Genomic DNA, 68141 nt, shown 5'->3' with positions numbered 1-68141 from the left:
AGCTGCCACCCCCCCGCCCCGCCTTCCCTGCTGGCAGGGGGCACGGGTTGCTGTGCCACAGACTAACCCTGATTTGGCACAAACAAGGCCATTGGGTGGGCTCTTCCTCTCTGAGTCCTGGGAGCATTCTGCCCCCTGCTCCGCCTGCAGGGCTGATCGTTCCTCCCTGCACAGACCTAGGGCCCCCTATGTTTGCATAGGCGGCAGTGTGTGTGCGCGAGTGCTAGGGCAGGGGTGTGCCAGGCCTGCTCTCGGCTCCGCACATGGGGCTGGGGGGTCCGGAGGCTCCTCCGATGCTGGATGAAGTCGAGTCTTCTCCGGAGGTTGGCCAATCTGTGCAGATGGGGGACGGGTCTGCTCCGGGCTAGGGAAGCAGCCGGTGGCGGCACCAGCATCTCTTCCTGGCTGCTGCAGGGGCCTCTGCCTTGGGCGCGCCAAACTCCAGTTCATTTGGCAGGTTTTTAATTTTGCATTCCCGAGCGGTGAGGGGCGTGGGTGGTGAGAGCACAGAGCAGTGGGTCCGACGCGGCTGGGCCCATCCCCCTGCCCTGGTGTGTGTGCTGTGAACCTCTCTCCCCCCATGGACCTAGATGCCCAGGCAGTGGATGTAGCACTCATACCACTTTGCCAGGCTCCGTTAGCCCAACTGCTCCTTGCCGTCTCCCCTCAGCTGGCCTTGCTGATGTGCCGTAAGGGCCGCGCTCCCTGGCCTGTGGGCCGCGTGAGGGAGCTGCTTTGAGGAGCTGATCTCCAGGAGTTAGTAATCACTCGAAGCTGATCCCAGCCGCCCTGGTCCACCCCTCGCTCGTCGCTTTCACTCTGAGGCTTGGGAGGGCCCCAGCAGAGCAGGGGCTGGCTCACTCCCCACTGTGGGCTCAGCCCTGGCCCGTGCAGTGTCTGGTGAGCTGTGCTGTCCCTGCCCTGGGGAGCTGTGTGCGTGGTGCCCGTGTCGCCGTTGTCCCGGGCTGCGCGCTGCCCGCGGGCGCTGTACATACTGTAAAAAGGAATTGTTTGAAAGCCGTTGTTTTGGTTTTTGTTTCTTTCCCTGTGAGAGGAGCCCCCCTCCCCCCGGTCAATCAAAGAGGAGCCGCTGTTCAGTGTGTCGGCCCTGGTGTCCAATGAAGTCAGCGTGTCCGCGCAGCCCCGCCCCCTCCCGCAGCCGCCCTTCATTGGACTGATTCTTTTAACCTTTTCATTTTGTCTGTCAAAGGAACCCGGGCGCTTGCTCCGCTTACGGCCAGGCTCTGTCTGCTGGATGGGAGGGGCCAGCCCAGCCTCCCCCATCTGCCGCAGGGCTCAGCCAAAGGGCCGCGGGTGGGGTGGTCTTTTCCCAGGTTCTGGGGAGTGGGAGGCTGGGAAATGCTACGCTGCCCCTCGGCATCTCCAGGACGGCCCCAGCCGGAGCAGAGAATCCACCTGCCACCGCCCAGAGCAGCTGCCCTCTGGTCACTTGTCTGGTGTAATGGTTTCCTAGGGCCTGTCAGGGTAGGGAGGGTCGGATTGGCTGTGAGGGTGGGAACTGCCTGGCTGGGGGGCTTGGGAGGCAGAGCCCCATCTCTGGGGGAGCCCTGGGCCTAGCCTTTCGCTCTGCATGTGGCCAGGCAAGCGTCTCCCAAGCTGCTGGCATGAAGTGACCCTGCAGAGCCACGGGGGCCCATGGAGCTCAATTCCCAGCAGGGGGCAGGGACCTATTTGCGTGTGTTAGTACCAACAAGGGGGTTGGATGGTCCGGGTCAGGTGGCTTCAGGTTCCTTATGGTGGGGCTGGGGGTTGGTCTGTTCCTGGTACCTTGGGGTGGTGTCCCCAGCCGCCCCCCACCAGGCACCTTGGCTCTGGCAGCTGGGAGACCGTCGGGCAGCCTTGCTGGGCCTGGGATCTCCTGGGGCTGGGCGGTGCCAGCTCCTGGCCCAGCAGCTCGGCGGGGGCGGGGGAGCTGGCAGAGAGGGTTCTGGCATGGTTGAAAATGGAAGGGTTTGGGCTTTTGGGATGATTCAGCACCCTGTGGCCCAGCTGCTGCCAACAGTCACGGGCAAAGGGTTTCCCAGTCCCCCTTTTGGAAGTGCCACCTGCAGTGGGTCCTGGCCTCCGCCTGCCCTTAGGTGTTAATTAAAGCCATGGTGTAACCCATAGTTTGAGGTTTGACATTTTCAATGTTCCTAGTGGGCTCCTGCTGTAGCAGCAGCGCCCCCTGCTGGGGAGTGGAGTGGTCGGCTGCGGCCCCCCCGCAGTCCCATCCCTTGTAGCAGTGTCTGTTCAGTGAGTTACTTCCCCCATGCCCCGGAGCACTGTGAGCAGGGGTCCCAGCAGGTCGGTGAAGCATTGATGTTCTAGCTCTTGTTTCCGTTGGAGTTGCTGTGTTGGGTTTAATTTCAGTCTTCCTGATTCTGCCCTTCTGTAAAGTGTACATTATTACCAAACTCCTTGTTTTTTATATATATATATATAAATATATATATACACAACCTGCGCTCTCCCTGCCCGGGGCCAGTCAGGCAAGGAGAGAGAATAAATCTTTTTAAGAGACAATCACAAATATATGAGGGTTGCTTTTTCTTTCTGCCCATCCCCCACATGCTCCCCCACTCTCCTCCTGTCCGCCACACTCCTGCAGAGCTTGGGTGACATTTGCTGTTTGTAGCAAATTCCCCCTCCCCTCCCGCAGCTGCTGAACCCACACTGCAGCGAATGCTCACAACGAGACCTGCCGGCGGTGCGCCTCCTGCAGGTGACCGTAGGCAAGGCTAAAACCAGGAGCCCCATGGCTTTGTGCTTGCCAGGCCGGCAGGGAGCTTGCCTCAGCTGGATGTTCCTGGCAGGACCCACATGCTCCAAAGGGGTCGTGTGACCAAGCTGGTCACCCCTGCACAGTGGCAGAGCCAGGCTGCTCCTAAGAAAACATGCCTGGTCCCATGTCCAGCACGGCAGGAGCAGAATGTGCCTGGCGGATTCTGGAGGCACCACTCGTTTCCAAGGACTGTTACCCATACCCACCTGCCTAGGACAAGGCTGTGGACAGAGAGCCTGTGGTAAGTGGCTTAAATCCCCAGGCAAGCTGGTGGCTTTCCAAGGGCTGGTGCCTTGCGCAGTGTTCCTGAACTCCAAGCCTCCCCGCTGGACTTCCCTTCCTTTCCCAAGGCTCTGCCATGTTACAGCTGCTGCTCACTGTACGGTCGTCTTAGGCAGCAGCTGGAGGCCAGAAAGCAAGAGCTAAATGGCTAGGCCATGCACTGCTAGGCTTGGAGTGGCTCCCCCCCCCCCCCCAACTTGTTCAGTTGCGCCACCTCACTCCCAATTACTTGTCATCCAAAGTAATCCCTCACTTCCACAGTGCTGCCTTCAGAGCTGGGCGGCCAGAGAGCAGGTGTTTGTGGTGCGGGAGGACTTTTTATTTAATCCCGCCCTGCAATACCCACTCTGTTTTTATCCCATTCCTGCTATTATGGCTGTGGGCCCCACGGGATCCCAGTTTCTTTGTTCACCTCCCTCCCACCCCCGAGTTTGTGCACCGCTGGCTAACACTCAACTCTGGCTTTGGGCTCTTCTCCTGTCACCAGTAGCCCTCGTTTCTCACGGGCAGCTGCCATCTAACAGATGTCAAGGCCAGAAGAGACCCTGATGACGAGCCAATCTGGTCTCCTGCCTAGCACAGGCCAGAGAACGTCACCTAGGAATTCGTACATCTAGCATGATTGAACTAGGCTCCTTTTATAATAGATTCCAGTTCACAAACCACCATCACCTTCCATAGGCAGCAGGTTTGTATAATTTTTGGTAGGGCCCAAAATGGTGGTGCCCCCCCGCTCCCGCCCTGTAAGCCGATATAAAATGAAGCTACAACGCGTCAGTGCCACAAGATTACAAGGGTCAATTAAAAGTGGAAAGTCAGAAGCAGCACTTGCCTACTTCAATATACAGTATTATATTTTGTTGCACCTGTTGTGATGAAGTGGGAATGTTCTTAATATTTTCTCTGAATACTGTGTGGGTGCCTCAGTTTCCCCTGCAAGATGCCAACTGAAGGTGTTGGGGACAAAGAGATCAGGTGGCCTCCCTGTCCGGAAGAGACACAGATGCCAGAGGAGGGAGTGTCAGTTTGGAGCTGGCTGGGGAAATGGGGAGAGACCCAGAACTTGGTTCTGGGCTCCCCACCCCCCAAGATGGACCTGACAGAGGGGTTCTGTTTTCTGTACCAACAAGCTCTGTTTAAACTGTGTTCCCGTCATCTAATAAACCTTCTGTTTTACTGTCTGGCTGAGAGTCACATCTGACTGCGGAGTTGGGGTGCAGGGACCTCTGGTTGCCCCAGGACCAGCCTGGGCAGACTCGCTGTGGAAAGTGCATGATGTGGAAGGGCTGAATGCTCTGAGGTCAGACCCAGGAAGGTGTAAGCTTCTTGCCCTGGAGACAGTCTGCTCAGAGAGGAGGCTCCCCCAGAGTCCTGACTGGCTTTGTATGGAGTTGTGCCAAAGCATCACAGCATCCCCTTCCACACCGAGCACTTCCCAGAAGTCCGCACAGGCACTGACACTCCCTCCTCCGGCCTTTGTCTCTTTTCCAGGCATTAGGAGGCCACCCGATCTCTCTGTTCTCCAACACCTTCAGTTGGCACCTTGCAGGGGAAACTGATTTGGGAGAAATGAAGTAAAAGCTGCCCAAACCGAGCTTGAGCACTCCTGAATTTTGAGGTGTTCAAATCTGGAAGGCAGGTGCTGGGGGTGGGAGAGGGCTGTGGGCTCCATGGGGGAGCATGGCAGCAACTGTCTGGAGCTGCACGGAGCCCGACACGCTGGTCTGAGTGGCACAGTAAGCGGTTTGGGGGTTGGAGAAGAGGTAGGGGGTTCCGGGGGCAGTCAAGGGACAAGGAGCAGGGGGGGTTGGATGGGGCAGAGGTTCGGAGGGGCAGTCAGGGGACAGGCAGCAATTGGATAGGCATGGGAGTCCAGGAGGTTTATCAGGGGACAGGTAGGAGGGTCCTGGGGAAGTTGGGTGGGGTCTCAGGAGGGGGCAGTTGGGGACAAGGAGAAGGGAGGCTTAGATAGGGGCTGAGGTCCCAAGGGGCAGTTAAGGGCAGGGGTCTCGGGAGGGGGTAATCGGGGGACAAGGACCAGTGGTGCTTAGATAGGGGATGGGGGTCCTGGGGGGCAGTTGGGGCAGGGGTCTGGGGAGGGGGCAATCAGTGGCCAGAGGCTGGGATTCAAAGGGCTCTGGGCTGCCTGCAACCGCGGGGAGCCCAGAGCCTTTTAAATCCCAGCCGCGGCCGGGAATCAGAGGGCTCTGCGCTGCCCGCTGTGGTGGAGAGCCCAGAGCCCTTTAAATCTCAGCCGCAGCCGGGAGTCAGAGGGCTCTGGGCTGCCTGCAACCGCGGGGAGCCCAGAGCCCTTTAAATCTCAGCCACGGCTGGAATTTAAAAGGCTCTGGGCTCCCCACCCCTGCAGGCAGCCCAGAGCCCTCTGATTCCCGGCCGCAGCTGGGATTTAAAAGGCTCTGGGCTGAAACCTAGCTCCAAATATTGCTGGAGCAGAGCCCCTGACTGAATATTCCTGGGGCTAAAGCCCCAGGAGCGCATATAAGTTGGCGCCCATGTCACCTTCCACTCTGCTGCCCCTTACATAGGGCCAATACAGTGAGCATGTCATCGCCCTCCACCTCCCCAGTCCTTCCCAAGTAGGTGCTGGGAAGTCACTTGCTTCCAGTCTCCCAAAGAAAAAGCACTGCCCATGAGACCCCACTGGGCCAGCCTCCCTCTCATTCCTCTCCAGCACTCACACCACAGATGGCTATTGCACCATGGCTGGGGAAGGGGGAGGCGCAGCTTCTGGGACTGAAGTCGTGACTGTCTATGGGGTAGAGTCTCCAGATGGGACTGGGTGTTCATGAGCATCAGCCAGTACTGGAAGGGGACATCCAACAGCTACAGCTGAGCCCTGCCCTTTCTGGAGAGGACACAGCTTGGGCAACTGCTGGCTGATCAGCATGGAATCCAAACCGCCACAGCTAGGTCAGAGAGAAGCATGGGCCATGAACGCTTGGAGGAGAGAAATGCCCATCATCCACATCCAGCCTGATAAACCAGTTCTCCTGCCCCAAGAGTGGCTGTGCCACTGACGGTGCATGTCACTTTGTGATGCTCTCCTGCAGTAGGGCATGCTGCTCACTTTAGAAGGCACAAAGGGGTCTGAACATTAGGTCAGCCTGACCTAATGTGTCTGTGATTCAGGAAGAGACTTAAGACTTGTCTACACGGGAGCATCCAGGAAAATTAATTCACATTAACTAAAATTGTGAATCTGAAGTGGATTAGTTAAACTGCATTAATAAATCCCTCTGTGAACACCCTCATTCAGAATTAAAGTGGCTTTAATTCAGTTTATTTTAATTCACTTGCAAAGTGAATTAAATTTAACCAAATTAAGGCCTGGGGATTACAGTGGACGAGAAGCTGGATAGGAGTCAGCAGGGTGCCCTTGTTGCCGAGAAGGCCAACAGCATATTGGGCTGCATTAGAAGCATTGCCAGCAGATTGTGGGAAGCAATTATTCCCCTCTATTTGGCACTGGTGAGGCCATATCTGGAGTACTGTGTCCATTTTTGGTTCCCCCACTACAGAAGGGATGTGGACAAATTGGAGAGAGTCCAGTGGAGGGCAACAAAAATGATTAGGGGGCTGAGGCACATTACTGAGGGAACTGGGGTTATTTAGTCTGCAGAAGAGAAGAGTTGGGGATTTGATAGCAGCCTTCAACTACCTGGAGGGGGGTTCCAAAGAGGATGGAGCTCCGTTGTTCTCAGTGGTACCAGGTGACAGAAGAAGGAGTAATGGTCTCAAGTTGCAGTGGGGGAAAGTCTAGGTTGGATATTAGGAAACACTTTTTCACTAGGAGGGTGGTGAAGCACTGGAATGGGTTACCTAGGGAGGTGGTAGAATCTCCATCCTTAGAGGTTTTTAAGGCCTGGCTTGACAAACCCCTGGCTGGCATGATTTGGGGTTGGTCCTGCTTTCAGCAGAAGATTGGACTAGATGACCTCCTGAGGTCTCTTTCAACCCTAATATTCTATGATTCTAAGGCCACTTTAATTCTGAATAGCAGCATCCAGTCAGGGATTTAATGTGGTTTAACTAATCCACTTCCAATTCACTCCTTTAGTTAATTTGCATTGGATGTCCCTGTGTAGACACGGCCTTAGCCTAAAGACCGATGAGGTATTTTAGCTGCCTTTTGCATGATGGTCCCTTCTCAAGAAAAGGCATCCTCATAAAGTAACCTTGTCCTCTCCCCAGGGAGAAAGTGACAGCTGGTGTCCTGTGAGTGGAGGCGCTCAGCTGGCTGTGGAGCTGGAATAGTGAAGATAAGGCCTCATAGCTCAGTTCATGGGAGAGCTGCACAAACAGCACGTCAGGCTCTCAGGCAACAGCAACAAAAGAGCCTGGGAGGCCTTGACATGCAGGCCCCGGCTGGTACTCCGCTCTCACAGTCAGTCTTGGCCACACAGAGGCCGTGTGAAACAGAAGACAGAGGGAATGGGTGCAGAAAGTGCTGCCCTTGTAACTTCCATTTGCGCACCCTACTGCCTAGCTGGAAGGGGGCCTGTGTGGCAGAGAAGGGCTGGGCCATGTGAGTCCAGAAGAACAGGCAGATTCCCAAGGGCTTCGGCTGGGGCCAGCCCTCCCTGGCAGAGGCAGAGCAGGGCTGGATCTGAGCAGGGGCAGAGATGCCTAAAGGGAAGTGATCTTACAGCAGGTTTGGACATGGACAGGAGAGTGAGATCAAAACCTGCCCAAGTCTGGTACAGCTCGAATTGGCCTATCTGCTGCAGCTCCATGTGTGGAGTTGTTAGTTCTGTGTCCTTGGCTTGGGGCGTGGAAGGGGTGTTGGCTGGGAGAATGGGCTGTGAATGTGGCTGGAGCAAGAGGAGCAGAAAGCAGGGCTGGGGAAGCTGAGAGGTCTGAAAGCTGCCCCAGAACCTGACCAGTGCTAAACCTCTACCCTCATGGAGGGGGCACAGTGTAGCTGAGCCAGGGGCAGCTCCCCTCTGCTTTTAGCACCAGAGGAGCCTGTGCTTCCCTTCACTCCATCGCTATCAGTAAGGGGGGGGGGGGATGTCCACATTGTCTCTATGGTGGCTGGAGAAGCCGAGGGGCTCCAGGAGGGCTCTGAGGAGCAGAGGGGAGTGGCCATGCATGACTAGGGAGGAAGGTCCATGGACTGGGGGGGGGGGGGGAGGGCTGGAAGGAGGCGCCTGGGTCACTGGGCAGAGTGAAGCAGCTGAAATGGGGAGGGGCTGGTGTTGCTGGCAGAACAGGGGTCTGGGGGTGGGTACGTAGGGCTGTGAAGCTAAGCATGATGAAGCGTGAGCAGGGAGCCAGGCACAGGGGTGAAGTGATCAGATCAATGGGGCAGGGAGGTGACTGCGGTGTCTTGTACCAAGCGCAGGCCTTGGGGGTGGTGGGGAGGCTGCAGTAACGCAGGCTAGAATGTTTGCCATCTGGATTGGAAGGAAAGCTGCACGCTGGACCCTTGTGGCAGAAGGGGCTGGATTTCACCAGTTGCATGGAGTGATGGAAGGTGCTGCAAGCCGCCCACCAGATATGGGCCTGAGCACAAGGCAGATGGGGGTGTTGGCAATGACAGAGCGGGATAGGGAGTAGGAGAGACCTGCAGGTGGGCTTGGGCCATGCTGATGGTGAGGCAGCCAGGAGGGGACATGGGGCCAGGCTGGGATGTGGGACTGGATGGGGACAGAGGCTGCAGTGAGAAGAGGAGCCCGCAACTGGGGGGAGAGTTTGCAGAGCAAGGAGAACCAGAAGCGACAGGAGCCAGGGAGGGCAATATCTTGGAGGGGGGTGTATGAGCAAGTCTCTCCCCTGCCACAGTGGGCAAGGAGCAGGAGGCTGGACTAGAGCCATCAGTGGAGAGCTCTTTCCGCAGAGTGGAGAGGCTGGAGGCTACGGTGAGGGGCTCCAGGATGGAGTAGGAGGAGAGGAACTTGTGGCAAGTGCTGCAAATGGCCTGTTAGAGGGGTTTTCAGGTGATGGGGGGCTGGAGAGGCCCAGGTTGGGGGATGCACAAAGGTGTGTTTGCGGATGATGCAAGGTATCCCCCTGCAGGGAAATGCTGCTGACCTCCAGTGGCCCCTCCAGCCAGCAATCCCCAGGGACAGGCTTACAGACAGGCACAGAGCTGGGAGGCAGGAGATCTTAGGTCTGTCCATTGGCACAAGTCACGCCCTTCTCTTGCCTTAAGGAGACTATAAAGCACAGCTAGCGTGGTGGTGACTGCTGTAGCAATGCCTCTAAATAAACCGCACGCGTGTACACAGGAACTGCTCCCTGCATCACAAAATGCAGCCATCTCTGGGTTGGAACACAGCATCTTTTTAACAGCTACCTGTGATGGGACTTGGGTATCTGACTGTAACGAGCCTGCTGCGCAGCTGGGCCTCCCACTGAAGTGGGTGAGAGATTTGGCTACTCATCCCTCCAACCCCTACCTGGTGGTAATTTTACAGAGATTTAGACTAGAAGCCCAGCTGAAATTGTAGGACTGGAAGCAGCTGATCTGTCCCAGGTTCAAGGGTTTATTGAGTGTAGTTTGGCAAACCCACAGCATTCTTGCCCTAATAGCTGCCCGGCTCCCTAAGCTTGGCATTTCATTTCTAAAACATTCAATTGCTCCAGGGGCGACCGGATGTCCCAGCACTGTCCCGATTTTTAGGCGTTTGTCCCATGTCCCGATTGATGTTTGGTTGGGACGCAATTTGTCCCGATATTTCACACTCTTGCTTTTTTGTTTTGTTTTGTTTTGTTCCACTGGCAGGACTCCGTTTCCACCCCCACCCACCCTCCCCCGCCAGCGGGACTCCAGGACACCGCGCCGATGGGACTCCACTTTTTTTTTTCTTTTTTTTCTTTTGTTCTGCTGGCACTCCCCCCACCCCCCACCATGTGTCCCGATATTTCTTTCATCCCATCTGGTCAGCCTACCAGGGGCCCAGGTTCCTGGGTAGCCCTGGGAGGGCTTTCAGCTCACAGAAACTAAGGCAGCAGTTGGTGCCCAGGGAGGCCAGTGTCAGTGGCGTTGGGACCACTGGAGGTCGGGTCCATGGTGCTAGACGTATGAGAGCAACATGCCCCATCTGTGTGTATCCCTGCGTGTTCTGCCATCCTGCACACATGGGGGCGCTGGTGCTGGAGCCCTGTAGTCCCAGGCAGCCTAGGGCTGGATGGGTGAGTGGGTGAGGAAGGTAACAGCATTTATTGGCCCAACTTCTGCTGGGAACGGAGCTAAGCTTTTGCGCGCCACGGCGACCTGACCTGAACGTGAGCGGTGTCCCTCAGAGGCTCGGCCCTGTCGCCCACCGAAGTTGGGCCAATAAAGGCTCTGACCTCACCCGGCTTGTCTGATCATGGCATTTGCATCCTCATCTCAGCTTTAATTTAAAAAACCAACCAACCAACCAAACAAAAAATCAGCTCTAGCCGGTCTGTGTAAAGAAGAAGACCTCAACACCCCAGACCTAAGTGTACCTGCTGCCTGTGTAAACGCCTGCAGCGAAACACTGGCTGAGCAGTGTGACTGGCCCGTCAGCTCATGGTAATTGTGGAGCTGTCAACTGTGGTGTTTTCCAGTGTTCGCTCCAAATCCATTATGTCCCTGCACCGAGCATGAACTTTACCATCAGGGCCAGGCCCTGCCAGCAGCTCTCTTCCCTGCACCTTTCCCCACAAGGCAGAGCTACGTGGAGCCCCGTGCAGACCCTTTGTCCTGCTCTATGGGGCTAACCTGCCGAGAGCCCAAGCAGTCAGGACTGGGGTGGGGGGCACCAGAAGTGCAGGTAGGGCAGCAGGTGTGGTGTAGGGCCCGGCGGCGCTGACCTGCTGAAGTTCCCCACACTTCCTTGGCATGCTGGGGGATGAGTGGGGCGGGCGTGTGGGCTGGCTCTGGGCTGATGGGCCAGTGTTGCGATGCCTGGGGCCTCTGGAGCGGGTGCACCCAGCTGAAGGAAAAAAACCTTTTCACCCACAAGCCTCCTGGAATGTTCCGTCAGGGCGTAGTTTCAGCTGTGAGCCTGCTGTGGGTGCACTGGGGGGCGTGGGGGGGGGGCTACACATGAACTGTGCCATGGAGCAGGGAGGGGGCCTGTCCCACTTTGCCGCAGGGCTGGGGGTTGCCATTAGCACTGTGCTGCTTCATGGACACGGTATCCCTGCTCTGGCTGCCTCCCACCACTGCTGCATGGCCTGTGGCCCAGCCCAGTGCACTCCAGTGCAGGCACCGGGCCGTGGGGCTGGGCTGGAAAAGACCTGGCAAAATCGTCCATCTGCCCTCAGGTCGCTCAGTCAGTCCCTGGGGGCTTTCGGGACACAAATAAATCCCAGGTGCTGGGAGCCGTGTAGAGCGCACCCTCCCCCAGTGCAGCAGCAGCAGTAGAATTGCTCCCTGTGCTCTGAGCATGGGGGGGCATTGGCAGGGCAGGCTGGGAGAGAAACCGTAGGTGTGATGTAAGTTGAGCACCTGGCCCCACAGCACCTGCCCCAGCATCTGCCCCAGGCATGTTGCAGCACTCGTGTGCCCAGGTCCCATTGCAGCCCTGGCCTGGGAGTCCCTCCGGCCCATCCTCCACCCTCATGCTTTGCCAGGTGTTGGGCACTAACACATGAGGGAAGGAGGAGGTGGAGGATGCACAGACCTGCCCTGGGCCGTTTGGTTCGGGCCCCAGTTAAGATCCCTCGCCCCAGTGCCACTCTTTTCCCTGCATCTCCAGGCTCCCTCCCCCACCATGTGGTGGGATGAGTGGTGCCTGAGCAAGGTGCTCTGTGCATGGGCCTGTAACGCACGTGGGCTCTGCCTCCTACCCAGTCAGTGATGCCGGGTGCTAGCCAGGGCCCTGGGGCACTGCTCAGTGACTGGCCGGCCCAGGGCCCAACGTGCCAGCCAGCCCCCGCTGACCTGGAGCACAGGCAGGACTCCGCCACACAGGAATGCAAAAGTTAAGAGGGTTTGGTGACATCTGCAGCAAGGCTTAGTGGGCTGGCAATCCCATCAAAGTGATAGGTAGCGCTGGCTGCTCCTGAGCCGCTCCGGCTATCGACGGAGCAGGACATGGAGTAATTAAGGCGCTTACCTAGTGTTGCATAACAGGGGCTGAGGCCAGCCGCTCGCCCGCCCACCTAAGTCTGTCCATGGCACACAGCCCCTGACATCCCCTGTGCTTCTCACTCAGGTTCAGCTGCAGTAGTGTAGCTAGGAGGGGAGCAGGGGGAGCGGCTGCTCCTCCACTGAGCACAAGTGGTGCATTGTCAATTTCCTGGTGCCTTTGTACTCACCTGGGGGAGCGATTAAAAAAAAAAAAGGTGCCACCCACTGCGGCGCTTTTATTTTACTCACCCGAGGGCGCTCTGGGTCTTCGGGGGCGGGACCTTCACTCGCTCCGGGTCTTCGGTGGCATTTTGGCGGCGGGACCTTCAGTGCTGCCGAAGACACTTGGAGCGAGTGAAGGACCCACCGCTGAAGACCTGGAGCGCCGCCGAGTAAGTAAAAGAGCTGCAGCAGGTGGCGCCTTTTTTTTTTATTGCTCCCCCTGTTCCCTCCACCTGGCTACACCACTGTACAGCTGGTGCCCTTGCAGTGGTGGGAGGGAGGGCCAGCTCATATGCTGTACGTCATGGAGGCATCCAGGCCCTGCCCTGCTGGCGTTGGGGGGGGGGGCGGGTTACCTCCCCCCATGCATGCACCTGGCTTACAGGTGGGGACAAAGGGAATGTTGCAGCCAGCAAGGCAGTAGAAAAACTGGCCAGTTGGCCACACTAGGCAGCAGTGGGAGCACCAGCCTGGTCAGAGCAGTCCTGGGGTGTTCCTGCCCAGCCCCCATACCGCACTCACCCACTGCACTGGTGGGCCGAGCCAGTGGGTGGGGAGAAGAGCAACTGGCACCTGAGAACAATTTCCTCACAGCCCAACACAGAGGATGAGGGCGGAGCCACCTCACCTTGCCTGCCCATGAGCCTGTGCCAGGGGCCTAGAGGCTTCACTCTGCTTGTTGTCCTCAGGGTTCCCTGACACTGCCCCCTTGGCAGTATTCCCTGAGCCTCTGTGCCGCCCCCCGCGGTGCTGTGCTGCTGCAGGCTGTGCACCTTGCCCTCCCCCCTTGCTGACTAGCTGGAGGTACCACTTCCTGGGGTCCAGGAGGGGCTATCCTGGCAGGCTGGCAGCATGGCTCTGTCAATGCGGCCTCCTGCTGCCCTGGGGTGCTGGTGGAGGAGGACGGGGCAGACACCGGAAATCAGTTATTGTGGCTTAACTTCGCCGCTGCATTTTATTCCTGTATCTTTGCTGCTCACACCCGTGTGGGGGCAGCAGGGTTGTGCCAGCCCTCTCCCCACAGAGCACCTGGCCACAGCTACAGGTGCAGACAGATAGATGTGCACCAGGTACAGCAAGGTGGTAGCATCTCATGCACACTGCAGTGGTAGAGCTAGTACCATTAAATAGGCGTGCCCCACCCCCTCCCTTCTCAGCACACAGAGGAATACATGCAGAAGGCAAGCCCCTCATGCATGACACCGCTGTCCAGCTGGGAACTATCACAATTCAACCCAGTCAACATTTTTCATAGCCCCTCCTGAGGCACTGCACAAGGTGGGTGAGGAGCAGCTGGATTCAGGACTCCACAAATCCTATAGCCAGGACTGTTTGGACCTGGGCTTTCATCATGGAGCTTTAGGTGCCCGAAGTTTGGCTGACGTTGTTCCTACTAGATCGCCTCACCTGCTCGTGTCCTGCCTACACACGAACCCCACCGTGACACAACCTGAGGGATGCGCAGGCAATCCTGAGCGAGCCTGGGGCGGGAGGAGGAGCGGACAAGCCGCAGCAGAGGAAGAGGCAGTAAAGGTCTGTTGCAATAATCACCTTGGTTTGAGCAGTGGGAGGTGAATTAAAGCCATACTGGGGATCAATGAGCTCCTGTTTTCCTGGCTAGGACAAGCAGTCCTGTTCTTCTTCGAGTGATTGCTCCTATGCATTCCAGTCAGGTGTGCGCGCCGTGCGTGCACGGCTCTCTGGAACATTTTTACCCTAGCAACTCCGGTGGGCCGGCTGGCGCCCCCTGGAGTGGCACCGCCATGGCGCCTGTTATATATCCCAGCCGGCCCGTCCGCTCCTCAGTTCCTTCTTACCGCCCGTGACGGCCAGTTGGAACTGTGGAGTGCTCTCTGTCCTCCACAACCCAGCTCTCGCTACTTTTTCTGTACATAGTTTTTTTCATTACTTAGTGTAGATAGTTTGTTCAGTTAGTTAGATAGTTTTAGGATTAGGATAAGGGGGGGGTTTCCCCCCTTTTCCTCTACCGTTGTGGGCTCATGCCCAAGGCACCGGGCTTTAAGCCCTGCGCATCTTGCCAGCGGCATATGCCGGTCGGGGATCCGCACGACTCCTGTCTCCGTTGCCTCGGGGAGAGTCACAGGACAGATAAGTGCCCTATCTGTTCGGCATTTAAGCCCCGGACGCGTAAGGAGCGGGACATTCGCCTGAAGCAGCTCCTGATGGAGGCATCGCTCCAGCCCCCCGGCACCGACCGCGCCGACACCGAGGGCTTCATCGGCGGGTAGCGCACCGGCGGCCCCGAGCCGCTCCGGCACCGAGGCTCCCCGACCTCAGCCAGCGGCGCCAGCGACCCGGCACCGCTCCCTCTCGCTTTCCAGGAAGCGTAAGCCGGTGAAGGCAGCTGCAAAGACCCACGCTCAGGGTCAAGAAGCCCAGCCAATACCACCACCTTCGGTACCGGCTGTGACCGTGCACAGGACGTGCACCGTGCCGTTGCCTCCGGCGCCGCCATGCTCCCCGGCGCCGACCGCGGTTGAGCTGCAGCTGCCATCCACGCCTGAGACTTTCTCAACAGCGCGGGAGCTCACAGAGGCACCGAGCCTCCGGCCCCCGGCACCGCCGGTGCGGGCTGTTGTATCGGCGGGAAAGCCGGCGATGATGACTCGACCCCCTTCTCTGGACGGACGGCACAGACGGCGCTCCCGGTCCCGGTCTCATTCCCGGTCCCGGTCTCGTTCCCGGTCCCAACGAAGGTCCCAGATCCCGGCACCGCTCGCCATCGCGGTACCGGTCGCCGTCTCGACGCCGGTTGCAGTCCCGGTACCGTTCAACATCGCGGTACCGGTCGCACTCCCGGCGTCGCTCCAGGTCCCGATCACCTTCGCGTCGGCACCGCGGAGGTCCGCTTCCCGGTACCGTGCCTGGCACCGTGACTCTCGCAGCCGCACCCGGCACCGCCGGTCTAGATCCCAGTCGAGCCCCGCACACGCGGCGGAGTCTCGGTCACATCCGGTACCGTGATGACCGGCACGATCTTGGCACCCCCGGGGGACAGGCTGCCACTTCGACAGCGCAGTCCATCAGTGCCTCTACACCCCTCCCGCCTGCTCCCCGCATTGGGTGCATTGGGGGCATGGGCCCATTTCAGGGGGGGGTGCCTCCCCCCCAGGGCCCCCCCTGCGGCAGCGTACCCACCAGCCACCACCTGTGAGCGCCCCCTTCGCCACCGGGTTCGGTTTCGATACCGCCTGACCCCCAGAGGCATCTTCAGCCCGAGCCAGCCGACCAACCGCTAGAAGATCCCTCTACGGAGGCTGTAGTCCAGGGCTTATCCTCATCGTTGTCTCCAGACGAGGCGGTGGCCGGAGCATCTGCCACAGATCCGCCACCAATAGACTTGAGGGCCCACCAAGACCTGCTTCGCCGCGTGGCAAAGGCCATCGATCTCCCTATGGCGGAGGTCCAGGAGGACGAGGACCCAGTGACGAACGTCATTGGAGCAGAGGCTCCAGTACGGGTGGCCTTACCGTTCATCCGTACGATCCAAAAGAACGCCATGGCAATCTGGCAGTCACCGGCGTCCGTCCCTTCTACTGCCCGCGGGGTCGAGCGAAAGTACTCCGTCCCCCCCATGGGATATGAGTATTTGTATACTCACACGGCCCCAGACTCGTTGGTCGTCCAGTCGGTCAACGACAGGGAGAGGCATGGTCAGCCCACCCCAGCGCCGAAGTCTAAGGAGGCGAGGCGGATGGATCTGTTGGGCCGCAAGGTCTACTCTGCTGGTGGTCTGCAACTTCGGATCGCCAATCAGATGGCTCTCCTCGCCAGGTACGCCTATGACATCATGGTGTCCCTGGCGAAGTTTACAGAACTGCTCCCAACAGCCTCCTGCCAGGAGTTCTCGGCGCTGTTGGACGAAGGGAAAAAATCTTCCAGGTCCTCCATCCAAGCCGCTCTTGACTCCGCGGACTCGGGAGCAAGGACCCTGGCCTCAGGAGTGACTATGAGGCGCATCTCCTGGCTGCAGTCCTCCACCCTACCACCGGAGGTGCAGTACATGCTGCAGGACCTGCCTTTTGATACTCAGGGCCTGTTCTCGGAAAAAACTGATTCCCGGATCAAGACCCTGAAGGACGGTCGCATAGCCATCCGCACTCTCGGGATGCATACACCGGCAACACAGCGCAGGTCCTTCAGGCAGCAACCCTCCCGGCCTTTCGCCCAGCCACGGTACCGTCCCTACAACACCAGGCGGCCTGGCCTAAATCGCCGTCGACCATCCGGCAACAGACGCAACCAGGCCCAGGCCCCTTCCAAGGCCCCGCAAGGGTCCAAACAGGCCTTTTGATGGGACGCCGGAGGACGGCTGATCACTCTCCCTACAGGATCCTACCCTTTTGTTTTACAGCCGCCTTTCCCATTTTTTTTCGGCGTGGTCCCAAATAACAACGGACAACTGGGTGCTTCAAACAGTCCAGTCGGGATACCGCCTTCAGTTTGTTTCGCCCCCGCCTTCCCACCCACCCTCCCTGTCCCTCTTCAGGGACCCCTCTCACGAGCAACTCCTCTTACAAGAGGTCCAGTCTCTGTTGAGCGTGGGTGCCATAGAGGCAGTGCCTCAAGACAGGCGGGGCAGGGGATTCTATTCCCATTATTTTCTCATCCCCAAAGTGAAAGGAGGGCTACGTCCTATCCTGGACCTTCGCGAGCTGAACAAATACCTGCTCAAGCCCAAGTTTCGCATGGTCACCCTGGGGACCATCATTCCCTCTCTGGATCCGGGAGACTGGTTTGCCGCCCTCGACATGAAGAACGCCTACTTCCATGTCACGATCTACCTTCCCCATCGACGCTACCTATGTTTCGTGGTGAACAACACACACTACCAGTTTGCAGTGTTGCCATTCGGCCTATCCACCGCACCGAGGGTGTTTACCAAGTGCATGGCAGTGGTTGCCGCAGCCCTCCGCTGTCGTCAGATACACGTCTACCCGTATCTCGACGACTGGCTGGTTCGCGGAACGTCTCGGCGGCTGGTAATGGACCAGATGACAGAAATCCTGTCTCTATTTCATCAGCTCGGTCTTCTCATCAATGCCGAGAAGTCCTCCTTAATTCCGTCGCAGCGGGTGGAGTTCATTGGAGCGGTTCTCGACTCCACATTGGCCAGGGCCTGCCTACCGTGCTCTCGGCACCAGACACTGGTCTCCATCATTCGAGACCTCGTCACCTTTCCTACCACGACGGTGCGATCCTGCCTCCGCCTCCTGGGCCACATGGCATCCTGTACGTATGTCACCGCGTACGCGCGGCTCCACCTTCGCCCGTTCCAGTCCTGGCTAGCGTCGGTGTACCGCCCGCATCGAGACCCGGTCGACATGGTGGTCACGGTCACCAAGCCAACCCTCAAGTCCCTCAGCTGGTGGCTAGACCCAGACGTCGTGTGTGCGGGAGTCCCGTTCCACCCTCCTCGCCCATCCGCCACTCTGACCACGGATGCCTCAGCGCTTGGCTGGGGGGCTCACCTGGGCGACCTTCACACCCAAGGTCTTTGGTCACCCCAAGAGCTCGCTCTGCACATCAACATCCGCGAGCTGTGAGTGATCCGTTTGGCGTGTCACACCTTCCGCACCCGCCTGCAGGGCCGCTGCGTGACAGTGTTCACGGACAACACAATAGCGATGTTCTACGTGAACAAGCAGGGCGGAGCCCGCTCCTCCCTCCTCTGCAAGGAAGCGCTGCTCCTGTGGGACTTCTGCGTGACCCACTCAATTCACCTGGAAGCGTCCTTTCTTCCGGGAGTGCAGAACACGCTGGCCGACCATCTCAGCAGGTCGTTCCTCTCCCACGAGTGGTCCCTCCGTCCAGATGTCGTGCACACAATCTTCCGGAGGTGGGGGTTTCCCCAAGTAGACCTATTCGCCTCCAAGGAGAACAGGAAGTGCCACCTCTTGCTCGTTCCGGGGTCACTCGCCAGGCTCCCTGTCGGACGCCTTCCTTTACTCCTGGAAGGATCACCTCCTCTACGCCTTCCCTCCGTTCCCGCTTGTACACCGAGTGCTACAGAAGCTGCGGAGGGACAGAGCCCACGTCATACTCGTCGCTCCGGCCTGGCCGAGGCAGCACTGGTACACCCTGCTGCTCGAGCTCTCCGTTCGGGATCCCATCCCCCTTCCGTTGTGGCCGGACCTCATCACGCAGGACTTCGGCAGACTCCACCATCCGAACCTGCAGTCCCTCCATCTTACAGCTTGGTACCTGCGTGGTTGACCCACGCGGAGAGGGACTGTTCGGCGGCGGTACAGTGAGTCCTACTAGAGAGTAGGAAGCCTTCCACTCGCTCCACCTACCTTGCGAAATGGAAGCGGTTCGCGCTCTGGTGTGACCAACGAGGCCTCAATCCCTTCGTAGTCCCTGTCCCTACCATCCTGGACTACCTCTGGTACCTTAAGGAGCAAGGTCTGGCGGTCGCCTCCTTGAGGGTACACCTGGCAGCAGTGTCCGCCTTTTGTCCACCTACGGGAGGTCGGTCTGTCTTCTCCAACCAGATGGTTTCCCGCTTCCTTAAAGGCCTGGACCACTTGTACCTGCCGGTGCGGCGTCCTGCCCCGACCTGGGATTTGAACCTCGTTCTGGCCAAGCTTATGGGACCGCCCTTCGAGCCTCTGGCCACGTGCTCTCTGCTCTACCTCTCCTGGAAGACAGCCTTCCTCGTCGCAATTACATCAGCGAGACGAGTCTCTGAGCTCCGTGCTCTAATGGTTGGTCCACCATACACCGTCTTCCACGGAGACAAGGTGCAGCTTCGACCACACCCGGCCTTCCTCCCTAAGGTGGTGTCGGCCTTCCACCTCAACCAGGAGATCTTCCTCCCGGTCTTCTTCCCGAAGCCGCATGCCTCACCTCGTGAGCAACAGCTGCACACCCTGGACATCTGCAGGGCGCTTGCCTTTTACATCGAGCGGACAAAGCCCTTCCGACGTTCGACCCAGCTGTTTATAGCAGTCGCCGACTGCATGAAGGGTGAGCCGGTCTCCTCGCAACGAATTTCCTCATGGGTTACGGCATGTATTCGGACGTGCTACGAGCTTGCTCGCGTGCCGCCATGCCACCTCACTGCTCACTCGACGAGAGCGCACACCTCGTCGGCCGCCTTCCTGGCCCATGTCCCCATCCAGGACATCTGTAGAGCGGCCACCTGGTCTTCTGTCCACACCTTCGCTTCCCACTACGCGTTGGTGCAACAATCCAGAGACGATGCAGCCTTCGGCTCCGCAGTATTACACTCCGCGACGTCTCACTCCGACCCCACCGCCTAGGTAAGGCTTTGGATTCACCTGACTGGAATGCATAGGAGCAATCACTCGAAGAAGAAGAGACGGTTACTCACCGTAGTAACTGTTGTTCTTCGAGATGTGTTGCTCCTATCCATTCCAGACCCGCCCTCCTTCCCCACTGTCGGAGTAGCCGGCAAGAAGGAACTGAGGAGCGGACGGGCCGGCTGGGGTATATAACAGGCGCCATGGCGGTGCCACTCCAGGGGGCGCCAGCCGGCCCGCCGGAGTTGCTAGGGTAAAAATGTTTCGGAGAGCCGTGCACGCACGGCGCGCACACCTGACTGGAATGGATAGGAGCAACACATCTCGAAGAACAACAGTTACTACGGTGAGTAACCGTCTCTTCCTGCACACACACACTAACGGCAGCCACTCGGCCCTCAATTCCTGCACACGTGCAGTTCTCTTGTGGAAGTGGCTTCTCAGACTGTCTCAGGCAATGATCAGCTGGGCTTGCCCAGTGCCCAGGGCTGCCTTCGCTGCAGCTTCAGGACCTGACACTCCTGGCCCAGTCCACCTTCCCGCGATGCGTTGATGAGGTGAAGGACTCTGCAAGGGGAGGTTCCCCACTGGACAGGCCACTTCTCTGAAGGTCCCACCTTGCAGGAGTCTCAGTCCAGTGCTTGATGTCCCTCAGTGCTAATCAGGCACAATTCCCTTAGCTCTTCCCCTGCCAGCCCCTGGAGGAGCCATGCTAGGGCCAAGGGAAAGTGAGACATCCTCCTAGCCCATGTGTAGTTTCTCCCTCGCTATCTCTCTCTCTCTCTCTCCACACACACACACCCCGGATGGGTGTCAGCATAGGTTGGCAAGCAAGACCCAAACAGCCCCTCTGGCACAGGCAGGGGAAGTGCTGCCAGGATGCCGACAGGCTCACAGAAGTGGAACTAACACGCTCTCAGGCTGCTCAGGGGAGGCCTCACGAAGCCAAGCGCATGGTGGATCAGTCACTAGGGCTTGAAGCTGTCTTGCTCTGTGAGCCAACGTCACTCTCTCTAGAAAAACAGTCTTCCCTGGACAGACCGCGCCTCACTTGCACTGCATGCGTCACAAGGAGCCCAAATAGCCTGAGGCACAGGGACGATTTTAATGGGGAGTTTAAAACATTTCAAGCCCCACCAAGGGGCTGCAGTGACCCTGCTCTGCCTTTCACCTGTCTGGGATCCCCTGGAATAGCTGCTGGGTGCAGTGAGACACCCAGGTGAAAGGTAACAGGAAGGCTTGAATCTATACTCAGTCTTTTCTGCTTGGAGGCATAGAACCTTTTGGGAGATAGCCGAGGGACCAGAGCCTCCACCCTGCCAGGCCCCAGGCCCCCCGTGGAGTGTGGTGGGGCTGGGAGATGCTCTGGAGACCAGACTCCTCCTGATACGATTGGGGCCAATATGGGCCCAGGAGGTTCAGCAGCCCTACCGCTGCAGAGTGCTGCCAGGCCTTTGGCTACCAGCATGACCGAGGCACAAGAAATACCTGGTAAGGGGAGGACAAAAAACTCCTCCAGCCCCAGCAACCGGCACAGCTAGGGCCGGAAAATACTTTTTGCGCCTGTGCCGGTCCCCTGTAACGCCAGTCAGTCAGTCAGTCCTGCTGCCTTGTCACTTTAACAAGCCTAGTGTGAATTTTACATTCCCTAGAAATAAACAGCTAGAGCTGTAGACTGGGCTTTTCAAGGGGCTCACTGGAGTTAGGCCTCCAAACCCTATCACCACTGAGCAGGAAGTGGGTGCCTAATTCTCCTAGCCCCCCCCCCCATGCCCCACCTTGATGCACTCCAAGTGCCCCCCCGGGCAATAGAAAGGAAGGGATTGTTAGTTCAACCATTTAACACATGAGGGTTTTATTTTTTGCTGACCTCCTTTTAACCCAAGCACTTGTCAGCTGGTGGGAGCCGGCTCGCCCGGCCCCGCCCCCGGGTGGAAGTGGTTTTATTTTGTCACCAGGAGAGCAGCCACCTAGCTCACCCTACACTGGCGTGGCTGCAGCGGCACAGCTGTGCTGGTGTAAGGTGTGCAGTGTAGACACAGCTTTATTTGCCTTTGCAGGTCCCCTTTAAGGGGAGAAGTCACACAGAAAGTTTTATCCAACCTTGTTTGCATTTGCTAACAACTTCCCAAAGCTTTCACCTGTCAGGCTCAGAGGCTCCAGCCTGCTCTTCCGCTCCCTTCACACCTATGCTTGGCCTATGGCTTTGCTTTGGGGGATTTTGCACCAATGTACAACCACTGAACTGGTTACACTCACCCATGTCAGTCACCAGGGCACCCACCCTCTTGCGGTCTCTCTCCCCCTTAGGGATGCTCTCACTGTAGTCATTTATACCAGCACCACCCCCCCCTTACGCCAGCCAAGCCCGGCCTGAGCATGGGATTTCTGGGGGTTGGAAGTTGGAGTGGACACAGGCCAGCTGTTTTTGAATATGAAAATGGGAGCAAGGAGTGGTGATGTGTTTCTGCATTGTAAAACTGTACCTGTGACCTCTTTAACCAGCTCTGCAGCTATAGCACTAGCCCACGGTTAGCCGGGCAGGAGAAGGTTGTGTTGAAAGCCTGTTCTGGCTGGACAGTGGTGAGCCATGAACCGTGGTGTATTGCGGTGATAGTCTTTCTCCAGGTTCTGGTCTCAGAAAGCTGACAGAGTTTGAGCAGAGAGGCCTGTAGCTGTATTCCACAGGTCTAGCATCAGTACACATGGGCCAAGGAGGTGCGAAGCTCCAGCCACCTCCATAGCATGGTGGACAGCGGCAGTCACCTCACTGTCAATCACAAGCACTTTATGGAGTTAGTCAGCAGCCGAAGGTGGCGCGCAGCATGGGAGACTACATCCAGCACAGACCCTTTAACTTGGCTGTAGCTGCTCCACAGCTTATCACTGTAAATACAATTAGGATTTGGTCAAATTTAGCTTTTATTTAAATTGGAAACGTGAAGGCAGGAAGCTTCTACCCTTTCTAAGAGAGGGGGCTCCTGCTGCAGTCTTCCAGTAGTGTGCACGACAGGCCAGTCCCAGGGGTATAAGTTATCTATAGTGCCACCCTACTACCAGTTTTTGAAACTCCCTTTCATGCAGGTCATCTAAATTCACAGCTCTGTCACTGGCCTAGTTAAGGGCAAAGGCTGTGCTATGCAGAGCCTAGGTGCACAGCTAAGCTAGCTTTATGAAGTGCCTCCTACCCTGAAATGCACCTCTGGAAGGGCTGCATTGCTGGATACAGACCAAGTGCCTGACACTCACTCAGGTCAGGTGAGAAGGTCTTGCTATTTATGTTCCAACACCCCATCCCAATAGCAGCCAGCAGGGGTGGGGCTCCTTCCCCCTGAGAACAGATGGTAACCATGCCCTATTTTCACTGTCATGCAGATTCAGTCAGCATAACAAGTTACAAGCTGCTTTGTGTTTATCATCAGCTTGTAGAAAGACTATGAAGTACTATATTTAGGAGCTAGTATATAACCCTTTCCTTACATGCAACCTGGTAAGGCATATGCACAAGGGGACAAAGTTGCTCCTTAATTTGTCTAAAAATCCTGCTTTAGGTGTAAGGTTCTGTGATAGTGTATGAATTCCCTGGTGCTTGTTTTGACCAGGGCTGTGGCATGGAGGAATAAAGCCACAGCAGCGGGCTCCAGGCTTGATACAAGCACACCAAGTGCTAGAAAGGATGTAGGATTGGAGTCGGAGTTGTTATGAAACCTGCACATCTCCGTGCAGAGGAGCTAAGCTCCTATACAGCTCAGCCCCAACACAACCTCATTTTCCTCCTACTGCAGGGGTTTAAGTTGGAGTGTAGCTGCATGAACTGAAGTGCTCCCCACAGCTGGTTTGTAACGATTCAGAGGCTGCAGTAGCTAAATGCACAGGTAAATGAGCTCCCCTTTGTACAGCAGCATTCCTTAGAAACCTGCCTCCTTTACTTTGCTAAGCTCCAAAACCACATTGCTGCAATTTCTGCAAACACTCTTAATGTGCTGTCATCAGTCATTTCCTCCCCCAAGGGGCCATGCACTGAGCCTCTAAAGACTAGTTCCAGGCCAGTCAACCTTTTTTTTTTTTCCTTTTCTCCTTTTAAAATGAGGGTGATTCCTCCCCACTGAATGCTCAACCAACCCCACCCCCCAAAAAAGCTTTATTTACACCCTGTTTTAAAGTCAGTCACCCTCTGACCCTGAGGAGGAACCACTACCCCAATATTCCCTGCATGAAAGGTACCCTTAGTCCACGGCTTTCAGCTGAGGCTTCCAGCCATTAGCCCAACCCATTTAAAACTCTTGGTTTAGAGCAAGTTACTATTGAACTGTAACAGTACAAAGGTTGGGGAAACCACCCTGCAGCTTAGAAATAAGGCAAATTGCGCCCAAGCTGAGCCCAGGCTGCAGAGAAGCATTATTGCTCTGGGCCTGAAAGCTGGAGTAAGAATGTACTGAATGGCCACTAGCCTGAGGATTAAACCCTACTGATCAGGGTGAATGCCTGCAGACTGTTCCCCCCACCCTAAGGCAAAGGAATAAGACTCCAGCTTACCCTCTGGTGTTTTTCTATTTTTCCTTCCCTCTAATAGATCTTTTCCTATGTTGTCTTCAGCTCCCCTGCTGTGTGTTCTCTATCTCCTCTCATGTTTTCTCCCCATCTACGGCCCCTAATTTCCACTGGACTTTTCTAGTTTAGCCCATTACACACATTTCCTCTAGGATGTGGGCATTTTATCAGATACCTTTGCCAAAGAAGTAAGCAGAAGATGGATAAAAGAGGTTTGGTCTGTAGGACTGTCCAGGAGCAATCTCCAAATCAAGTCTTCTGCCACCGTTGTGTGAAGGGAGTCCTTCAAGACCCTGCTTAGCAGCTCCATGTTTTACCTCAGCCTCGGGCTAGTATGTATGGTAAGGGTCAAACTCCTACCAGTTACTGGAGAAGAGTTTCTTCTTCCTTCCAGTATCCCACGCATCTCCAGGCTGCTGTGAGAATGGGAGGTCTCCACAACTCTACCTCTTCTCCCCTGGCTTCTACTACTGAGTCCTCCTTCCCAGTCAACTTACCGATTCAGCTGCTCAGCTCCATGGTACATACATAGTGGATCATTTGTTGACTACAAATCCCAGTCCAGCATCACAATTTTTATTCAAGGTGGCAAGTTAAAGCATGGCAGAGTGCTGTACAGAAAGACACATGACTGATGTTCATTGTCAAAATGCTGCCTCAAAGCCTCTCTGATTCGACCAGCCCCCCATTGTGCCCTCAAATAGCCCTCATATCTGGCTGCTCAAATTCAGCAGCCAGGCTATATGCCTCCATGCTCCACCATGAGCCAATCTTTTCACCCTTAGCTTCACAAATATTGTGGAGCACGCAGCAGGCTGCTAATGACCATAGGTATATTTTCCTCATTTAGGTCTAACTTGCCCTAAAGGCAGCACCAGTGTGCTGATAACAGTGACCACAACAGTAGACAGCTGCGCAGGATCCATCTTTTCACACAGAGATGGTGTGTGCACAGTAAACAGGGGTACGCTGAAAAATTCCGCAACACACAGTCGGAACCCCATGGAATGCTGGGATGGAAAGAACTGAATCATGGGACAGAGTCAAAACCCGTAATACACTGCAATCCACTCCGCCTTCCAACAACTCCTAGCTGCACAAGGTGGCAAGTAGCACAAGGGGATAGCTACCCACAATGCACTGCTCTGTCAATGCTAGAACACCAACTGCGAACACACACTACTGACAAAAGGAAGGTTGTGTGAACATGCACAAGCAACATAATTATACCAGTTTTTGATTGTCAGCTTAACTTTTGGTGACAAAATTTGGTAGACAAGGCCTTAAGGTGCAGTTTATCTTCCAGCTCTTTGAAGGTGATATTAGAACAATCACACACGGCCAAACATCACTGCTTACTGCTCCAAACTTGGATGCTACACTAGTCACACCTAGTTACAATTAAATTGTTGGGTGAGACCCATCTATCATGATGTAACTTTACATAGGAAGTTACCAAGCAATTTTATCAAGATCTAGAGAAAACCATTTAAGTAGTAGAAAAACAACAAGGTTTTAAAAGCTGCCACATTTCATGCTATATGAATAAATGTAAGATACTTTTAACAGTGGAGAATTTTAGGTTTTGGAGAGAAATCTGCAATCTCCTCATTACTCAAGAAACTCTGCAAGACAAATACATTGTTGGGTGTGTGAGTTAATACAGAGTGGAATCCCACTACACATTAAACTGCTTTGCCTGCTCACCCAGGAGATCTGCCAGTCAGTCTTAACAGGGACAGTGCAGGGTTAGTCCCTTCAGTATATTTCAGTGAGTTTAGTTTTACAGCTCCTACCACTTTCTTGAGGGGACTATTCCACAGCTTTGTAAGCTGACCTGGAAGGACGTCTCATAAGAGCAGACTAATTAATAGAACAATTTTACTGTAAAATATACATTAGAGGATGATGGTTAAATGCCTTTCAAAAGTCTCACACTCAGCTCAGCCCTGGGATAACCTGACCTGGCTACATCAGAGAGATAGGTGGAAGTATCCCCTATCCCTTGTCAATACCGAAACTCAACCAATCCAACACCCTGCCATGGGAGGCTTGGACATCCAAGCCAGCATCCAGACACTTCCATCTTGGGGGGAGGGGAATGAGGGAGACAGACGCCAACTTTAAAATCATTTATTCACACACTAACAACATGTGACCCAACACCCCCCCCCCCAAATAAACAGTGACTATGAAAGTCTATGGAATGGCTTCAGCTTTCAGACAACATCCTCCACAAACATGAAATCAGAACAAAGCATACAAGGACAATGCAATGGATAAGGCAGCCAGGTCAGCAAGAGAGCTCACAATGCATCCCCAATGGAGGATTTATAAATATATATTTCTCATTTAGCAGTCAAAGAAAGCCAGTCAGATTAAAACCAAATGGCATCAACAGAAGAGCTTAACTCTCTTCTCCAACATTAGAAGTGGTGGAGAGAGACAAACTACAGCCAGCAGTTCCAGCCTCCTCCTGTCCCGGCCCGTCCCCACTGACAGTCCCAGGTAGGGAGAATTGCGGAATTGATCTGAGAGGAGGAAGGCAGAACAGATGGAGTCTCCTTCACCATCGTGGTCCTGCTGCGCTGCATTCCGCTCCCTTTGGTATTCAATACAGAGCCTGTGTCAGCAGTGCCTGAAGTCTCCAAGGGCCTCTCTGGAGCTAGTAACAGAGGCCCAGACCTCGGCTTTGAGATGAGGAAGCTCATGAAGTGATTAATTAAAAACTAAAGCCCCCTTAACCAGTCTCACCGGAGACTTTAAAGCCAGTGACCCACATTCAGACCAGGATAGCTCACACCTTTCCTATAGACTCCCAGCCGCTCCACACAACTAAAACGAGCAGCCACAGAAGAGCTTACCCGAACCAGAGGCAGTGCCCCAATGCTCCTTTTATTCAATGTAAGGAGAGGACCACTGCAGCACTGCCAGAGGCCTAGGCAATGGCTCTTCTCCTTCTAAACTAAAGCACCAGCTGGGTAAAGTTAACCTGAATGCCCCGTTGTTGAAGGCTGCCATAGCGCAGAGGTAACCTTGAACAGAGTAAGATGCTTAAACCAAAGCTGGAAGAGCAAGAAGCTTTTTTAAAAGAGGGGTAAACTGTATATAGCACTGGTGCAGAAACGTAGAGGGTTTTAAATGTAGTGTCATTAAGAGTTAACTCAAGCACGTCCCTTCTGTGTGTTTACACCCAAAATAGGCCTTACATTTAAGAGTCTGAGTGAACATAAAAATAGACAAGTCTTTAAAATGTGTGCCACACATCAGGTGATCAGGAAAAAAACCCAACACTGAATTAAAAAGTCTAGAAATCGATACTGCTTCTAGCCACTGTGTTCCCCCTGGCATGCCAGGCTTCCATTCACAGCCCAAGCATGAGGCACTGCTAGGCTAACAAGTATACCACACAGCTGTATTTAAAGAGCTTCTATGCCAGTTCATAAACATCTTCCATTTACTATTTGGAGATTACGTGTGTGTGTGTATATATATATATATAGATATAGTTCTCTATGTAACACATTTCAATGAAAAGTCAACTCGGAGGATATACAGGCCAATCTAACAATGAGAAATGCAGTTTCAGTCCAACAGAAGTTTGTTTTCCCTTTCCGCATGAAAGGAGATTTAACTCCTTCTCCCCTCAAAAGCATCTTCAGGTCACGCTGACGTACTCCACAGAGGCTATTCTTCATCAGAGGAAGAGTTCTGATCCAGAGAGTACACCATGAACATCACGTCGGGTCGCGATGGAACGCAGGGGTGGCCAGGACTCACAATTTCAAAGCCCAAGAAACTGAATGTCTTCAGAAGTGGAGCTACCCAAGGGGAGAAAGAGAGAGAGATTGTTAACCTTAGGAACAAAACACCCTGTTAGCTGTATTCTGCAGCACCAAGTCCAGGTGGGGAATCGACATGCATATAGGCTAATTCCACATTTTCAGGACTGCACTGCCCACCAGAAAAGGAATGGTTAGGTGGGCTGACCTTTTAAACTCAAAGATTCACGGTTACCTTGTCCTTTCCCTATGTCTCTCTCTCTTCACCTGTATCTCGTCTGGTCTTTATGCTGTATCTCTGTTTCCCTCTCCCTGCTTCCTTCACCCCTTTGGGTGTCTTGTCTAGAGCTCACTAGGGCAGGGACTGAGTGTATGGTGCCCAGCACAAAGAGGCCAGGATTCGGACCAGGTACTCCAGGTGCCAATGCGACACACAGTTGCAGAAAATTTGTGTACCAAATAGGAAGGTGGTAAAATCACTGTAGCACCTCACAATGAACTAGCCCCTACCTCCCAGGGAGGCTGTGAGAAATATTTACAGATGGACAAGCGAGACCCAGGAAGATTAAGTGACTTGTTCAAGGGTACACGGGGTCTGTGGCAGTCACAAATTCCCCAGAGCTCCAAGTCCAGTGCTCTTAGACACAAGCCTATCCTACATCTCTTGGTAGACTCCGTAAAGTGTAGCATACACCCTAACAAAGTGCAATCTTCCTACATCACCCAGGGCCGGCTTTAGGACGTGCGGGGCCCGATTCGAAAGAGCTGCTGCCGAAATGCCGCCGAAGACAGTGGCAGCAATTGAGCTGCCGCCGAAGATAGTGGTGGCAATTCGGCAGCAGCTCAATTGATTGCCGCTGTTTCCAGCGGCACTTTGGCGGAGGGTGCGGGGCCTGATTCCCGGGAATTGGTGGAATCGCCCTAAAGCCAGCCCTGACATCACCTATGAAAGCAGTGGGTGTTGTACACCAAACTAAAATAAATCCGTTTAGCCTCTGCAGAGGGGGCATTGGGTCAGTCCCTTCTCATTTTATCTCACATACTTAATACGTAACAAGGACAAGCCTCCCAACATCCGCTGTGGTCTTCGTAAGCCACACATTTAATGCTAACAAATTCAGGTGTGCAGTGTTGTCGTAGCCATGTTGATCCCAGGGTATTAGAAAGACAAGGTGGAGGAGGTTTTTTATATATATATATGGTGTCTAACTTGTTTCTTCCAGTTGCCTGGAAGATGCTATTGTGTAGTCACTCCACACCACTAGGTACAATATTATTTGTAGACCAGACTGTTAATTGGGAGTCTGAATACATCTTCCCAGGCAGATGCAAATTTGAGCTGGGAAGCAATGGCGTGAACTGTCAGTGCCACAGGATTACATAAAAATAAGCTTAACCAGCCAGCAGCATTCTTGCAGGGATGTGGGGCCACAGGGCATTTGACACACACTTGGTGGGCTTGTCTGTGATGAAAGCCTTTGGGCCCAGATGAAGCTGTCACTCACTCAGTTGCAGTTAAGGACCAACTAATGATGGCAGCCAGTGCTGGAAGGGAGCGAGAAAGAGGAACAAGGAAGTGCCCAGCATCTCCGCTCCCTCATGTGCGAGCAAGGAGCTGTTTCTCCCCCTTCCCTGGAAAGAAGGAGAGGACCCTGCTGCAGCTGCCACAGGCCTGGGAAAGAAAGTGAGGACCCCCTGGAGCTGCAGCAGTGAGGCTGGAGGAGGCAGAACTGATGTTGAGAGTGGGGGGAACAGAATTGATTTTAGGGGCAGAATTAATTGCTGGGCAGGGGGGCAGGCAGATGTGGGGGTGATGACAGACCCCACTTTTTTTAGGTCACTTGAAGCAGTAATAGCTGCCAACTGGAATTTACTAGCAATGCCACAATTAAAGGGATTATTTACCATGGTTTGGGACATTCTTCCAGTCAAGCAGCTTGCTGTCTTATCACACTGTACAGATTTTGCCACCAAGGCATCATTCATACAACTCAGGCAGAGTGAGGTTAGCTCAGAAACTCACATTTTGACAAGTTATGGACAAACAAAGGCAGATAATTGGATACAATGGATACACTTGTTACTAAGGAACCACAGCAGTGACACCTCGGGTATCTACACAGAGTGACTCCCAAGTACTCCTTAACTAACATACCAGTAACAATTAGTCTAAAATCTCACTCAGTTTAACTGTGCCACATGACTTTAATAGGGGGAAGACTCATTGTGGCAGATTTGTTCTGTGTACTGAAGTATTTAGCAACTGGAATGTGAGCTCCAGATCACATGAGATCATACGAGGAAGAAAGGGTTTGAACACTGACAGTTAATTGTTTAAGGACTAGGTAAGAAATTTCACTGCAAGATAAAATAATTTTAGTTGCCTTTGTACACATCTCCAAGAAACCAGCTATTACTGGCTTCCACAGTGGGTAACTCAAGTGTGCTGCCAGCTCTCTATTCATGCGAACAATTGCTCACTTCCAGAAACACGCTGTTCAGCTAACCTATTTTTAAAAATATTTTCCTGTGTTTAGTGCAAGTAAGGAGCTCCTACCAATCTGAAGATAAAACAGTGATGCATGAAGACACAGAATAATCCTTTTTTGAAAAGCAGAGGATTAATATTAGACTTGTAAGAAGAATTTTGTTGCATCTATTAATTACTTCTACCATCACAAGGTTGTTTGATTATAGATATTCACTCACTCATGTCTAGTCAGATTTAATACTGGCTTATTCATAACCTTGTGCTTTGCCATAAATTCCCCCAGGCTTCCCTTGTTCTAATCACCTATCCAATACATCTATCTTTAGATACTAGCATATCCCCCTTCAGTCATGAGTACCTACAGGCAGGATAAGTATTACCCACAGGTCTGGAAAAGAACAGAAGTGCTGGGAGATCAACTGGTCAAACATCCACTCAGAAACGATGAAAGGGATCAACACCAGGGCACAGAGCCAGGCACAACCATCACTAAAAGTGCTTTGTGGGGGAGGGACAGCTCAGTGGTTTGAGCACTGGCCTGCTAAATCCAGGGTTGAGAGTTCAATCCTTGAGGGGGCCACTTAGGGATCTGGGGCAAAAATCTGTCTGGTGATTGGCCCTGCTTTGGGAAGGGGGTTGGACTAGATGACCTGCTGAGGTCCCTTCCAACCCTGATATTCTATGATTTAGTTCCCCATGGGGTAGGACAGCCACCTCACTACAAATCATGTGAACCTGGCAGTTTCATTTCTTGCTGAGAGGAAACATAAAATGAGTCTTGACCAAAGATATTAGAGATCCCGCGTTGCTACTGAAGTAGTAGGGAAAGGGCACTTTTCTGCATGGGAGCCTTACTGTCCGACAGCTCAATTGCTACTGATGCAAGGAACAATGGAGCTCTGTATTAATATGCCTAGTAAGGAATCCATTTGTCCAAAAAAAAAAAAAAACATTTTCTGAATCATTTTTGTTTGCACTGTTACAGATATACTTGCTGACAGGTATTTTGAAATAAATGACCAAAAATAATTAAAACTGGTGCGATTATATGACTTCCAGCCACAGAGAAATCCAATATCCTTTCTTTACAAGAAATAATCAGGCATTCAAATAAGTCAACAGAAATAATTTCCTACTGAGCAAGTAATTTGCAAGAGAGCTAATTATGACAGTGCTTGTTGTGCAGAGATCGATCACAACAGGAAACTTCCTACTGGCGGAAGTGGCCTGGTGAAGCCCTGTACATGACAGTACTTCGCAGAGCAGCAGCTGCTTCAGTCTATTCCGAGGGAGGAAAAAACCACACAGTGGCGAAAGTTCTCACCTCTATCTTCTCTGCTTTTTCTGAAGCAAATAAAGACGTAGTTTGCTTTCATTTTCTCTTCAGCAAATTCCAACAGCGCTAGCAATCTGTCAGGGAGGAGGAAAGGGCACATCAGTCACACCAAGCGATCAGTCCCAACGGGGCGCTGTCAGCCTGACTTATGAGGAGGAATTGCTAAGGCGTTCTGAGGCACAAGAGATGCATTCGCACTGACACCTGGGAATTATGCACTTTGGTTAACACTGGAGGAACAAATCCTATGACAAAGCCCTGTTGAGGCAGGGCCTGTCTTTTTGTTGTTTTATTGCCCCTAGCATATTGGGGTCCTGATCCATAACCAGGCACCACAGTAATCCAAGTTAATAATATGAGTCACTGAGTGAGTCTTCCAGCCCTTTCATTGCACATGAGGGAAGTGTTCATGAATTTCCTTGGCAACAGACAGGGTGAGCTCGCCCACATTCATGCCAGTGCACTAGGCACGGATATCTGTCCCACTAGAACAACTGCTAAAGTCTGGGAGGTAGGCCTGATCTACATTGAAAAGTTGTATCAGCAAAGGTACCACGGTCAAGGGTGTGAAAAAAAGCCAGCCCCTGACTGATGCTGCTATGCCCATCCCCAGTGGGCACAGCTACATCAGTGGAAGAGGACATAGCTAACTACATTCATGGAACTGGTGTTTCTACACCCACAGGAAAAGCCTTCTGTCCAGTGTAGGCTGCATCTATGCTACGAGGGTTTGCTGACATGGTTCAGACACACTTTTAGTCTGAGCTGGCAGGGAAATGGCTGGTAACCAAGAGTGTCATAGTTCAGAAGCAACAGTTCATACGTAAACTGCTACTGATCCAACCTGTGCCCTGTTCGCTCCCCACATAACCTTTAAATTATTTATTTGTGACATTTTCCTTACAAAAAAGGAGGGGGGAGGAAGGGAAGGAGGCAAAGAGGAAAAATCGCCTCACTGAGCCAGTGAGAATTTTTGCATATTGTTCACAGAACAGGTCTCCTACTCATGATGCAATTTTCCATCAGTGCCATCCTGATGAGGTGGCAGAAAACTTCTGAAATATTTTCTACCTGCTAGTAAAACATAAGTTGCGCTGATCCAAAGTACCACAGCCCCACTGATCAGTTTAGTCTGGGCTCTTCCATCAGTCACTGACCTGAGACTCTAGTACCGTACTACAGGAACGCTTACTAATAGGAATTTCAAGACCTAATTAAACAGCAGCCAGCAAGATTGGATAACACCTAGGGGGATTAACTTGGAAGGGATTTTGTTAATATGATAATCATCTATTTTAATTATAACCTCCAAGGCTTATTTTACCCAACTAAAAATAATCTATTACAAAATTGTGGTGACTTGGGCAGACAAATACCCTCAGAGAAGAATCTGTGCCTGTGGGGTTTGGGAGCGCTGGAATATTTATGAACCACAAAAAAAATACAAGGATTTCTCCAGATCCCATTTGCGCAGTATGACGTACAGTGCAGGTGTACACTGAATACCCTGCTAGATTGTGTACCAACACGTTTAGGTACCATATGAAGTTGGATCCAATTTTTAAGGCACATAAAACTACATTTAGGATCAAACAAAAGAAGTGGGAAGGCAAATGATGATGGAACGGTATGGAGGAGAAAGGGAGGATCCTGACATGCTGCCTGCTAAGGGCCAAATGAAATTTACACAAAACATGCATTAATCTGTGTTGTCCACTTCAACATGAAGTTGTGGGATCTCAGAGTTCAGAGATACTTTAAAGGGTTCTGGGATGGCTACAGGAGAACAACAAACAGCTCCACTAAGAGCAGGCTACCTCAAACTGATGACAAAGGAAAATTATGCTTTGGGACAATGTAAGTATCTGTAGGGAAATAAAAATGTTCACCCCCAAAAGCTTGTCTAATTGGTCAAGAGACAAAAATGTGGGGAGATAACCCCTTCCCCATAAGCATCTAGTCACCAGCCCCTGCTAGAGGCAGGTTACCAGAGCAAGATCACTACTGGTCTGACCTGGAATGGGAAATACTATGTACCAAATAATCATGCTGACCCTTTATACTATTTGAATTCTTATGCTAAAAAGGAGAAGGGCAAATCTCTTTTGATCCCTGAGGGGGGAGGGGGGGGAGAAATACATGCAGAACCACAAGAATAAGGAAACTTTGGTGTAGAAGGGAATAATGGAATATTTATATTTACAATCTAAGAATGGAGGTATAACATAAATCCCTTCGCCCTTTATCCTGTCAAAGCAATCCCCTGTCACATTGGTTATAAGCCATACCTTTTTCCACAGACAGTTAACCCTGCATATGCCACTCAAACATCTTAGGATCTTACCCTTCTTTGCTCCCATCAGCTAATAAGCCATCAGGGATTTCCACAAAAAGGCTCTGATTGGAAAGCACCGCATCCCAGGAGGAGATCTTCACTTCCGTAATCTTGTACTGGAAGTGGACGATGTGAGGTTTCCCTTCATGCACTGGGACATCTTGGTTAACAGTGAGCTTCTCGTCCTTCAGGTTTTGATGTGGAGAAAAAAAGGGAAGAGTGAAATACAGTCCGAAGGCTTTAAAGGCTTTTAAATTAACATTTATAATGAACTAAAATAGAAATGCTTTTTTAGAACTGACTGAACGGGTCTTGCTTGAATTTTACAAATTGCTGCAGGTAAAGAACAAAATACTAAAACTATGTGGCTCCAAATTCTTTCCAGACAGGATTTCCCCCCTGACTTCACCACTCCCTTTAACTCTAAAAATAAAGGCCTGACATGCTAGTACCCACCTGTGAGAACAGACACCCAGGATTACTAGCCACTTTGAGAAATTAATGTTGAAAAGTTTTTAATCTACATTCATCTAGCACAGTGAGAGTGAGTGAATGAATTTGCCAAATCCCTTGGTAAACGTCCTTAGTCTTAACTGCACAGAATTTGCTAGAAGATTCAAATCTTCCACTGAAAAATGGTATTATCTATGATTGGACTGGCCATAGTCTGGGCACATGTAATCAGAGATATACGTGAGATCAGTACTTCAGCTAGATTTAAAGCTCTCCTGGACACTGTAAAGCCTAAAAACAACAGTATGCCCTTCTCCAATGCTTTTCTATAATATTCTATTTTCAATCTAACCTAAGATATGAACTTCAGAAAGAAACATTTAATAAAGGGTTTTTTCTACTACACCTCTACCCTGATATAATGTAACCCGATATAACACGCATTAGGATATAACGCAGTAAAGCAGCGCTCCGGGGAGGGGGGCTGCGCAGTCCGGTGGATCAAAGCAAGTTCAATATAATTTGGTTTCACCTATAATGCGGTAAGATTTTTTGGCTCCCGAGGACAGCGTTATATTGAGGTAGAGGTGTATTAAGAATTGTGAAGTAAAACCTGAAATTCTAACTAGGAAAGAATAATTAAAAACTCAAACAGATACAAAACAGTCACTTTGGCAACTGAAGCCTATAAATAGGAAAAGAACATGTAAATAAAAAATCCACTCTATTTTAGGGTGTTTTTTTAAACATTGATCCTAGAGTAGACGGTGTGTTGACATACTATAATGATCACCATAAAGAGAACTCAAGTCTCCCCATTCAAATTCCCTCCAGTTCAATTATAACTTGTTTTGCTGATACCATATGTTCAGAATTACACTTGTGAACAGCAGTAATGCCATTTCACTCCACAACAGGTTACACTGACAAATCTGTATAATTAACTATGTCCCAGAGAACACAGCTCTCTTCAACTCCAATACTCACCTAGTAGTTCAGAGTCTCCACCAAGGTCTGACTAGTTCTGTGCCCAGTGGCATTCCAAAACATTTGCCCAAAGTCAGATTTACAGCTCCTAAATCTGAAGCCACTGGCCAATTCCAGCGCACATGCATCTGATAGTCAATCTTTGTTGGGGTTCTTTGAACTCATGTTCTTGCATAAAACGTGAGCGAGTGAACTCAAGAGCATTTCCCAGAACTTACTGCCAAAGCAGGGGGCATCAAATGAGTATTAAATGGCACACAGAATTCTTTAGCCATCAAACTGAACTGACGTGGTAATGAAAGGCAGGCTATCAGAATTCACGTTTAGTGACATTTCACTGACAAAGATGTCAGGTCAGAAACACTATTTGGATGCAGTCTATGTTTCAAATGTATGTCCAAAAAGATGCCATTTCAAATACATCAGCTGCCTGCTACAGTCATAAACAAAATGAACAATTAACAGAATTTTAATTATTAATGGCCTATTTATCTTAAGGATTTTCCTGTGGCTAGAAATTTACATTCACTGTTCCTCTCTATTACAGACATCGTTACTGTAGTATGAAAGAGATGACAGTATTGCTTTCTTTGGATTTTGCCTAAGAAAAATCTCTTGGGAAACAAGAGCAGCTTAAGTCATCCAAGAGTAATGAAGTCGGAGATGCCAATCATGTAACAAGTAGAAAGGAAGCATCAGTTTTGAAAATGAGGCTATGGCAAGGCCTGGTAACATTGCATTGCTAAAAGACTCCTTCTAGAAGGCTAGAAGGAAACGGCATCCAGTACTCCTCAGCCAGAAGGTAGCATGCCTGGGAAGAACATTTGGGATACCACCCCTTACAAGGAAGAAAGGCTTTTATTAAGAGGAATGTTTCAATGGCAGGGTTCTGTTCACTCTACCGCACATTAGACTCAAGTTCATCGGTGAGGTTCTACAACATAGCAGTGCTGCATTCTCCAGCGCACAAACTTCTCGTGGTAGCGTGTCAAAAGTGTATTTTTCACTGAGATACAGCCTTGCATTCTCAGCGTCAAACAGTTGCTTTGTGTGGACAATGCAGGTACGCCAGAAATCAGTGCAGAAGCTGGAGTTTTGACAACTGGGCAGAGGGGCAGTTGGGGCTTTGGCCACTGGGAAGAGAGGGGCATCAGTTTGGGTTTTTATTTAATGAAATTTATTTTGAAAGTGTTCCCATCTGAAGCATGTACACATGAACAACATTTAATATGAAAAATTGGAAGCAGTCTGCAAAGTATGAAATCCTCCCAACCTGGCGCCCCACCTAATACTTTCCTAGCAAAACGCTGGGAGAAAGCGCTAGTTTTACAACATGATCTAATGGTCAGCAAATTTGGCTTCTGGAAGGACCCTCCTCTCCAAACTGTCTCAAGATCCCACCCAACTAAGCCAGCTGACTCTGCTCAAGTGCCTCAGCTGCCCTCAACTGACCCTCCTCACACAAGAGATGGTATCTGAGCGGCTTAAGCCATTTAGGGTTATAGAGGTTAAAACCAACACTGTACTGTACCCAAACATTAACGGGAAGATGTGTTGATTATGGAATACAGGTGTCACATGCTGTTTTCAAGCACCATTACAAAAGCAAGCAGAAGTTGGATTCCTGGTGATGTTAGTGTGCAGCACCATCTGGAGCACATGATAGTGATCCAGTCTGGCAGTGACAAGGCATGGATTACCCTGGAGAGGTCCCACAACCACAAGGAATGGTCCTGGCTGGGGGTAGAAGATAAAAAGCATTCTCAGCTAGTGAGGCTATTTTGAGCACCCAGGAGACTGAGGAATATTGCGGAATTGGGGAAGGTATCTTTCCCATCTCCCTTGTGGACAGGAGAAGATCGGATAGTCAGTGAGTTTTGTTTTGTAAATGGGAATTCAACTCAGTTCTCACCCAGCAACTCTCAATGGCAACCAGCTGCTCCATGGTCCCCAACCCTAATCACTTCTTCACTCCAACTGTCATAGATCACCACCACCACTGCACTTTTCTGCTAAATGATCAGCTTTGAAATCGTTAAGGATGGCACTGAAATCACCGTTAGGTTTCTGAGTCAACACTCCCTGGAGACAAATGGTGCCACTCACAGCTCTGTGGGTTACTGCTTCAGTTTGTCCGGTTACAGACCCAGGAAGACAAAAACATTACAAACATGATTGATGGGTATTATCTGTGCAACCCCAAAGGCTAAAATCTAAACTGGGAAAGAGTTTAGCATCTGCAGCCAACTTCTAATTTAGGAGGCAGACTCTAAAGACAAATCTGCTGCTGAAACACAGAAGGAAGAGGAGAGGGGGAAAGACTCCCAGACAGACTCATGCCCCCTCACTCCCTGATGGTATCAATGGATGATGGTGTAGAGTTAAATAAGCACACTTTGAGACCATTCAGTCAAACAACAAAGTGCATAGTCCTCTGAAGAGGATGTAACCTGAAGAAGTGAAAAAACCCATTGCCAATGTCATAACTTATGCTGGAATCTTGTTTTTAAAATGTCAGATTACTTCACCAAATCAGTACTAGAACTCCCACCTGCTGCTGATTCATTTTATTCTATTAGCCAGACCTAATACAGCGCACATGGCAATGAAACACAGCGACACTGCTACAAACGCCATCTTGTGAAAACAGCCATTATAAAAAAAAAATTATTGTCAGGAGTATGCATCTATTCTAGCCAATAAGCCCACATTACAGTGGCAACTATGCTAGTGACAATCAATTTTAAGTGCTAGTATAGTTTAGAACCAATGAGGACTGGGCTATTTTCCACCTCCACATAACTACAGAAGCCAAACTGTGGTACATACTCATCTCCCAGGCACTCAAGCAGCACAGTTTTAACAGCTGCTAGGGAAAAAACAACAGTGTGCATTCCTCAGTGTGACTGTGCTAGCCACTGTTCAGTCAACCAAAGAATGACCCAGGTCAAAGCATTACAGTAAGGTGGATGCTACAGCCATAACTCAACTGCACTGAGCCTTTGTTTAGGGATGGATTTGAGGAGTGTCAGCCTTAAGTTTACATCCTGACTAGTCAGCTTCTGTCCTAAGAGGGCATTAAGAATCAAACACCGGTGATCTGATCTATTAAAACTCAGAGGATTGTATTTGATTATAGTGTCCAATGCAGGATCAGATAGCCTCTCACATGTAATCAGACTGTTTGGGGTTTGCTAACTTGAGCAAAGGAAGGTACCATCTGTTCTGAATGCACAAAACACAGAATAGCAGTGCTGAAAAATGGGTTGATATTTAGTCAGACAGACTTTTCCTGTGGGGAACAGGTTTATTCATTAGGTGTGAAGGGAGCGTGCATGGTTGCACACACCTCATCATAGCTACTTAAGTTTTTCCTGCAAAACAACCCTCCCACCCCCACACTATTGTCATAACCTGGCCCAGTTTATTCCAATAGTACATCATAATTACATGGATTAACCTTGGGCCAGTTTCCCCCAATTGTTTGGGAATTAAGTTTTATATAAGCTCTCTCTTTAATCAGTAAGCATGGTGGTCGTTTCTTTATCCATGTATATTAAAATACAATTAAACCACTCTCTCCCCAGCTCAAAAACCACATGGAGTCGGGAAGAAAGAAGTCAGTTTCCAGGAATGGAAAGCAGATTGGGGACTTCTGAAATCTGCTCAAAGTGAAGTTCTATTTATGCCACTAAAGTCTGGTTTCAGGTCAACTCAGCAGGACACATACAAACTAGTGCTAGAGGAGTTGGTGTCAAGATAGGGATGTTTTTAAGACAAACCCGTTATCTCATATTACTAGTCTTGAGCTAAATCTCTCAGATTAGAGGCTCAAAGACAAATTTCCATTTTAAGGAGAATGTACTGTGCATGAGACATCTAATCTGGTTATATTTCTTAATTAATCCAAGAGGAACAGCAAGAAGGACCATGCGTACTGACAATTTATTGGGAAGAAAGGATGTTATGATCCACCAGAGCCAAATGACTTGAGAACCCCATGTGTGCAGTTTCCTCTTGGCATGTACAGCACCCATATCCTCCTGCCAAGTTTACCCACCCAGAGCATGTACTTCAGCACAAGTCCCTGTCTGCAATACAATACCAGCTCTGACCGCTGACTATGTTGTGTGGTAAAGCCCTCTTGATTAGAGAGTTGAATCTTTTAAGTTTAACATGAAAAATGATAAAGAAAGGCAGCATAACCCATTCAATTTATAATACTGCTGGATACAAATCCCATGTGTAATATTCTAGTCTCAAATGAGAGAGGGCAGGCAGATTCTCAGGAACAGATGCCTAGGGTCAGAAGTTAACATTTCATTTACAGCTACTTTGCACCAACCCAAGCACCATACTGGAATAAACTGTGTTAATAAGGAATTACTTGCTTTCAATAGAGGCCCAGTGACAACCCATAGGAGCAAAGATTAAATGGATTTTTGCCAACAGCACCCAAGGAATTAAACTTAATACAGGTACAAGAGCTAAGGGTCACCAAATGAAATTAATAGGCAGCAGGTTTAAAACAAACGAAAGGAAGTATTTTTTCCATACAACACAGTCAAACTCTGGAACTCCATAACAGTTCAAAAAAGAACTAGATAAGTTCATGGAGGATAGGTCCATCAATGACTATTAGCCAGGATGGGCATGGATGGTGTCCCTAGCCTCTGTTTGCCACAAGCTGGGAATGGGCAATAGGGGATGGATCACTTGATGATTACCTGTTCTGTTTATTCCCTCTGGGCACCTGGCACTGGCCACTGTCGGAAGACAGGATACTGGGCTAGATGGCCCTTTGATCTGACCCAGTGTGGCCATTCTTATGTGGGACATTGTATTCTTAGACAGCAATTAATGCTAACACCCCTGTGGGAAATGTTTTTAGTATCAGTGGCAGGCGAGAGCAATTCTAAATAATAGAGGCCCCCCCAAACCATTATGTTTTTCAAAAGTGTCTTCTCTAGAATGAGCTTCATTCCAAGTGATTTTGTCAGTGGAATACACACAAAAAACACTTGAGGCAGATTAGTGAGTGAACAACAACGGGGCTGGCGAAGTGAACGCTCTTCAGAGCCTCCTGATCTCCTACCCACTGTTTTCTAGGTGACACCCAAGAATTCCTCCAAAGTCCACTAGTGACGCCCTACCATTTTTCTCTTCCTCTCTCCAAACTGATATCAACTGTTACTTTTATGTTAACTATTTAAAGATATCTGTAATAGACATGGCCCATAGGAACCACTCATACTACTGGATTAATAATCCTAGCAAGCATTATGTTGCCTTCTCTGCAGGTACCAAAGGGCTATATAGCATACCAACGCTGGCATTTATAGCACAGCACAATGTTTAACCACAAAAAGCTCCTCCTGCTAGAACACAAAAGAAAAAAAAACTAAAAAGTTCATCATGCTCAAATTAAAGGAAAAGTCATCCCCCAAATAGGTCAGATAAAATGACTGAAGTGTCTTATTCTCTCAAAGATTCCAGCAGGATATTTTTGTGACTGACGCAACAGAGCCTATTCCCCCCGCCCCCCCACAATCAAAGTAGATGTTTCCTAAAGAGCACAGTTAAATATCTGTCTAGCACAAAGGACAAATCAAAGATTTCTGAAGTGGTAGGCACAGAATGCCATCAGGATTCTAATCACTAATAGATTCTTGCTCCTTGTGCTGATGGGAGGTGTCTTGTGGCAGGTTATCCCATAAAGGAAAAACATTTGTCACTCAAAGATAGCCCCATAAAACTATTAAGGAGCATGCTATTGATGGACTTTGTAGGAAGAGACAGACAATTCTCAACGGCCAGAAGTTGAAGAGAAAAAAAACAGAACTAAGGGCAAAAAAAGATACAGCTAGACTTATGGCTGGAAGGGACCTTGAGAGGTCAAAGTCCACCCCCCTATACTGAGGCAGGACCACGTATTGTAAACCTAGACCATCCTTGACTGGTTTTTGTCTATCTTGTTCTTAGAAATGTCCAATCCCCTTTGGAAGCCTAATCCAGAATTTAACTACACTTATAGTTCAAAAGTTTCCCCTAGTATCCAACCTAAAAATCTTGCTTGCTGCAGATTATGCCCATTACTTCCTGTCCTACTTTCAGTGGACATGGAGCACTATTGTTCACACTCCTCTTTACAACAGCCCTTAACATATTTAAAGGCTTATCTGGTCCCACCTCGGTACTCTTTTCTCAAGACTAAACATGCCCAGTTTTTTCAACCTTTCCCCATAGGTTAAGTTTTCTAAACCTTTTATCATTTTTACTGCTCTCTTCTGGACCTTCTCCAATTAGTCCACATCTTTCCACTGGACACAGTACTCCATTTGAGGCCTAACCAGTGCTGAGTACAGTGGGACAGCTACCTCTTATGTCTTGCATTCAACATTTGTTAATACACACCAGAATGATATTAGCCTTTTTCACAACTGCATCTCATTCCTGACTCATTCAGCTTGTGGTCCACTATAACGCCCACATCCTTTTCAGCAGTACTACCACCTAGACAGTTATTCCCCAATTTGTAGTTGTGCATTTGATTCTTTGTTTCTAAGTATAGTACTTTGCGCTTGTCTTTACTGAATTTCCAGCTTGCTGATTTCAGACCAATTCATCAAGGGCCTTTTGAATTCTAATCCTGTCCTCCAAAATGCTTGCAACCGATCCCAACTTGCTGTCATCTGCAGACCTTCTAAGCACACTCTCCACTTCATTATCTAAATCACTAATGAAATCACTGACTAGTACCGGACCCAAGACTGCCCCCTGTGGGACCCCACTAAATATTATCCCCCAAATTGACAGCAAACAATTGTAACTACTGAGAGTATGGTCTTTCCAAGCAGTACTGCACCTACCTTATAGTAATTAAATCTAGACCACATTTCCTTAGTTTGCTTATGAGAATGTCATGTGGGACTGGGTTAAAAGCCTAACTAAAATCAAGATATATCACATCCACTGCTTCCCCCCATCCACTAGGCCAGTAACCCTATCAAAGAAGGAAATTAGGTTGGTTTGGCATGATTTATTCTTGACAAACCCATGTTGGCTATTCTTTATAACCCTATTATCCTCTAGATGTTACAAATTGATTGTTTAATAATTTGTTCCAGTATCTGTCCAGGTACTGAAGGTAGGTGACTGATTTATAATTCCCCAGGTCCTCCTTAGTACCTGTTTTTAAAATGGGAACATCTGCATTCTTCTCTAGTTCTCTTGGACCTAGCCTGTGATTCATGAGTTCTCTGAGAGAATCGCTAATGGTTCCGAAGTTGCTTTAAAACAAAAGCTCCAGCTAGAGATGTTTTACTATGAAATGTATATGGAAGGAGAATGCAAACAATACCTAGGGTAGGGGTTGAAAGTGGGGAAGCAGCCTGCACCCTTCCAGACTGCTATCATCAGTGATCTCTAGGACACAGCATTCCTGTCTAACCTGCCAGACTGTCAGCCGCTCCGGTTTAGCATTTTATCTTTTTGGTCCATACTTCCTATTGTTTAGAGAAGATGTTTAGAAAGTTACTTCATGTGTTTACACACCAGCCTCGTGGATCCCACAAGGAACACAGAGCTCTGGGAATAGTATTGGTGAGTTAATTACTCAAAGCAGACCAGCAGGGAGAACTCACTTATTTCTCAATTAGTAGGTGGTGGTTTTTCTTTAAACAAAACAGCATTCAGGCCAGTGTTTCTACCTAACTAACCTGGCAGTGTCACTTTAAGGGTCTTACCTTATTTACCTAGTTTAGTTTCCACTATAATTCAAGCACTGGTTATAAGGTAAGAAATAGGGTAGCCATTAATGAATAGGGATGGTGCTGGACACCACAGCAAATGAGATGCCAGGGTACTCCCTGGCCTGCTCCTTTGCTGGTATCCTCTGCACAGCCAAGCCAAGCTCAGCTGCACAAGACTGCCTTTTCCCCTCTGCCCTCACCATCCCCTCCCCTGCTTTCTGCCCTGCCTCTTCTCTTAACCTCAGCTGCCCTTCCTCCACCCCAAACAGGTCTTCCTGCCCCACCCCTAACTCCATCACCACCCCCGTTACCGAAAACCTTCTGCCCCGCCTCTTCCCGCAATCATAACTCCCCCTTCTGCACCAACCCAGCATCCCCTCTACCTGCCACTACCACTTACACCCCATGACTTTTGACCCCACCTACTGCCCTCGACTTCCCCAGACTCTGCACCCACCCAACTGCTCCTAGCTCCCCTGAGCCCTGTCTATAGGTTCTCCCTCCCACTCTGATTCCCCATTCTACCCATGCTTCTCCCAATGTGTAGTTCCTAAAAGGGACAGGGATGGATCTTTGCCCCCTTCATCTCCTGCGGTGGCAGCTCCCATTTCCTGCTCTTTCCCTCTTGTAGGGTTCCTGGCTTGTTCAATTACACCCATCCCCCTTTCCCATCTCTTCACAGCCCATGGCCGGAGGAGCCGTTGGGACAGGATGTGGCAGGCTTGCTCCGATCTCTGCCAAGCAGCTGGCCAGGGTGCTGGGCAGCACCTCTCACTTCCTGCTGGGATGAAGGGGCTTCTCTAGAGGAGAGTGTTGGAGCCCGAGAGACTCCAGTGAAGCACTGAGCCTGGGCAGCAGGACCTGCTATGTTTGGGGGTGGGACCTCCTCCCAACAGAGTGGTGGCTCTGGGGCCCCTGATCACGCAGGAAAGCCTACCAGTCTCTTTGTAGACCATCCCCTTGTGGTGCCCCAGCTCCCGCTGCCATGAGGCGAGGGCACCTGCTGACCCCTTTGCAGCTCCACAGCCTGCTCCTCGCTGCACAGGGAGAAGGGCCAAAACACTACTGCCCGTGCCTTTGATTCAATCAGAAGTGGGGTACCCCCTAGAAGTAGCAAGGCAGGCTAGCCCCCCCAACCCCCTAATCTGAGCATTGCTTATAACAAAACAGTAGCATTTCTTTAAGCGCACAGGAGAACCCACAGCTCTCAGTTATAACAAAACAGGTAATTAGTTCTCTACATATCGAATCAGGCTCACCTTATATATCAGAGAAGGATCCCTGCCACCCCCTCGCCCACCGGGGATCTTCGACAGTGGGTGAGGGGCATCAGGAGCACCACAGAGGCCCTGGAACAATGTGCCTGGAGCATGGTAGCTGGGGACTGTTACTCAAAGGTAAAATACTACTGCAAAAGAGAAAGAACAGCACAAAGTTATATTAGCAAATGTTTAGTGGTTCAGCTGTCACGACTCCAAATGACAATTCAAGAACACTCGTGACAGAATGTCAATGACAAATTTCATGTTTCTAACACTTGGACGTGTAAATCAAAGATACCCGAGCTCTCTTGTACCAAAAAAACTGCAGTGTTATTTGAAATGGGGGAAGTGGGCTGTAACCCACGAAAGCTTATGCTCAAATAAATGTGTTAGTCTCTAAGGTGCCACAAGTACTCCTGTTCTTTTTGCAGATAGAGACTAACACGGCTGCTACTCTGAAACTTGAAAAAAGTTGGGAGTGTGCTGAGCAACCTCCTACCAGTAAGGAAAGTTTGGAAAACTGCCAATAGCAGATGGCTGGAAAGGCAGGACCAGATGAGCACACATTTTCTATAAACAAACACCTACAAATAGATAGGATCTAGAACAGGGTGGTTTAAATTTCACATTTTCCAAGAGGGAGGAGGAACGAGGCTAGTCCTCAAAACATTGTAAGTGCGCTATAAAATGTTTAAGGTGTTGACATTTTCATACTCTAATGAAGCCTCATGTGAGATCCAATGTCAGGCTGAAGGACACTTACAAAGTTTTCCACATGCACATTTGTGTCCTAAATGTTGTTGATTTCTTGTGGGGCGAGCACAAGAGAGAAGAGAGTTCAGAAGCTTGTTACTTGGGTTAAGAAAGCGTCCCTTACACGCCATGCTTTAAGATGTAGCTAGAGGGTCACTGAAGCAAAGACTAAGGGCATGGCTATACTAGGAAGTTTACAGTGGTGAACCTGCATCAATGCAGCTGTAAACTCTGTGTAGCTGCTCTAAGGCTATGTCCACACTAAAGCTTATGTTGCCATAATTTGTTGCTCAGGGGTGTGAATATTAGTAGGAGAGCTTCTCCTCTCAACTTAGCTACTGCCGTTTGTGGGGGTGGTTTTATTATTCCAATGGGAGAGCTCTCTTCAGACAGGCTCCAGCGGTGCCGCTGCACGTATAGGCATGGCCTAAGCCGACGGGAGAGAGCTTTCCCGGCAGCTTAGCTACTCCAGCCCCCACAAGCGGCAGTAGCAGTTTTACTGCTGACATAGCGCTGTCCACACCAGCACTTATGTCAGTGTAACTTATGTCACTCAGGGGGGTGGTTCAGTCACACCCCTGAGTGACATAAGTGAGCAACATACATCTGAATGTAATGCAGACATAGCCTAAGTCTCTTTCACACTCTACCTGATATTCCAAGACTTCTAGTAAGTCAATGAGGGCAACTGTTTTACTTCTGGAACGTTGTTTCTTCCACTAGCCTTGTAATAGCTCCTTTCGCTGGGACACTGCTTAGCAACATTACACTAACAAAACCTGCAGAAACCATGCAAAGAAGCAGGAGGTCATTCTTTACGATTCCTGTTATATAACCTCAGCATGAGGTTATATAAATACCACCTTCATAGTTCCACTGAAAACAATGGTGTTTTGAGTAGCTCTGGAGAGGGATAGTCAGTAGGGAACACAACACGTTAAAAATGCAAAAAGCAGCATCCACATTAAAGATCCTACATTTGCAGTAGGTCCTCCCACACCTTTCATACACTTTTTGTACAGATTAATCTAGTTGCAAAGTAATGTTTTCCAGAATTTTTTTTCCTCTGTGCTATGCAAGAATCATCTAAGTTTCCAAGGACTGAGTCCTGAATGATACTCTACATCAGGGCTGCCCAAACCAGTTTGTTTGCATGAAAGGGGATTGTTTGAATATCACGTGACTGATTAAACATTTACAAAAGAGCCAAATTTTAACTTGTAAAGGCAACTGTAAACACTCTGGCAAAACACAGACTGGAAAACTCTGGCTACAGTACTACTACAATACTGCAGAATTTAAATCTTCTTCCCCTCCACCATTTCCAATATTTTAACATGCAACATGCTTTGGCACTATTCTGAAGGGGCAGTAGAAATGAACTCTGTTTCAACAGACTGTCTGTTACTAGACACAAAGCAGTGCGGTATGGCAGGCTCCTCTACACACATGCTCAGTTGCATTTTGTATTAACCTGGTCCTTCCTCACCACCCACATCACTGGAACAATCAATTGATTGTCACACCTCTCTAGCAGCTACTGGCATAGAGCTGCATGACAAAATGCTTTGCTGTGCATCCCTCATTCCCTCCCACAAAGAAAGCTGTTGGCAGCTTTGTCTCCCCCCACCCCCCCCAGCAGTATAGCACTGAAAACTCCCCCTTCAAGTCATGATCATTGTTTCAAGAAGCTGAATAACGAAGTGAAGTGCTGAAAACCAAATATTTTCACCCCAAGTAACTCACATGAAACATTTCCTAATTTCACTTTTCTTGGTAAGTGTGGAATTTATTACACAGGGGATAGTCATACTTCCTAACCTGAATCCTTTATGCTATGCCAGGCCCTTCACTAGCATCCACAGCTTGGACCCAGAAAGCTCAGCCAAAGTGTTTACAGAACAGCAGTTTATTAGACCTCTTCCACTGCTATGTTTTCTTGGACCTGCATACTACTGCCACCCCCTACCCCATCCTCCACTCTATCTATGCTCCCAGAAAAAGACCCAAACCAATCTAGGCAGGGTCCAAAAGCTGTACCTCATGCTACATGCAGAGTTAGTACAATGGGGCAACTCAGCTCTCCTTGTAGGGAGAAGTAGATGTGGAAGGAGCAGAGTAAGAAGCATTTTCTCACTTTCCCAAATCTGTACCAATGGCAGCCTTGGAAGGAATGGTATCTAAGTCTTAGCCTCAAACCACCTGAGAAACATAATGTCTTGTTCCCAGCGTTCATGATCAACAATGTTTTTATACGCTTCTTAAATCTTTCACATTTTCACTTTGCATTCATTTACTGAACACCATGAAGATTATCCTCTTCTCTATTGCTTCTGCCTTTCTCCTTCTCTCTTCCTGGTGCTGGCTCTTTTTTTTTTGTAAAAAGCTGCACTCCTTCAGTTACAACATACAGTTGTTTATTTATTGACAAAGCCTTTTAGCTAAAAAAGACACTACATTGTCTAAAAAGCATATGTCATGTACTCTCTAACTTCTAAATATAAACTTCTTTGTGTTAGGTCCCATGCCAAATATGAGCTATTTTCAAGTGTGCACTGGTGCGTAGTGGACATCATTTTATCCCACTAGACCTTTAGATATCCCAAATTGGTAACCAAAATACTGGCAGGACAGTAGCCCCCTCCAAAGCTTCTTTGGCCTGGACAACAGGGAGGCGTTTGGAGCGACAGTTCATCAATTCTGTATCCCGGACTGGGTCAACTCCACAGCGTGCCTAGGGATCCATTGCACCAGAAGCACCTAGGTTGCTTTCTAATCCATGGCCATTACCAAGATATCTGTTTGGCTCTCAAAATCCATGTGATATATAGATAGAGATATACCGTAGTTCCAAATGGAAAAGATTCCATTTCAATTTCCACATCACTATGGTGGAACTAATCATGGAGACTTTTTTTAAACTGCACATAACAGATTCTGAGTAGATACGGGAGTGTTCATTTTTGAACATGCTCCTAACAAAGAAGATGTTAGTCCATTACTCAACCCTAACAAGACAGTTTATAAAGTGTCGTCTCTTTAAATAATATTAAAAAGATATACCATGATCATAGAATGTCTCTACAAACACATCACACAGAAAATAAGTCAGATACACCCTCCAGTCTCTATTATTGTCTGCACAATTCTGATAATCTTAAGAACCAATACAAAGTTTATTCAGGACTCAAAACTATGAACTGATCCAAGTAAAAAAAAAAATCCTTGCTGAAAAAGAAGCCATTGCACTTGAAGATATGGTTGGGCAAATGTATCACTAATGATTATGAACCTTTGTCAGCTGACAATATGATCGATCTTTATTCACTGGATGGGTAGAGCCCTGCAAATCTGTGGTTTTCTGCTTTATATACGCTGACCATGTTTGCAGATCAGATGGAGATACAAATTTTGTATCCACACAGATGAGGCTTGAAAATTGCTTCTCTTTAGAAGCTCCTTCAGAAGTTAAGCATTGCTCTGACTTTCAGCTTTATTCACCATCTAATGAGTAAAATTTAACTAGGTTAAGCAAGAATTGCTAACCAAAAGATAACAACTAGTTCATCTGCATTATAATCTTGGTACCAGAAGTGGAAAAAAGCAGCCTGAAGGGAGAATAGAGAGGATCAGACCTGGAATGGAAGAGAATTAGTTAAAAAACCCCAAACCATTCCATATCTAGTTTAGAATGCAACATGAACAGAAAAATGCTAGTCCTTTCTAGGGACACGCAGTACCTTGTATATCATTCAAGTGGGAAAGGTAATTGCATCATCCCACTAAAACCACTAGTTGAAATACACATTCTCCATGTGTTCTCACCTAATATGTAGGAATAATCCATACAGGAATAATCCATGCATAAAATAATTTTATCCCAAATTTGCAGAGGAAAGAATCTCCTACTCTGAAGCAGTCCTGATTCTGTTTTGTAAAGTTTTTGGTTCTTTTAACACCAGCTCTCTTTTTAAGACTACCAAAGGCTTAATACTCCCTGGTTTCCATTACTTGCGAGGGGAGAGTCACATGACAGTCACCTTACTGTACATACTGTGCTGGGCAGAAGTAAAACTCATTCCTGTCACATTAATGCCTCTGTGGGAAGGCTCCACTTTTCCCACTTTAACATAACCAATCACCATTAGTGAAAGGTTTGAACACTTCCCTTTTTTCTCAGGCACATAAGATGCTCCCTGGAAACATGAATACTTTCTCTAGTGACCAATAATGCCTACCCCATGACGGACAATATCACAAAAGCATTTTAAGATGACTGAAGTTTAACAAGAAATCCAGAGATTCAAGTCTCAGGATACAAAAAAAAAATACTATACGGGATGTTCACCTAATGGAAGATCAGTATTTGAAAAACAGGAAAGACTGAGGAAAAGTGTTAAATAGTTGATATCATTTTGTTTTTCCACTTATCACTATCAGTTTCACATTAGTAAAAACCTGCTTCTAGATATTACACAGATTAAGTCATATATCTGTAAGAACCTGCTCATAAGAAAGTTACTGAAGGGTTCGATTTTGCTTCTGTAAAGAGTGGACAGGATTACCTACCAGATCACAATTTCAAAGTTAGGCATGTTAACTTGCACACAAGTATCCCAGACACAAACTGGGTGAGGTAATGTCTTTCATTGGACCAACTTCTGTTGGTGAGACACACAAGATTTGGAGTTCACAAAGAGCTCTTCTTGTCTCTCTCACCAACACAGGTTGGTCCAATAAAATATATTACCTCACCCACCTTGTCTCTAATATCCTGGTACCAACACAGCTACAGTAACATTGCATACACAAGTAACTTGACATGCATGGGCACATTAGCCTGGCACACAAATGTATGCAGTAAAACTGCATGGGCATGACTTTAAAAATATGGCCCTATAAATCTTTTCTAGCTGTAGTTTTTATAATCCCTTGAATTGGGTTGTACCTTCAGGACAGATAACGTATATGCAGGATGAATATATGGGTAAATTTGGGAGTTAATTTTTTTAGTTAAGTTTAAAAGGAATGCGAGACATTAAGAAACACTAAGTAACAAGCCTTAAAAAATGTGTGTACAACAACATGACATTTCTCATGCCTTACATATGATTGAAAATAAAAGACTTAAAATGAATTATTTCACTTTGTGGACACTCAAAAGCCAGACTAAGTGTTCATGTCTAATTCTAGTGAATGCAAGTGAAGATCATCACCTCACTGCTGATCTGATTTCCAGGTCCCTGGATGGAATTACTTTATTGTTTACGTAACACTTAGGGCCTTCAGGTTTTTTTTTTTTTTTCAAAAGCCCTGTGATGAGAAGTCTCATATACAAAGTCATTTTGGTTTTATCACACTTTTTTATGTTTAGAAACCACTTATCCAGCCCCTGATGTAATGGCGGAATTAATACTCATATGGCAGAACCCTTTAGTTTAGTATGTCCTTTTTTATCTGAATGCCCAGTTGCCTCTGAGAGTCTATCCTGATTATACCAAAAAGGTTACTGAGTTGTATTCAGATCATTTTTCTAAGATTAGTGACACTTTATCAGTTTGCAGTTAGAGCCAGCAAACAGGTGTGACCCCCTTAATACTGCCGAGTCAGCATTCAGCTTAGGTTAAAAGCTAAGAATTGCTTGAGGGGAACAGTCATAAACAAAATGCCTTCCTGCGTTGCCAAACATGCAGTATATGTTCAAAAGCGCCTGTCACGTTTGGTTTCCAGCGCAAGCGATAAGCTGGCCCGCAGACAGGCCATTAGAGGGGCGCTCCTACTCACCCTTCCTAAACCTCAGCCCAAAAGAGTTAACGCTTTGCTTGGGGGGAATGCGAGTCTCTCTAACGCCTCTTTCAAAGCCGGGGCCTGATTCGGTTTGATGGCACCACTTCCGAGCCCCGTTGAGAGGCCGAGCGCTGGGTTCCCTTCCCAGCCTGGGCTCCCCCGGCCAGACCCAGCTCCCGAACAAGCCCACCCCTAAAACGCCCCCTCGGTTTCAGGGGTCGGCAAGGCGGCCCTTAGCAGCGCGGCCCAACGGCAGCCCGGGCTGCGGCCCCTCAGCTCTAGCAGGCCCAGTCCCCCCTCCGGCCCCCGCTGCGAGCCCGCACCCGGAGGAGGTGTCACGCTGCACAAACGGGCTCCCGGGACCCGCAGCTTCCTCCGCCGCCCCAGCACCCCCCGGTTAAGGCCTCCCGGGGCCACCAGAGCCCGGGAGCCACCCCCGAGCTGGCGCGAGGGCCCGGGCCTGTCCCGCAGGGCGCCCGCGGCCGGTACCTGTCCTGCGTGTTTATCATCCTCGGCGGCTCCGCGCGGCGCGGGCTCTGCGCGGCTCCTCCTCCGGTGGGGCCGGCCGATGTGCCGGGCTGCTGTGGGCTCGCGCTGTGTCTCGGGCCGCTCCGCGCACAGGCCGCACGCCAGCTCCTCCCGCTCCGAGCGCCGAGCTCCGACTGAGCCGCGCGGCGCCGCGACCACGCCCCCCGCCGCCTGGCCACGCCCCCGCCGCCGGGGCGCCTGGGAAACCGCGGCCTAAACAAAGGCACCGCTGCGCTCCACCCCTCTCCTCCTCTGTGTGGTGCGCACGCGCCGAGCTCCCCAGGTACCGCGCGCCGTGGGGGCTCTCACCCAGTGTAAGCGGCGGGGGCGAGGCGCGGAGCCGGGGTGTGAGCGCCGTGCGTGGCCGCGCCCGCCCAGGGTGCAGCTCTGATGCGTGAGCCCTCAGCGCAGGCCCGAACCCCCAGGGCTGCCTTTTCCTGTGAGGCTGCAAAGCTAGTGCCTGCGGAGTACCCTGAGCTGCCGGCGGGGATCCGAGCCCTCAGGGTTCGTGGCTTCACGTGTTTCTGCAGAATCACCAGGGCTGGGCACTTTGTAACCAGCGGCAGCTGAGAGGCTCATGCAGTGGTTTCCCCAGGAATTGAAATTAGGGGGGGGGGGTGTCAGGACCAATGAGATATATAAAAGAGATATGAATAAAGTAAATGTTTTTGTTAGGATTATGCAAATTTAACATAAGAATAATGCAAGTTTCACCAAAACACATAACAGGTCTAGATTTCTAAAAAAATACACATTTAAAAAAAAGTATTTAATTTAAATTGACTTTTGAAAAGTAAGCCATCATGGGGTAAGAGGGAAGATCCTCTCATGGATCAGTAACTGGTTAAAAGATGGGAAACAAAGGGTAGGAATAAATTATCAGTTTTTAGAATGGAGAGAGATAAATAGTGGTATCCTTGAGGGGGTCAGTACTGGGACCAGTCCTATTCAACATATTCATCTGGAAAAATGGGTAAACAATGAGGTGGCAAAATTTGCAGATGCTACAAAACTATTCAAGATAGTTAAGTCCCAGGCAGACTGCGAAGAGCTACAAAGGGATCTCACAAAACTGGGTGACTGGGCAACAAAATGGCAAATTAAATTCAATGTTGATAAATGCAAAGTAATGCACATTGGAAAGCAATCTCAACTATACATACAAAATGATGGCATCTGAATTAGCTGTTAACACTCAAGGAAGAGATCTTGGAGTCATTGTGGATAGTTCTCTGAAAACATCCACTCCATGTGCAGAAACAGTCACAAAAGCAAACAATGTTGGGAATCATTAAGAAAGGGATAGATAATAAGACAGAAAATACCATATTGCCTCTATATAAATCCATGGTACGTGCACACCTTGAATAGTGTGTGTAGATCTGGTCACCCATCCTAAAAATATATATATTGGAATTGGAAAAGGTACAGAGATGGGCAACTAAAATGATGAGGGGTATGAAACAGGAGGAGAGATTAAAGTGACTGGGAATTTTCAGCTTAGAAAAGAGATGACTAATGGGGATATGATAGAGGTCAACAAAATCTTGACTGATGCGAAGAAAGTGAATAAGGAAATTTTATTTAATCCTTCACATAACACAAGAACTAGCAGTCACCCAATGAAATTAATAGGCAGCAGATTTTAAAAAAACAAAAGGAAGTATTCCTTCACACAATATAAAGTCAACCCAGGGAACTCTTTGCCAGGGAATGCTGTGAAGACCAAAACTATAACAGGATTTTAAAAAGAACTAGATAAATTCCTGGAGAACAGGTCCATCTGTGGCTATTAGCCAGGATGAGAGGGATGCAACGTCATGCTCTGAGTGTCCCTAGCCTATTTGCCAGAAGCTGGGAATGGGCAACAGGGGATGGATCACTTGATGATTCCCTGTTCTATTCATTCCCTCTGAAGCACCTGGCCTTGACCACTGTTGTAAGACAGGGTACTGGGCTATATGGACCATGGGTCTGACCCAGTATGACCATTCTTATGTAAAAATTAATTATAATAATAATGTTTAGTACAGAAACTCCCCAACATAATGACCTCCCAAGATAGCAACAATGTGAGATAACAACCTTGGCAAATACTGCATTTTAAAAATCTTGGCCTACTGGGAAACATATTTATATAAGTTTCCATTCCCAGTCACAAATCTAGCATTCTGGAGCAAAGTGACTAAAATATAGTCCAACAAACAAATGTTTATTTAACATGTCTTCACCGCACTCCACTCACTGATGTTGTCCTTGGTCAGTGGAGACTCAGAGTTCAGAGGTGCTTTCACGTGAGTATACCTTCCAGGTGGGGGACAAAAAGGCACAGTTCTCTCTGGCCACGGCTGTTCGTTGTGCCACCATTCACTCCACCACTCTGTTGCCCAATGGCCCTGCGCAGTCACCTTCTGCTGCCACCTACCACTGTGACCTCTGCAAGATGGTCTCTTGAGGTTCCACCAGCTCTCAGTGATTTCAGCTGAGCTCTCAGTGGGGGAACCTCGCTGCTAGTGCAGTCTGGGCCATCTCTTCCACAGAAATACTGTCCCCACAGGAACACTGTCCCCACAACAGGACTAAGCACTTAGACCTGATTGTCAGTGATTTCAGCTGCAGTGGTCACTTAACAGAACAAAAGACTATCTATGGAGCCTAATCAGCTCTGTCTTTAAACAGTGGAGAGGGACAGGTCCTCACCCTCTCTCTTGATGCCTTCAAATCATCACAGGCTAAGTACAGTTCTACTGCCCTTTACTCATACAATAAGAACAACATTTCATCCCCCATTCCCCCCACATTCAAGTGGTTTGTAACCCAGCCCCAGCCAAAATCTATCACTTGGACACAACAGCTCTGTTTGCTGGATACCTAGGTAGATTAGGTGTGAATGTAAATATAATCTGGCCCTGAAGCCTTAGCCCCCAGCTCATCACTAGCTGTCAGGGAGAATTCATTTAGATTTTGCTTACAAATCATCATTTGAAATTATTAGGTTGGCCAACATCACCGAAATGAATGCACTGACACTGTCATAAAAACAGCTGTATAAGGAAGCAAGGAAGCTAGTCTATGTTCATACTTTTCAAATCTATTATACTTTTTCAGATACACATATTTTATCATACACTGTATAAGCTTTTAAAGTGTGTATTAATGTTTCAGTTTAAATTCAGATTTCCAAACAGTCACTAAATTGGTATGTAACTAGCTCACAAAACTGGGGGGGGGGTTGGGAAAATTCAGGGGGGGTGTAGGGAAATCACTGGGCTCATGTGATAACGTGACTCCAGGAGCTGGGGCTTAAGAACACCAAATATCTAAAGCAGGGGTGGGCAAACTTTTTGGCCTGAGGGCCACATTGGGTTTCATAAATTGTATGGAGGGCTGGTTAGGGGAGGGGGTTGTGGTCTGCCCCCCACCTCCTATCTGCTGCCCCCTGGGATTCCTACCCCATCCAACACCCCCCATTCCCTGATGGCCCCTCTGGGACCCCTGTCCCAGCCAGACTCCCCCGCTTCCTGTCCCCTGACTGCCCCTGGAACCCCTGCCCCTGACTGCCCCCCTGGGACCCCATCCAACTCCCCCCTCTTTCCTGACTGACCCCCTGGGACCCCTGCACCTATTCAACCCGCTGTTCTCCCCCCGAATGCCCTGCCCCCTATCCACATTCCTGCCCCCTGACAACCACTCCAAACTCCCCTACCCTCTATCCAACCTCCCTGCCCCTTTACCATGCTGCATAGAGCACAAGTGGCTGGCGACGCTACAGCCAAGCTGCCCGGCTGGAGCCGGGCTATGCTGCCGCTGCTGCCACCATACAGCACAGAGACTGGGTCAGGCCGGGCTCTGCAGCTGCGCTGCCCCAGGAGCTCACAGCCCTGCCACCCAGAGCATTGTGCGGGCAGCGGAGTGAGCTGAGGCTGCTGGGGAGGGAGGACAGCAGGGGAGGGGTTGCGGGGAGAGCCTCCCGGGCCAGGAGCTTGGGCACTGGGCAGGACAGTCGCCAGCAGGCCATAGTTAGCCCACCTCTGATCTAAAGCATAGGTAATGCTGCAGTCCAGGGCCAGGCTTGCAGATGTGATCTACTTATATGACCACCCCCACCCATTACTGTGGGCTTTGAGCACCTCTTGACACCCGTGAGGTACGGCACTGCTCCTATCTGCCTTGTACAGATGGAAAACTCATCCCCAGAGAAACCAAGTGACTTTTCCAAGGTCACACAAGAAGCCTGTTGCAGAGCAAAGACGTTGACCCAGGACTTCTGACAGCCAGGCTAACATCCTAGCTGTTGGAGCACCTTTCCTCTGCTTTGTTCCTGCTTTCTATTATTGGAGAGATTAGCAAAGGGTTGTAGACCGCATAGTTTCTATTTGTAGCTGTTAAGGCTGGTGTGTGCCCCACAGATAGCACTTGGGGCCTCTCTGACAGGTGTTCAGTCCTTAATGCTTTGTGCTGAGCTCTGGTGAACCTGTCTGCTTCCTATCCTGTTTTTTCACTCTAATCCATGACAGAATTTGGGCTGTCAGCACAACTGTGAACTTGGCTTTGACATGAGCTAAGAAACCGATTCATCAATTTTCAGGACAGAAGCGAGTATGGTGATCATCTTCTAGTCTGGCCTCTAGCATAACACAATCCAGAGAACCTCACCCATGCTCCTGCATCAAGCATAGAACTGGTTGAGCTGGAGCATTTTGTAACCTGCAAGCTGCTCTGCCCAGGCAGACTTGGAAAAAAAAAAAAAAAAAAAAAAAAAAAAAAAAAAAAAAAAAAACAAAAACCACGGGCGGTGCGGCGGCAAGTCTGCGGCGGCACTTGGTGGGGGTCCTTCACTCACTCCAGGCACAGCGCCACTGAAGGACCCAAGACCCAGAGTAAAAGTGGAAGGCTGCTGCTCGAGCGCCGCTTGAAGACAGGCCGCCCAGGTAATAAAATAAAAAGGCACCTCGGGCCGGGGGGGATTTCACTGCGGGGCCCCTTAGCGCGGGCCGCCGGTCGGGAATTGGTGGAATAGGCCTAAAGCCGGCCCTGCAGGCAGACCCATGCACTTCATGGGGATACAATTGCAGGTACAGGACCTAAATCAATAAGACCTCAGTGTTGGCAAGTCCCAAGTCTCACCATATTTGCATCTTTTCTTCATACCCCAGATGCTGGGAAGAAGAGATTGCGTGAGAATCCCAGCTTTTGTTTAAAATCAAGAGTAAGTTTTTAGCCTTCATGTGAAAATAAATTTGCTAATGTTTGCAAACCACTCATATGCTTTAGTCATGCGTGCCATAGAAAAGCCCAGGATAGATCACTACTTTTGCATTCAGTGCAGGGTTTGAATAGAGTGTAGTAAATGATGCATCGGGCCACATTGGATTATGAGGCTAAAATAAAATATTGAACAGCTAATCATTGAGTGAGCACCAAATATCCTGCGTAATAGTGATGTAGGGGTCTGTGGAAAACAATATGTGATTATGTAATTAACGACTATCGTAATGCAACGGGACTGAAATAATGTTGCGTGGGCAGCCTTCATTCTGGCATTTCGTAATTTAGGAGTGCTTGACTTTACAATCATAATGTTCTTTGACATTTTTTGTGTGTGGGGAGGGGAGAATTAATATGTACATAAGCTCTAGGAATGGGGTTATGTACAACTGAGGACCATTAACGTAACCTGGGTAATAATTATAAAGTTAAAGGTGACCCAGACAGAAGGTAACGAGCAAACTGGAAAAGGCCTAAACTGAATCTTGTGGGATTTCACAGAGAAAGGTTCTTGGTGCAGAAGTGATGCTGAAGTCAGAGGTATAGACCCTGGCAGCAGAACTGTGATGCGGTAGAAGCAGAGATGCCTTCATGAGTGTTGAAGTGGTCCACCTTCAGAAGACAGAAAGTATCCAACCCTGTTGCTATCCCAAAATCACAAAGCAAGGCAGTAGCAGAGCTGGGAATAGAATAGACTCCCAAGTGCTCAGCGCACATGACAACTCAGACAATATCTACTGTACTGCTCCCAAAGGACTCCAGGTTCCCATAGCTGACTGCTGGGCCTGGGGCCTGCTGGCTCCCACCCCAGCAGCACTTTTGCATTCACCCAGCAGGAAGTGACCAGCAACTGTGCAGGAAGTTGAAATCTAATCAGAGTCCTAGTTCAAACGGAGCCCATTATTGCCCTTCCTGCTTCCTCCTCATTTAATGTCATGCCTGCAGCCGGAACGCTATTTATAATACCCAGGAAAAACAAACTGAGCCTTTCCCACAGTGCCTGCTTCTCACGCTGATTGTTATTGGGGAAGCTGGAATGTACTGGGTATTATTTTTGTGTCCCCATGGGAAAAGGACTTTATCGCATGTCACTCCATGTTCCCATCCAGGCCCAGGGAAGCACACTAGGCATGCTGTCTCTTTACTACTAGTTGTAGTTCTCAGATGGTTTTACCAGCTGCCTCTCAGAAACTGGCTTAGAATGATGTGCACAATTGCTTTGAAAGAGGGGGAGAGAGAGTGCATTGTCTAGTGGTTAAAGCAGAAAAATGGGAGTCAGGCCTTTTGGGCTGTTCTGTGCTCTGGACGGCGGGAGTGTGTTCTAGGGAGTAGAGCAGAAGAAGGAGACTCAAGCTTCCTGGGTGCTCTGTTTAGAGAAAGATTGGGACCCAGTACGCCAAGGTTCTATTACTGGCTTTGCCATTGATTTGATATATCTGACCTTGAGGTTACTTCATTTCTCTGGGCTTCAGCTTCCCTGTCAGTAAAAAGGGGATGACATGCCTCTCCCTCACAGGTGGCAGTTGGGAGGATTCATTGGTGCTTTGAGATCCTCAGCTGGGAGGTGCTAGAGAAGGGCAGCGATGGGAAGGGTCAGCCCAAAAGGCAGATGTGCCAAGCAACTCCTGAGAGAGGCTTGGACTCTCTGCTTTAGATCTGTGCTCCCCTTTCCCATCAGAGGAGCCTAGCCCCATCCTAGAAACAAGGGCCAAAAAGGATAACAAAATAAACCATGTAAATGAACCTAGAAAAACAAACCCAACTAAACAGCACAGGAAATCTGCTGTGCACCCAGGTGCTGGGCGTTTAGCCCCCACAGGGCGATGCACCAGCTAAGACTGGGTTCAGCATATTGAGCAGGACAGGAGACACTGAAAAGGGAGCAGTGCTGGAGGCTCCATGAAGTTCACAAGGGACTTTGCTACTGATTTTACATGGAAGGTGCTCAGCTGCTGCAGGGATGGGCAGCAGTATAAAACCCTTTGATGGGGAGATGTATGGGATGATGAGAGAATGAGAGAGGCTGGCTGGTTCAGGGGATTGGGAAGGGGCATATCAGAAAGATGTTCCCATCTGACATTGTTTAGTGGGCTGGGGTAGTCAACTCATTTCTCATCAGCCACCCAGCAGGATCAGGGGGAGCATCTTTTCAAGACTCTAGAGTGGGGACAGATTTGGTGCAGTGGTGAAATGCTCTCTAGGCTAGTTCCTTCTGAACATCACACTGGAGGTAGGTGGCCCAGAGGCATAAAAGTCAAAATGGGAAAAGCAACAGTCTTTCCCTTTGTGCTTGTGTTCAGACTGCAAGGGAGTGAGTGGACTAATGCTCCTTTAGCAGGGGAAGGGATGGCGTATTAGAAGTGGTAGGAGCTGTGGCAGCTGGGAGCAGCAGTCAGAGCCGTTGGTGGTGGAAGTCATGGGCTATGCTGACTGGGAGCTGCTGGGCTGGTTCTGGTCTGCTGAGCAGAGCTGTTAGTACCAGGGCTCTCAGGGCTAGCCCCACAGCATGCTGAAATCAGGGGGGCTGTCTGTTGATTTCAAGGGCTTTGGATCAGACACATCCAGAGGCACAGTCGCAGCGGCAAGTCCTTGTGTGTGTGTTGAGAGGTAGGAGTCTGGGTATGTTCTCTTCCATGTGGAAAGTCCCAATTCCCTGACTGAGCAGGGGAAAATGAGGGTTGCAGCTGTTAACAGCTTAGCAGTGAAAGGGAAAGTTTATTTATAAATTGGGTTTTAGGAGGTAAAGCTTGTAGATTTGGATTTCTCCATGTCACACAACCTGCCAAGGAGTGGCCCGGGGCTCTGCCCAGTAGTAATCTAGTCGTTAGCACCATGCCCCGTAGTGGTGCAGTTGCTAATAGTCCCACCCAGCAGCGATCCCCTCGCTGTGTCTCTGATGGTGATATTGTGACACTTTGCAGGGTTATCTGAGGTGTCTGGAATGAATTGCTGCCACCTGCTTACAGTGTGCGAGAGCTTTGTCTGTGGCCTCCAGGGAAAACCTTTCCCAACTACCCAGTGCTAGCAACACAAGCGATCTGTGAGCCCCATTTTTTCCTGTTAGCCATTTCCGCACCCCACTTTGTTACTCTTGGGTGCCCAGGCCCTTATCTCCTGGACACCCGCACCGGGCACCAATCTGCTGCCTCCCTAAAAACACCCCACTGGTTTTAACTTAGTTTAACACTCTCCTGAATAGAAGGCACTTAGACAGGGCTATTGTAAAACCAAATTGAAGTTTATTTAACAGAGCTTGAGAGAAAGATTCAAGTAAAGTATTTGGAAACATAAGGTTACAGGTAAAGGAAAACCATAAAACACAAACAAGTTCCTTTCCTGTCTAATAAGGTCTCTCTCACCCCAAGGTCAGTCCTTGTAGTGCGGGTCCAGTTTAAAGAGCTGGGATCCACCTTTTGTGACACCCCACCCCACCGCTGGCAGAGTTTCTTCTCTTGGGCTATTTCTTCTGCTCTTATACAGCTACAGTTCATTGTTTCTTAGCCCAGGGAGCCCCACTGTTCAAAGACTCTTCTGGGGTTTGTCTTTGTAAATGCCCCAGTCTCCAGCTGGTCCAGGTAGTAAACCAAGCGCTGTTTCCACGGATGTCCATTGTTCTCAACATCGATGGAGCTGTCCCTGAGACACCATGTCACGAATCTGTCCTTGGTAGTGTGCCCCCTTTAGGAGATGTGTGGAGTGCAAACATGAGGGTTCAATTATCTCCATCCTAGCATAGGGTGTGGATTCCGTGGGTGCGCCATGGCTGGAGCAGAACCCACGGTGCTCAGAACCCACCGGCAGCCCCACTGATCAGCTCTCCCACTCCCGCCCAGTGCCTCCTATCCGCCAGCGGGCCCCACTGATCAGCTCCTCCCCCTTCCCCTCCAGCGCCTCCAGCCTGCTGGTGGTCAGTGGTGTGCAGGAGGAAGGGGGAGGAGCGGGGGCAGGAAAAGCCAGAGCAAGGGCGGGGTGCCCTCGCGGGAGGAACGGGGTAGGAAGAGGCAGAGCTTGGGGCGGGGGGGGGGGGGTCAAGCACCCTGGCTGTTTCTTTCCCTCTCAAGGTCCCAGGTGAAGAAAACAAAACAGTCCACTCAGCCAGCAAACCAAGGTTAAATAAAAGCATGATGGCAAAGAAAACCAATAGACAGGTTCAGTCACAATGCTGCTTCTTACTTCTGAGGCCCTTGGACGTATCTCAGTTCCCCTTCAGAGTTCACTAGTTTCCAGTACAAGTCTCAGGCTCATTCCCCATCTATGGCACAGAGACCCATTGGTGGGTCACTAGTCTGTGTCAGCAAGGCCCATAAGGCCTGACAAACTCATTAAACCTAACACATTGCAGTCATGGTATTTGCCCGTCAGAAGGTCATGTGAAGAATCAAATAAAAATTTATATCACATGGTCACTGTAAGTGTTGCGTGGTGTATGGGTGATAATTAAGAAGTTATATGTATTTACTAAAAATATATTGAAAGCATGTGACCAGGCAGGGATGATAACAAGTTTGTTCTAGACAAAAGAATGTTGATTTACCTGTCTGCGTAGGTCTCCGATGTAAATCTAGCATCGTAAAAACCAAAACATAATGGGAGCTGCATTTGCACGCAAGTCAATAGGAAAAGCCAGGTTGCCCGGGGTGGGTGCGTGGGATGTGAAATCAGAGTGGGAAGACATCGAAGACTAAAACCACAAGAGGGTTATCTTGTCTCTGAGGTCAAAGCAATCAGTTTGGGGGAATATGCAAGAAGATATTTTGTTCCTCATGTCACTGAGGAACACTCTTGGTGGTGGGGAGTGATTCGCGGCCATTATGGATCCTGGTTGTAACTGAAAACAAGTAAGTTCTGCAGACAGACTTTGGTGGCGAGAAACTGATTTAGCCAAGGCCTCTGATCTGCTCTTAGAAGCATGTTATACTTTTGGTGTATTTGTAATCAATTTTGTTTCAACTATCCTTAAATCTCTGTTCCTTGTTAATTAACTTATTCTTGATTTAATTATAAATTAATCTCACTGATATTATAAGAAGTAAAATGTGACTCCTTAGGTGAACCAAGCAGGCTCGTGTGTGCCCTCTCTTTTTGGAGAAAGCAAACTTGGTAGTTTCGGTGAGTGTCCAGTGATAGGGCTGGATCCTACAGGGCAAAGCTTTTCAAGGGGGGTTGAGGTGCATATAAAGTTAACCTGCAAAGCAAAGTAAAGGTTGATAGTGCCTCTAGGATTGTCTGGGTGGCTAACAGAGTGGCGTTCTCAGGAGCTGACACCCAGTTTAGCACAAGCAGGTCTCTCTCTCACTGAGGAAGGGGAGGGGTTATAAAGTGACTCAAAATCCTGGGTGCCCTGAGAAAGAGTCAGACCTTCTTAGCCTGAGGCTCTGTGCCCCTGTCTGTGAGGGCAGGGGCTGTGCTGGGCTCAAGGCCGGCGCAACCCATTAGGCAACCCAGGCGGTCGCCTAGGGTGCTAACATTTGGGGGGGGCAGCGACCGCGGTGGCCGGATCTTCAGCCACCACGGTCATCGGCAGTATTTCAGGGGCGAGACCTTCTGCTGCCTAGGGCACCAAAAAAGCTGGTGGTGCTCCTGGCTGTCAGCCTCTCTCACTGTGAAGTACAGCAGCCTGCTCCCTTCCCAGGGCTGCTCCCATCTGAACTGAGTTTCCTCCATTTAACTCCTCCTCCTGTCTTGGCATGATTTGCAGATGTGGAGGGGTGAGTCTCCTCCCACCCAGAGCAGCTCCTTAACCCCTTCCATGCTGGTGTGGAGTATATATACCCGAGCACAACCCACCTTTCCTCAGGTGAAGAGTTTCACTTCAACAGTTTTGCAGCCAATACTCAACCTTTTAAATGTCTCAAACTATTTCTTGTACAAGCATCTCACAATCACTGTGTCAAGCAGCTAGTTCTTAGCTTTCAGCAGAGACCCTCTTTGATGAAATATTGAGAAGCTGGTAGGACACAGGATAATATATTTCCTGGATATTTCTGTCACGCCTCTCCCTGCCATAGATGTAGTAGGGCTAGCTACTGGCTATTCTGAATGCATTTGCTCAGGGCCCTCTTGCCTGGACAGAGCCTGGTCTGTGTCCTCCAGGGGAAACCTTCCCCAACTACCAGCTGCTGGCAACACAAGCACTCCGCTCTGGGCTCCGTGAGCCTGCAGGCTAGCAATTTCCATATCCCACTTCATTACACTCAGGTATTCAGGCCCTGAGCTCCCAGACATCCGCAGCCTGCACCAATCTGCTGCCTCCATAAAAACATCCCACTGGTTTTACTTTAGTTTAACTCTCCTGAGCACAAGGCACTTAGACAGGGCTATAGTAAAACCAAACTGAAGGATTTTTAAACAGAGCTTGAGAGAAAGATTCAAAGAAAAGCAAGTAAAAGCATTTGGAAACAAGTGTAACCCGTCTGCCAGATGGAGTCGGCAGCAACGAGGGCTGGGTTCAATATCTAGGGGTTCCTTTTGTAAACACAACACAGAACCGGCTCGAGCCCCCACCCAGTAATCTGGGAAAATTACACACCATCCCTGGGTGCCTCTAATAGGCAACACTTCCCCACTCGCTAGCACTGAGTCTGTGTATGGAAAAGACAACTTTTAATAAAAGGGGAAAGGAACACAACATTAATTTGGGAAAACACAAGCATGATTCGAAAACATAACCATGAGCAAAACACCCAGCCCAGAGTATTCTGGGCAGCATCCTTTGCCTCACTCTCACCCCTTGTAGTGCGAAAGTCCAACAAACAAACATCCCCTTAAGACACCGCTCTTCTCTCTTTCCACCGCACCCCACTCACAGTTGCTGTCCTTGTTCAGCAATGACCCAGAGTTCAGAGATGCATTCATGTGCATTCACCTCCCACCCCGGGTGGCTGGGGAAAGGCATTGAGCAATGCCTCAGCTGCTGCCGCCACACTGTTCACTCTGCTGCTGGCCGCTCACTCCACCACCAGTCGCTTTACTGCAGCCTCTCGGAGGTCTTGAGATCCCACCACTTATCACCGTTCTCAGCGATCTCAGTTCTCAGTGATTTCAGTGGTTCGGGGGGAGCCTCACAGCTAGTGCAGGGTGGGAAGTCTCTTTCACCAGAGACACTGTCCCATAAACAGGCCTAAGGTTTAGCACTGAATCAGTGATTTCAGCTCTACTGATCCACAACCATAGGCGGAGCATGAGTCTTCCATTTCAGGAGGCTTACACATGAGCACCAGAAGCTCCCTAGGGGTGGGGGGCCACCGGTGCCTGGACTGTTGATCCCCCCACCCCCTGAGGCCCTGCCATTGCTCCATCTTTATTCACCTCTTCCCCCCAAGCTCTGCCCTCTCCTCTCTGTGGCAGGAGGGGCGGGGCCTCGGGGGCAAGGCCGGCACTAAGCACCAGCACTCCAAGCATATGCTTGGGCGGCACTTTCCAAGGGGCAGCACTCCGGCCTCCTTTTTTTTTTTTTTTTTGGCTTGGGGCGGGAAAAAGCCGGGAGCCGGCCCTGGTCAGAGCCCTGCCACTGGAGAGCCAGAGCATCATCCCCTGGAGCCGAGCCCAGGCTGCAGTGGCGAGAGGGGCGAGAGGGGCGCCCGGAGTGTGTGAGGAGCTGGGGAGGGAGGGAAGTGGGGCCTGGGATGCAGGGAGAGAGGAGGGGTCCTGCTGCTGCCACTGCTGCTGCTCTGAGTCTCCCCAGGTCGGCGTGGCATTTCCCCGCCTGAGTGGGATGTGCAGGGCGCTGATGGTCTGGGCAGAGGGCACAGATCCCGGCTCGCGCGCTGATGGGGCAAGTGGCTGGGCAACCCGAGCTGCCAGGGAGCTGCCCCCTCCTGCTCCCCAGACCCAGCCTGCCGTGCACCTTCCCCGCCTCAGCCCCGCGCTGCCTGCCCTGGGCCCCCACAGCACCAGGGGCAAAAAACACCTGTTCCCACCCTCTCATCTCCACTGAGCTTTGACACCCCTACCCTCTGCTTAGCGAGTGCTGCTGAGTGTGAACCCCTCAATCAGGGAATGCCAAGCACAGTTCTGCTGCCCTTTAGTCACACAAGGATGACACTTTATTACCCCTGCACCCAGTAATAAAATGACTTGCAATCCAACTCCAGCCAAAAGTGATCACTTGGGCAAAGCTACTCCATCAAGCTGCGCACCTTATGCAGGGGTAAACACACCATCTCTAGAGGTCAGGGGAGAGCTCATTCAAACCCTGCTTACCTCAGGTTACAGGTAAAAGAAAAAACCCCACAAACTAGAGTCTATACTTAACCTCTTCAGAGAGCTCTTCTGGGGTTTGGTTGTCTTTGTAAATGCTCAAGGATCCACCTAGTCCAGACAGTAACCAAAGTGCTGTCTCCATGGGTGTATATTGTTCTCAGTGTTGTTTGAGTTAGCCCTGAGATCCTGCCTAGCCTCAGGTGACCAGTCTCACTTCAACAGGTTTGCCTCCTAATACTCTGGTTTCAGAGTAGCAGCCGTGTTAGTCTGTATCTGCAAAAAGAACAGGAGTACTTGTGGCACCTTAAAGACTAACAAATTTATTTTAGCATGAGCTTTCATGAGCTGCAGCTCACTTCTTCCATTCTATGCATCCGAAGAAGTGAGCGGCAGCTCACGAAAGCTCATGCTAAAATAAATTTGTTAGTCTTTAAGGTGCCACAAGTACTCCTGTTCTTTCTCCTAATACTCTGTATTTCACATAGCTCTTAAACCATTTCCCTTATGTAAGTGGGGGAATGGTCCCGCTACTGTGGGGAATTTTTCTGGCTTATAAATTACCCAGTGGAATTGGCTAGCGAAAGGATGAGAGTCCTCACCTCCACTCCCTTGACTCGAAGACCTGCCTGACCTTGGGGGCTCCCCTTCCACTCTCCTGTGTGGCAGAGTCCTTGTAACCCCAACAAGGGTGGGCCCAGGATTCCTGGGGGGATCGACCCCCAACCTTGTCATGGTCACTTAGGACAGGTGCTAGGGTGTCCCCACTCCGGGGTGCTCTCTCCGCTCTGGACACTTCCCTGACTCACTGATCATTGCCTAGAGTTCAAAGCAAATACAATTTATTAAAGAGCATTCAATTAAAAAAAATAAGGAAAAAAATGGGAAAGGTGAAAGGAAAACCCGTCACCCCGCTCTGCGGCATGGAGACATCACAACCAGTCATGGCTGGAACGTCAGGGCAGTTCATAGTCTGTTCCTCACACGTCCCAAGCCTCATGCCCAGGCCCTGGCTGTGCTGCAGGGATGCTGCGGGTTGGACACTTGCTTTGGCCACACACCCTCAGGCTCTCGGTGGCAGGACCCTTCTTCCCAGCATCAGTCTCACCCCTTCCCGTTGGGGTTACGATCCCAAATCCAGCCTGCAGGGCCTCTTGGCTGGGGATGTCTCCTTGCGCTGGGCCCTCTGCCCAGCCTCCCCTTCGCTCTCCCCAGCTGCTCACCACACCTGGCTCTGGATTGCTCCAGCCCAGCTCCACTCTGCCTCGGCATTGCTGCTACTCTGCCTCCAGCCTCCTGGGCTGCTCCTCCGGCCACTCTGGCTCTGGTTGCTGCACCTCTCCTCCCAGTGCAGGTCTGCTCCCTGGGCTGCTCCCAGCACTGACTTGCTCCCTGGGCTACTTCTGTGTTTCTCTCTGGCCAGCGTGGCCCTGCTCCCCTGTTTAGCGCAGGCCCCTGCTCTCTCCTTAGCTCAGCCCCTCTGCTCCAGGTGATTCCAGCTCACAAGGAGGACGGGACCCCCCTGGCCTCCTGGGACTCCCTTATTAGCCCACCCGCCCTGCCAATCAGGCTGACCTGGAGCATTGGCCTCTCCCCATTGCTACTGGGGACTGTCAGTCTCAGGGTCCTGATTTCCCATAGACCCTTCCCCTGTGAGAGTAAGGGAGAGACGTTTATGGTGGGGTGGGAAGTTGAGGCAAATTGCCTGGCTGCTAATTATGCACAGCCAGACACCAGGGCGATTAGAAGAGCACAGCAAGGCTCGCTGCACATCAGAGAAGCTTTGAAAACCAGTTTCATGATTGATCAGGCTACGGTGTGACAGTTCTGTTTGTTTCTCCTTGATGAAAACCTGCCCCCTTGGTTCACTCTACTTCCCTGTAAGCCAGTTGCCCTCTCCCCTTTGATCACCGCTTGCAGAGGCAATAATCATGCATTTTTTTATTAATTCATCACACAAATAGGGGGATAACTGCCAAGGGGAGCAGCCCGGGAGGGGTGGGGGAGGAGGGAAGCACTGGGTGGGGTGAAGTGGTGGATGAGGAGAGGAGGGAAAGACAAGGCCACACTGCACTTCAAAACTTATTGAATGCCAGCCTTCTGTTGCTTGGGCAGTCCTCTGGGGTGGAGTGGTTGGGTGCCCGGAGCCTCCCCACACCCTGCGTTCTTGGACATCTGGATGAAGAGACTATGGAACTTGGGGAGAAGGGCAGGTGGTTACACATGGGCAGTAGTGCCGGGCTGTGCTCCTGGTACCTTTCCTGCAGCTCCACCAGATGCCGGAGCATATCAGTTTGATCCCCCAGTAGCCTCAGCATTGCATCCTGCCTCCTCTCATCGCGCTGCCACCACCTCTCATCTTGCTCCCACCACCTCTCTTCTTGCTCCTGCCACCTCTCATCTCGCTCATCCCTCCTGTCCTCGCGTTCATTTTCTGCTTTCCTGGACTCTGACATTATTTGCCTTCACTCATTCTGCTGAGCTCTTTCAGTGCGGGAGGACTGCATGAGCTCAGAGAACATTTCATCGCGAGTAGTAGGGAGAGTAGTATTTAAAAAGACACATTTTAGAGAACAATGGGTAGACTCTTTCACGGTGAACCAAGCTGTTAACATTACATAACACATGTGCTTTTGGTACAAGGTTGCATTTTGCCTCTTATATTGAGGGCCTGCCGATTTGGTGTGAGAGATCACACATGCAGGGCTGGGCAACAGAATTCGGCTTGCAGGCAGCCATGGTAAGACACAGTCTTTCGGCTTCTTCAACCTTCATAACATGTGGGAATGGTTTCAAACAGCAGCACCCTCCTTTCCCATACCAAACACCCGTTTGGTTGGCAGGGCCGGCTCCAGGGGTTTTGCCGCCCCAAGTAGCCAAAAAAAAAAAAAAAAAAAGCTGCGATTGCGATCTGCTGCAATTCAGCGGGAGGTCCTTCGTTCCGAGAGGGAGTGAGGGACCCTCCTCCGAATTGCCACCGAATAGCTGGCCGTGCTGCCCCTCTCCGGAGTGG

At 50.1% G+C, this 68141-nt stretch overlaps 1 protein-coding gene and 1 long non-coding RNA gene across 2 annotated transcripts in view; both read right to left on the bottom strand.

The window, feature by feature from the left end:
* Positions 1 to 24757: 24757 nt before the first annotated feature.
* OAZ2 (ornithine decarboxylase antizyme 2) lies at positions 24758 to 52147 on the bottom strand. Its single transcript, XM_039492412.1, is given in 6 exon segments — positions 24758 to 28017; positions 31794 to 31879; positions 34150 to 34325; positions 44591 to 44662; positions 44664 to 44739; positions 51623 to 52147. Coding segments are annotated over 6 exon segments (564 nt in total). The 5' UTR covers positions 51643 to 52147; the 3' UTR covers positions 24758 to 27883.
* An 8113-nt stretch (positions 52148 to 60260) lies between these two features.
* LOC120373985 overlaps positions 60261 to 68141 on the bottom strand; it is a 15387-nt gene continuing 7506 nt past the window's right edge. The window contains exon 3 of the long non-coding RNA XR_005585839.1: positions 60261 to 60607. This is a non-coding gene — a long non-coding RNA (uncharacterized LOC120373985). The remainder of the gene's footprint in view (positions 60608 to 68141) is intronic.

This window comes from Mauremys reevesii, linkage group 10 (genome assembly GCF_016161935.1).
Source record: "Mauremys reevesii isolate NIE-2019 linkage group 10, ASM1616193v1, whole genome shotgun sequence".
NCBI lineage: Eukaryota > Metazoa > Chordata > Testudines > Geoemydidae > Mauremys > Mauremys reevesii.
This window is presented reverse-complemented; position numbering and strand designations above follow the sequence as displayed.